Here is a 64,225-nt window from a genome sequence, read left to right as displayed (position 1 = left end):
AAAAAAAAAAAAAAAAAAAAAAAAAAGAAATAAAACAAACAGAAAGGATTATAAAGGAAAACAGATAAACCAACATTTTTACATTTTAAAAATTATATGCTGTATCAAATGGTACTAAATGTAGAATTTAATAATTAAATTCTACACCTGTAATCTAATGGAAGGCTTTAATAGGAAATATTTATTGTACTTATATTGGACAAAATAAAAACATTTAAAACATTTGACATTTACATAATATTCAATTTGCCTTAACCTAAGTACTATCATTAGTTATATCTATTTTAATTCTAAAACATCAAAATTTTAATCATAAATTTTCTCAGAGAATAAAAAGATTTACATAAGTTTTTGAATTAAAAACAATATAGTTAAGCAGTGTAAAAATTAGCTTTCCACACATAATTGAAAGATTCAATTTTTTTTTTTATTATCCCAGCAAACATTACACTAGAGAAAATGATTGGGAAAATACAAATAAGTTCATTAAAAACACAGGCTGATTATTCATATCTATTACATTCAGAATTATGCAAAACAATTAGTTATATTGCAAAGCTGTAATTCCTTTTCTAACAAAGCATGATTTTATAAAACTTTAGTGTTGCCACTGATTCAATTTTAATACAAAATATTTATATACACAATACAATATAAAAGTAAACTGTGTAGTGCCTTCCACAAAGGGATATATTAAGGCGCTTTACAAATATACCAATATTTTGACCCAAATTACTTTTTGCTTTAGATTAAAATGAACAGGCTAAATGTTCCAGTTTAAATACCAAAGGGATTTTTGTTTATTAAAAATTTTTTTATCTAAAATACCTTGGGTAACAGCAGCAGCAATGTCTAAAAATCCTCCCACTGTAATCTCTAATTTCTAACATATTAAGTAAAAATAAAACAATTCCACTCACAGTTTTGCACTTTGCAACAGCAGAAGATAGTAACTTTTTAAAAAAGTCAATCTCAAAGTGACTTTTTAGACATACATTCTATAGTTTCTATTACAAATAAGAAGGTAGAAAAGATACAGCAGTAGGGCCTGCCTTATGATGTCACTGGACAATACATAACAGTATCTACAATTACATAATTATAGAACACATCTTATAAATACTATTGATATGCATTAAAAGGGTAAGTAGAATAAAGACAGCAAGTAAATTATTTTAAAAAGAAAACAAATAGAACCAATGTTTTCACTCCATTTCAATGGAAAGCATCTATATTTTTAACATTGTTTTTCTCATCTTTTTGGTCAGGAAGCACCAGATTATATACTGAAAGAAGTAGGTGTAATTTTGGAATATGGTAGCTAATACATACATTCAAACTGTTAAAACTGCTGATACCAAAGGCATGTATACTGCTTGAGATAAATGCAAAAGGCTTGTTGTGTCAGCGAAAATTTTAAAAGAATACAAATTTCCGCCAGACGTGGTGGCTCACATCTGTAATCCCGGTATTTTGGGAGGCTGAGGTGGGCATATAACTGGAGCCCAGGAGTTCCAGACCAACCTGGGCAACATGGTGAAACCTCACCTCTACTAAAAATATAAAAATTAGCCGGGCTTGGTGGCGCATGCCCAGCTACTTAGGAGGCTGAGGCAAAAGGATCGCGTGTGCCCCGAGGTCGAGGATGCAGTGAGCTGTGAAGTGCCACTGCATTCCAGCCTGGGTGACAGAGTGAGACCCTGTCTCAAAAAAAAAAAACAAAAAACAAAACCAAAAAAAAGAATACAAAATTTGTAGTGTCTGTTACATTTCAGCAATAGGGGCAATACAGATTTTGTGGGAAGGGAAGGGGAGGAGACAGCACCTTAGTTTTCCTACAACATAAATGTAACAAGTTATTTTCTACTGTATTGCACCATAGTCCAGAAGTAAAACAACTAAATGAAAATTTAAATAAATCAGACTGAAAAAGCCCAAAGAGCAAGAGGAATACCTTATAAATGTGAGTACCCACCTAAAAATTCTTGAACTACTTTGTTTTGCACAGGATTTTATGGGACTAACCAAATGTTCCATGAACCATGAGGTGAAGACTGCCATTTCATGCTAGCGTTATTTTCTTACAATTCTCTGATTAGAAATCCTTCATAAATATTTCTGTATCAAGCCTGTAATGAGTCCAACATTTCAGTGACCTCCAAAGGGCATATTTAAAACAATTTAATGTACCAGCAAGAAGGCATTCATAAGTTCACCTTGTATCACATGCTACAGACCCTTTCCATCACAAATTATCAGTTTATATAAGACATGCCAAGTAGTGACTGGTAAGTTAAAAGCAAAGTTCCTAGTTTAACAGATTGATTTTCTTATGGGACAGAGGTCCATAACCTAGAGCCTGTGACTGTATGTCCAAAATCCCTTGAAACTGCATGTAACATTGTATGTGTATGTGTTGATAATGCTTTTTTTTTTCTAGGAAGAGTCCACAGCTTTCATCAGATTCTCACAAGAACCAGTAACCCCAAGACCCATGAGAACACAGCAGTAGTTTTTAAGCTGAGCTCTGAAAGGACCATCTGTAGAAAGGTGGCAAGTATGGGTTAATAAGTTTTCTTTGCCCTGACTCTCCAATTCAACTGTAACAGCTCTGCCTTTAATTTTACTACATATATGGTTTCAATTAGCTTTTACGTGAAGGAAGCAAAAAGTCTGAAAATCATTACAATTATGCCTCCAATCCACAAATAGTAACTTTTGATAAAAACAATCCCATATCAGTGGAGTTTAAGAACAGGAAATAAAATACAATACAAACTTTACTATGGTCAAAATAGAGCCTTTCCCCCCTTCCTAAAAGATAAGCTACATGTATTTTGGCATGAAACCTTAATCTTCCTTAGAACCTAAGCATTATACATGATAGGCATGTTCAAGAATAAATAAATTAGGAGGACTTGAATTTTCTACTAAGACCACTCTGTAAATTTTCCTAATTATTAATGGCCATCTCAAGAGTTAATTTTTTCACCAATTAATCTGCTGTTAGATAAAATATTGCCAGATAGTCAGATTTTCCTTTGCCAATAACAATCTGTGTATGCAGCACTGTTCTGAAAGAGTAAACAGGTAACATTGATGATATAATCAAAATAGTTACTGTAAAGGAAAAGTATATGAAAATGAAAATAATTCTCTGCTTAGGATGGTGGGAAATATTTTAGCTTTTAGTATTGACAAATTTGATTTATGGCAGCTTTGTTCCCTTTTAAAATTGGAAGCAGCATCAAAAATACCAATATGGGGCTGGGCGCAGCGGCTCACACCTGTAATCTCAGGACTCTGGAAGATTGAGGTGGGCGGATAATGAGGTCAGGAGATTGAGACCAGCCTGGCCAACATGGTGAAACCCCGTCTGTACTAAAAATACAAAAATTAGCTGGGCGTGGTGGTGCGCGCCTATAGTCGCAGCTACTCGGAAGGCTGAGGCAGAATTGCTTGAACCTGGAAGGTGAAGGCTGCAGTGAGCCAAGATCGCACCAGTGCACTCCAGCCTGGTGACAGAGCGAAATTCTGTCTCAAAAAAAAAAAAAAAAACCCACAAAAAAACAAAAAAAACGCAACATGGAAAGAAAGCTAAGTAGTGCTTTGGCTTCTTTTAGAGCCAGTAATTCTTGAGAAATAAATGCAAGAAGATTAAATATTCCACAGAAGGGGGAAAAAGATATCTGTGCTATTTTTCCTTCTGATGAACATATTAATATTTTTTCAACCTTGTATTCCTTACTTTCAGGATGTGAATTATACAGATTATCATTAGCCTAGGTTCACTCACCAACATGATGGCTTTATTTCTCTAGCTTATTTTATACCAAAAACAAGGTTATGAGGGGAAAAAGAGCTCTGTAAATACGTGGTATGTTTCATATTTGGTTAAAGCATGATAAAACTAAAACTTTCAAAAAAATTTCAAAAACTCTTGTCTTTTAAAATTATTTAGCATATATACAAATAGATACCAGGCTTCTCCTTTTAAACAAAGCACTACTTATTTTAAGTACTTTAAGTACCAAGAACTGACTATAATATTCAGTTCATAATTTACTTTCCTTATAACAATTTTTTTCTAAATACTGATTTAAAAGGCTGGAATAAATTAACATTTTTAAAGGATTTCCCATAATTTAGGAAAATAAAATATTGTACACAGAGCACACATATGTAGCTCTGTCATATTTGCATAATTTTATTCTCAGAACCTCAAAACACCTCACATTTCAGGCCCTTTTGCAAATCCTCATTAATTTATTTACTAGCATGTTAAACATACACTAGATCTCGATTTTTAATCTCTGAGCCTGTGTGTTGATCATCTTCATCCGACTGCTGCTCTGAGCCTTGTGAATTAATGTATTCATATTCAATAGGCTTCGGATAATTATAAGGGTAGCCATTGTCATCAAAAAATCTCCGGAAGGTAAATTCATAGAATGCATGTTCAGGATGCTTTCCATTTTTATACCATCCATTGAGAGTGTCATTTACATTTTCTTCCTCGTTATCATCACTCCATAACTTATCAGGATCAACAGGATCAAAATTTGATGTATCTGTTGGGTGTGTGATTTTAGGAATGTATGACGCAGACTGCTGTCTCAGGTCACTGGAGAAATCAATTGTTTTAAAAAATGGATGAGCTTTTATTTCATCAGCACCATTCTTGCCTAAGCGATCTTCGGGTCCTCGGCAAAGTTTAATAATAAGGTCAGAAGCTTCAGGACTGAGTTTAGCTTGTGGTGGAATGTGAAGAGATGTTTGCCAGTTGATAACCTTCAAAGATTTTTAAAAATTAGGGGGAAAGAGATAAATTAGAAAAATAAAAATTTCCTTCAAGTTTTATACCAAAAGTCTCATTGGGCTGTTTTTGTATTTTAAATAAATTGCATGATATTTTGCTGGAAAGTAATTTTTTTGCCTATCCTGTCCTCTCCAGGCAACTTCTACTCACATTATAAGACTCACTGTCAGTTTTAATCTCCTTTAGTAAACCTTTTTGCCTATGGTGGAAATGACTACTTCTACTCTGCCTCCCCTGTACCATGTATTTATTTCTATCATATTCTTTTTTTTCTTTCTTTTTTTTTTTTTTTTTTTTGTGGTGGAGTTTCGCTCTTGTTACCCAGGCTGGAGTGCAATGGTGCGATCTCGGCTCACCGCAACCTCCGCCTCCTGGGTTCAGGCAATTCTCCTGCCTCAGCCTCGTGAGTAGCTGGGATTACAGGCACACGCCACCATGCCCAGCTAATTTTTTGTATTTTTAGTAGAGACGGGGTTTCACCGTGTTGACCAGGATGGTCTCGATCTCTTGACCTCGTGATCCACCCGCCTTGGCCTCCCAAAGTGCTGGGATTACAGGCTTGAGCCACCGCGCCCGGCATAGTTCTATCATATTTTTAATATCATGTGGTACCTATTGATGTTTATGTCCTTCTACTGAAATGTAAAATTCCATTAAGGCTAGGGATCATGTTTTAGTGGTCTTTGTATCTCCTAGTGCTTGGTAAATTGCCTGGCACATACTTAATACATGTTTCATAAAACTTTTCTGAGGCTCAGCTTGGTGGCTTTTGCCTATAATTCCAGCACCTTGGGAGGCCAAAGTGGGAGGACTGCTTGAAGCCAGGAAGGTTCAAAACTAACCTGGGCAACAAAGCAAGACCCCCTCTCTATAAAAACCTTTAAAAATTAGCCAGGTATGGTGGCATGCACCTGTAGTCCTAGCTACTCAGTAGGTTGAAGACAGAGAATTCCGGAGCCTAGGAGTTTGAGGCTGCAGTGAGCCACGATTGCAGCAGTACACTCCAGCTTGTGTGACAGAGCGAGACACTGTCTCCAGAAAAAAAAAAAAAAAAAAAAAAAAAAAAAAAAAAAAAAAGAGCTCTGGTTATGAATAAAATGAAATGAGGAAGAAAGGAATGCCAAGTGAAGCCAGACTATGTAGTCTCTCCCACTGAACTCTTGGAGGCAGGGGAATTGGTATTTAACTCCAAGTACTATATTAAACGGATTTGGGGCAAACTCTATGAAGTGGTAGACTGCGCTGTCATTTAACCAAGTTAAGATACCTTCAACTTGGGCAGGCACTGTGGCTCACTGTTAACCAGCCTGGCTAACTCTTGTATTTTTTGTAGAGATAGGGTTTCGCCATGTTTCCCAGGTTGGTTTTGAACCTTGGCCTCCCAAAGTGTTAGGATTATAGGCCTGAGCCACCGCCCCTGGCCAAGTTTAATATTTTTTATTTTAAGGTATATTCAGGAATTTTTAGTTTAAGCCGAAAAAAAAAAAAAGACTAGGCACAGCAAAAGATTCAGATAATTCAAAGATGGAAGAATAAAATTATATAAACTGAAGCACAGAGAGAAAACATGTAGAATAAAAGAAAGAATAAAGCATAGAGAAATGGAGGACAATATCAAATGAATACCATATGTATAATCGTTAGAGTCCCAGAAGGCGAGAAGGAAACAAAATAAATTGTTGAAGAGATAATGACAGATTTTCCCAACACTGATGAGAGTCATTAATGTATAAGTCAAGAAACTGAGTGAATCTCAACCAAGAAAAATACAAGGAAACCACATATAGGCACACCATGGTCAAATTGCAGAAAACCAAAGTTAAAGAGAAAAAAATCCTAAAAGCAACCAGAGAGGTCCCAGGTTTGAGGAAGATGTACTATATATACTCTCCCCTATCTCTCTCCCTCAGAAGGCAGCTATAAAACCTGGTCAGGATGCATGAAGCAGCTACTTCAGGTCCCTGAAAAGTAAATAGTAACAGGTAGATTTGGGGAGAAGACGTAAATTTGAAGTACCACTAGACCCGGTGATAAGTTTACCATTTAAAAAAAATTAGTTTGTAAGAGACAGGATTTTCACTATGTTGTTCAGGCGAGTCTCCTTGCTTCAAGCAATCCTCCCGCCTCAGCCTCCCGAGTAACTGGGACTACAGGCTTGTGCCAGCATATCCAGCTCCATTTTTTTTCTCTCTAGGAGCCTGCAGGCTGGACTCGAGGTTGCCTAAAACTTGAAAGGAGCTGAGTGCAGACAGAGAGCTCTAGGAGAAGTCCTTCTAGTTCAGGCTCAGGGAGTAGAAAAGGAGTTTCCTGGTAGCAACGGAAGTGACTGTAAGAGCCAGTATGCACCTAAAATTCTTAGAGAAGAACCTTCCCTTCCAATTGGAAATAAAATAACAAAGCATGGGGCTGGGCCTGGTGGCTCACGCCTGTAATCCCAGCACTTTTGGAGGCGGAGGCCTGTGAATCACTTGAGGTCAGGAGTTTGAGAATAGCCTGGCCAATATGGTGAAGCCCCATCTCTACTAAAAATGCAAAAATTAGTGGGGCGTTGTAGCGCATACCTGTTATCCCCGCTACTCAGGAGGCTGACACGGGAGAATCACTTGAACGAAGGAGGCAGAGGTTGCAGTGAGCCAGGATCATGCCACTGCACTCCAGCCTGGGGACAGAGTGAGACTCCGTCTCATAAATAAATAAGTAAGATAATACAGCATGGGGTCCCAAGAAGATGGGTTGGACCTCTGTTGCTCGTTTTCTCTCTGTGTCCTTTTGCTATCTTGTCCTGGATGCAGGTGCAATCATGAGATATTGGCAGAGTTGGGTAAGTCAAGTCTCACTTTCTGGTCAGAGAACTAAAATGGGGAGCCCCGGGGATGGGAAAGTACTGGGGACATCACAGAGAGGGAGGAGATTGGGCAAGTGACCCCATTAAGTTGCTTATGAACTGCTGGGCTGCCCCTCCAAACTGTACCTATGTGGATCTAATCCTAAGGAGCATAACAAAGACTTTGAGAACTGAACTAAGGAAAAGACCATAGCCTATGGAGAAATGTGCCTAGAAAGGAAAAGGCTTTGAAACTGACATTGAAATAAAAAAAAAAAAAGCCAGGTTGGAACTTGTGGCCTGAACCCAACCAGTTTTAATGCCTGTCAAAACAACGTCAAAATTCTCCATAAGATCCAGAGTCTTGGCCAGGTGTGGTGGCTCACACCTGTAATCTCAGCACTTTAGGAGACTAAGGTAGGCGGATCACCCAAGGTCAGGAGTTTGAGACCAGCCTGGTCAATATAGTGAAACCCTATCTCTACTAAAAACACAAAAATTAGCTGGGCATGGTAGCACGTGCCTGTAGTCCCAGGTACTTCGGAGGCTGAGGCAGGACAATCGCTTGAACCTGGAAGGCAGAGGCTGTAGTGAGCTGAGATCGTGCCACTACATTCTAGCCTGGGCGACAGAGAGAGACTCTGTCTCAAAAAAAAAAAAAAAAAAAAAAAAAGAAGACTAGAGTCTTATAATATTTAGAATGTCCAGGATATAATCCAAAATTACTTGGTATATAAAAAAACCAGAAAATTTCAAGTAACATAGGAAAAGTCAGTCAGTATTGATATGACATAGATGCTAGAATTTTCTGACAAAAATTTGAAAGTAGCCATTATAAATATGCTTCAAATGAGGATGAACACTCATGAAATGAAAGCTAGGTCTCAGCAAAGAAACTCAAGGTATAAAGTATCAAAAAGAAATTTTATAATTGAAAAATAACCAAAATAAAAAAACTCAGTGGATAGGCTCAATAGCAGAGTGAAGATGTCAGAGGAAAAAAAAATCAGTGAACTTGAAGATAGGTTGCTACTGGCCAGGCATGGTGGCTCAATCCTGTAATCCCAGCACCTTGGGAGGCTTAGGCGGGTGGATCAATTGAGGCCAGGAGTTTGAGACCAGCCTGGCCAACATGTTGAGAACCCTGTCTCTACTAAAAATACAAAAAATTAGCTGAGTGTGGTGGCGAGCCTATAGTCCCAGTGACTCGACTCGGGAGGCTGAGGTGGAAGGATGACTTGAACCCAGAGCTGGAGATGGAGGTTGTGGTGAGCTGAGATCATGCCACAGCACTCCAACCTGGGCAACAGAACAAGACTCTAAAAAGTAGGTTGATACTAATTATACAATTCAATCAACTCTTCATTCTAAACAGCAGAAAAAAAAAAAAATTACAGAAATCTGTGGGACCACACCAAAAGGTCTAACATTCCTGTGATTAACATCACAAGAGAAGAAAATGTGTGGTACAGAAAAATACTTAAAGATATGATGGTTGAACACACCCCAAATCTGATCAAAGACATAAACCTACAGATTTAAGATGGTTGGTGAATACCAAACAGAATAAACCCTGAGAAATTCATGCCCAGACGTATCATAATTACAATACTGAAAAAAATAATTATTGAAAAAAGCTAGAGAAACATAATGCATTACTTGAGGGATCTGAGTAATTGCAGATGTCACATCAAGTTATGAATAATAGAAGGAAGTGGACATTTTAAAGTGCTGTAAGAACTAAAACCCAGAATTACGTATCAAGTGATAATACTATTTTTTTTTTTTTTTAATGGAGATGGAGTCTCACTCTGTCACCCACGCTGGACTTTAGTGGTGCAATCTTGCTCCCTGCAATCTCTGCCTCCCGGGTTCAAGCAATTCTGCCTCAGCCTCCCAAGTAGCTGAGATTACAGGCACATGCCACCAGCCCGGCTAATTTTTGTATTTTAGTAGAGACAAGGTTTCACCATGTTGGCCAGGCTGGTCTCAAATTCAGGTGATTCGCCCACCTTGGCCTCCCAAAGTGCTGGGATTACAGGAGCGGGCCACTGTACCTGCTCTTAAGTGATAATACTCTAAGACAGGCAAAATGTAGACATTCTCATATGAAGAGAAATTAAGACAATCTGTTGTCAACATACTTGCTTTAAAGTATTTGCTTAAGGAAGTTTTTCAGATGGAAGAGATATGATATAGAAGGAATCTTGAAACACCAGGATGCAGGAAGAGCAAGGAAAATGCTAAATATCCAGGTAAACATAACTGACTATTCTTCTCATCTTGATTTTTTTTTGTTTTTCCCAGACAGGTTCTCATTCTGTTGCTCAGGCTGCAGTGTAGTGGGGTGATTATAGCTCATTGCAGCCTGGAACTCCTGGGCTCAAGTGATCCTCCTATGTCTGGAGTAGCTGGGACCACAGGCATGTGCCACCATCCACCATGCCCGGCTATTTTTTTGTTTTTGGTAGAGACATGGTCTATGATTTGTTACTCATGCTGGTCTGAACTCCTAGCTTCAAGCAATCCACTTGCGTCGGCTTCCCAAAATGATGGGATTGCAGGCATGAGCCACAGCACCCAGCCTCTCACCTTGAGTTCTTTAAAAGAACTTGATGGTTGAAAGCAAAACTGTTACATTATTGGATGAGGTAGGTTTTGAGACATCCTCCTATCTAACTGGTCCCCCCGCCCCAAGTAGCTGGGACTGTAGGCATGTACAACCACACACCAGCATGCTAGGCTTATTAAAAAAATTTTTTTTGTAGAGACAGGATTTCACTATGTTGCCCAGGCTGATCTCAAACTCCTGGGTTCCAGTGATTCTCCTGCTGTGGCCTTCCAAAGTCCTGGGATTACAGGTGTAAGCCACTGCACCTGGCTAGATGAGGTTTTAAGCATATGTGAATGTAATGTATAAAATAACTACAAGCTGGGTGCAGACTCACGCTTGTAATCCCAACACTTTGGGAAGCCAAGGTGAGAAAACTACTTGAGCCCAGAAGTTCAAGACCAGCCTGGGCAACACAGTGACTAATATTGATTGAAAAATAAAAATAAGCTGGGTGCGGTGGCTCAAGCCTGTAATCCCAGCACTGTGGGAGGCCGAGGCGGGTGGATCACGAGGTCAAGAGATCAAGACTATCCTGGTCAACATGGTGAAACCCCGTCTCTACTAAAAATACAAAAAATTAGCTGGGCATGGTGGCGCGTGCCTGTAATCCCAGCTACTCAGGAGGTTGAGGCAGGAGAATTGCCTGAACCCAGGAGGCGGAGGTTGCGGTGAGCCAAGATCGCGCCATTGCACTCCACCCTGGGTAACAAGAGTGAAACTCCGTCTCAAAAATAAATAAATAAATAAATAAAAATAAAAATAAAATAAAATTAGTCAAGCGTGGTGGCATGCACCTGTAATTCCAGCTACTTAGTTGGATGACACAGGAGAATTTTGAACCTGGGAGGCAGAGGTTGCAGTGAGCTGAGATCACACCTCTGCACTTGCAGCAGAGCAAGACCTTGTCTCAAAAAAAAAAAAGAAGAAAAATAAAATAACTATAACATACATAAAGAGTAGAGAATAAAGGGACCTATATGGCAGTAAGGTTCTACATTGAACTTGAAGTCATAAAATATAAATTCTAGGTAGATAGTAAAAACTTATGCCAGGCACGGTGGCTCACGCCTGTAATCCCAGCACTTTGGGAGGCCAAAGCAGGTGGAGAGGTCAGGAGTTCAAGACCAGCCTGGTCAACATAGTGAAACCCTTCCTGTCTCTACTAAAAATACAAAAATTAGCCAGGTGTAGTAGAGGGTGCCTGTAATCCCAGCTACTTGGGAGGCTGAGACAAGAGAATCGCTTGAACCCGGGAGGTGGAGGTTGCAGTGACCCAGGTTGCACCACTACATTCTAGCCTGGGCAACAGAGTGAGACTCCATCTCAAAAAAAAAAACCTTGATATGTATTTTGTAGTCACTAAAGCAACTACAAACAAAACTAAACAAAGAGAAAATAGTAAAAACCACAGTAGAAAGAGACATCACAGAAAATAGAGTCGCAAGTATCAAGGATCTACTGTTCCTTAAAAACAATCATTAAACTGGAAAAAGACTATCAGAATAATTTATTTTAGAACTTTGAAACCTGATCAGATACTTATAGCAGCCAGGAGAGTGCCTCATGAAGGCAGAGGCTGCTAAAATTTGGTTCAGACAGCAGCGTGTGTGAGCCCACTACCATCTACCGCTCCTCAGTCCTGCGGCGGTCATGAAGACCACAGCTTGTCTTCCTGGAACAGCTGGTTAGTACCAAGGTGGGCAGTAAGAACTTTGCCCTCCAAAAATCTGAGGTTGTCCATTCTGGCTGGTGTTGGTGATTCCCTGAGGGACCAGCACAGATGCCTGCCTTTCTTTGACCTGCTCTGGCAGATTTAAAGAGACAGAGATCCATTTCTTTTTTTGACACAGACATATAAAGACATATGTCATGTCACTGGCTTGGGTTATTTGTTTCCTTATTGTTGAGTTTTGAGGGTTCTTCATATATTGTAGATAAAAAACCTTTCTTAGATATGTGATTTGTAAATATTTTCTCCCAGACCGTAGCTTGCTTTTCTCTTGACTGTATGTGTGGTAAAGTTCTTAGTGTTGATGAATTTTTTCTTTTACAGATCATGATTCTGGGGTCATTTCTAGGAACTCTTTACCTAACCCCAGCGCATGAAGATTTTCTCCTGTTTTCCTCTATAAGTACTATAGCTTTAAATTTTATCTATACATACGTGACTCAATTTAAGTTAATTTTTGTAAAGGTGTCAGGTCACTTGAGGTTCAGTTTTTGTTTTTGTTTTTGCGAGAGTCTTGCTCTGTGTTCCAGGCTGGAGTGCAGTGGTACGATCTCAGTTCATTGCAAGCTCTGTCTCCTGGGTTGAAGTGATTATCCTGCCTCGCCTCCTGAGTAGCTGGGATTACAGGCATGCACATCCACACTCGGCTAATTTTTCTATTTTTAGTAGAGATGGGGTTTCGCCATGTTGGCCAGGCCGTTCTTGAACTCCTGACCTCACCCACCTTGGTCTCCCAAAGTGCTAGGATTACAGGCATGGTCCATCTTACCTGGCCTGAGGTTCAGTTTTCTTGTATATGGCTGACCAGTTTTTTTCATTACCATTTGTTAGAAAACGATCCTTTTTCCATTTGCACCTTTGTCAAAGATCAAATGGCCATAGTAGTGTGGTCTTATGTCTGCATTCTATATTCCATTCCACTGATTTATGTGTGTACCTTTTTGTCACTCTCACACTGTCTACATTATTGAAACTTCACAGTACATTTAAAAATCAGATAGCTGAACACTCCAACTTTGTTCTTGTTAAAAAATTATTTTGCTATTCTTTCCTTTTTTTTTTTTTTTTTTTGAGACAAAGTCTCACCCTGTTGCCCAGGCTGGAGTGCAGTGGATTGATCTCGGCGCACTGCAACCTCTGTCTCCCGGGTTCAAGCAATTCTCCTGCCTCAGCTTCCCGAGTAGCTGGGACTACAGGCACGTGCCCCTGCACCTGGCTAAATTTTTGTATTTTAGTAGAGACTCCTGAGCCCAATGATCCACCCACCTCGGCTTCCCAAAGTGTCGGAATTACAGGCATAAGCCACCGAGCCTGGCATAGTCTACTTTTTGTCCATCCATCTAAATTTTAAAATTGATTCATCTATATCTACAAAAAATCCTGCTGAGATTTTGACTGGAGGTGAGTTAAACCTATAAATTAATTACAGGAAAAGTTATAGCTTTACTACATTAACTCTTCCAATCAATGAACATGGTATGTGTTACCACTTATTTAGATCTATGATTTCTCTTTTCGTTTCTTCTCTCTGTCTCCCCCCCTCCTCTCCCTCCCTCCTCTCTCTCTTCATCCCTTCCTCCCTCTCTCCCTCCCTCTCTCTCAATCTCTCTCTTTTTTTTTGAGACAGTCTCACTCTGTCACCCAGGCTGGAGTGCAATGGCACTATATGGGCTCACCGCAACCTCCTCCTCCCGGGTTCAAGCAATTTTCCTGTCTCAGTCTCCCGAGTAGCTGGATTACAAACTAATTTTTTTTGTATTTTTAGTAGAGATGGTGTTGCCATGCTGGCCAGGCTGGTCTCAAACTCCTGACCTCAAGTAATCTGCCCACCTGGCCTCCCAAAGTGCTGGTATTACAGGTGTGAGCCACTGTATCCGGCCAAGATCTACCATTTCTTTTTCTTTTTTTTTTTTTGAGATGGTGTCTCACTCTGTCACCCAGGCTGGAGTGCAGTGATGCAATCTTGGCTCACTGTAACCTTTACCTCCCAGGTTCAAGTATTATCCTCCCTCAGTCTCCTGAGTAGCTGGGGTTTATAAGTGCCCGCCACCATGCCTGGCTAATTTTTATATTTTTAGTAGAGACAGGGTTTCACCATGTTGGCCAGGCTGGTCTCAAACTCCTGACCTCAGGTGATCTGCCTGCCTTGGCTTCCCAAAGCGCTGGGATTATAGGCGTGAGCCATCGCACCCAGCCTATTTCTTTCAGTAGCAATTTGCATACAGATCTTGCTCATGTTGTCAGATTTACATCAAAGTTTTTTATTTCAGAGGAGCTACTGTGAATGGTAGTGTTTTTAAATTTTAGTTTCTGGTTTTCATTGCTTAAATAAAGAAACAGATGAATTTTGGCTGGGCACAGTGGCTCACACCTGCAACCAGCACTTTGGGAGACCAAAGCAGGTGGATCAGGAGGTCAGGAGCTAGAGACCACCCTGGCCAATGTGGTGAAATCCCATCTCTACTAAAGATAGAAAAATTAGCTAGGTGTGGTGGCATGTGACTGTAATCCCAGCTACTCTGGAGGCTGAGGCATGAGAATCGTTTGAACCCAGGAGTCAGAGGTTGCAGTGAGCCGAGATTATGCCACTACACTCCAGCCTGGGCAACAAAAATGAGGCTCCATCTCAAAAAAAAAAAACAGAATAATCAGGAGTTTTACTTCAGAAAGGAGGAAGGATTACAGAAGAGAGAAATGGAAGTAGGACATTGCAGACAGAGGGGATGGTATGAACAGAGGGCAAATTTGGACTTTAACCCATGGACAAAGGAATCACTAAAGGGTTTTAAATCAGACAGTGTATGAACAAAATTGTGAGTACATTCTCATTTAAGTGTGAGACATATTTTCTTTTTTTTTTTGAGACGGAGTTTCACTCGTGTTACCCAGGCTGGAGTGCAATGGCGCGATCTCGGCTCACCGTAACCTCCGCCTCCTGGGTTCAGGCAATTCTCCTGCCTCAGCCTCCTGAGTAGCTGGGATTACAGGCACACGCCACCATGCCCAGCTAATGTTTTGTATTTTTAGTAGAGACGGGGTTTCACCATGTTGACCAGGATGGTCTCGATCTCTTGACCTCGTGATCCACCCGCCTCGGCCTCCCAAAGTGCTGGGATTCAGGTTTGAGTCACCGCGCCCGGCCTGAGACGTATTTTCAAGTGTGGATATAAACATTTGTTTGTGGTTTGCACAGAAGGAGACAAAGCCAGAAGGCAGTGGGTGACGAAGAGTAACTGGAATGAATCTTCAAAATGGACCTTTTTGAGAATGAAATGAGTACGGTGTATGAGTGAGGGGGAGTACAAGATTATGGTGATATGGCATGATGGAGACAGGAGTTCACATGCAATTTTGGTGAGTTCGTATACTCTTACAAGTTCATTCTTCTTCTTTTTTTTTAATAAAAACTTTTTTTGGAGAGGTGGGGTCTCACATTGTTGCCCAGGCTGATCTTGAACTCCTGGGCTCAAGGAATCCTCCTGCCTCAGCCTCCCAAAGCACTGGCATTATAGGTGTGAGCCACTGCACCCAGCCCAAGTTCATTCTTTAACTCCAGATTGAAATACTGTAAGTACTAATAAATAAAGGTCAATGACATAGGAACTCTGTGACAATTATTTTGAAATAGATGCCATACCTTACCTTCATTTGTGTTTCTAATGGTGTTTGTGCCAAGAAAGGAGGTTGTCCCACCAGCATTTCAAAAAGAATAACACCAACACTCCACCAATCACATAACTGTGTGTATCCTAAAATAAGATATCAAAGTTAGTTATTTATAAGCACTTTATAAATGCTCAGAATACAATCAAAATTAACATTAAATCACCAATTTATACTGTAAAATTAATATTTTTATTATAAGCCTGAAAAATAAGGCATATTAGTGTTATGTCTTGGCTGGTCTAAAGACCTGCTGAGATTACATATGAAACCAAGTGCTTTACCTGTTCGTAGCAACACTTCAGGTGCAATATAATTGGGAGTCCCAACCAAAGAATGTGCTAGACATCGCTGGTGCTGGCGTGCAGCTCTCCGCTCTAATGGCTTCAGTCTGTCTCCACATCGACAGCTTGAGGGATCCCCCCACTCATTACTGAAATCCATGCTATCTTGCCTTGGATGGTCACCTGCACAATAAAAGAACAAATAAAGAAAAGCAACAAGGACAAGAGTCAACCTGAAGTCTGTTTAATCTTTTGACATAATGGTTTAGGGTTAACATTCTCCCTTGTGACAAACTAAGATACAACGTATGCCAAATCACTGAGATATCAGTAGGATGGGTTTTACACTGAAAAAAAAAAAAAGCCTAAGATTTAGTAATTTATTCAATGTTAAATGACAACAATATGAGTAATGGGGAGATTAAGGCCACTCCCTGTTACTACTCTGGACAAACTTTCAAAAAACTTAGATCAGTGTTTCATTCAATAAATGACAGTAGTAAGATAAAGGTCTTTTCTCAGGCAGGTTAATTCTAGTAGGAAAAGAAACAAAACAAACTACTACACACATAAGAAACAGTGACATACCCTACGCAGAGAATCAACACAGAGTGATGCGACAAATGTGACTGGATAGCTACATAAGACTGAATGGTTAGGGAAGACCAATTGAGAAGGTGGTATCTGCTAAGCCATAAAAAACAAGGACTCAACCATTTGAAAATCAGGACTAGGTATTCCACACAGAAATAACAGCAACAGAGAAAAGACCAGTGCAGCTGATAAAGGGGAGAACTATAGGAAATGGGCAAGAACCATAGAAAATGGGGCAAGAACAAATACATGAGCGTTTTGCAAGCAATAGAAATGGTCTGCCTTTTACTCCAAGTAAAGTAAAAAGATACTGGAGAGTTTGAAGCAAGAAGGTAACAAGATCTGATTTATACTTTAAAAAAAAGAGTTACTTATGGGCCATGTGAAGTTTGAAAGGCCTATCTGAAATCCATGTGAAGATAGCCAAGTAGTAGTTGGACAGTAATTATGAATTTCAGAGAAAGGCCATTTCTGGAGAGAGATTTGGAAGTCATTGACATATAGATGGCATGAAGTTACCTAGAGTTATGTATAAGAAATAAACCTAACTATAATTATTATCTGGGATGTTTGATTAAAATATGATTTCCATGCCCCAAAAATTTTTGATCGAAAGACAAGAATAGAGCCTAGGAATCATATTTTTAAGAAGCTTTCCAAGTAATAATTCAGTTGAATCTGAGGAGACACTAAATTCCATTATATTGAACATTAAGGTAGGTTCAATTGTTTCAGTTCTACTCATTTTAATGTCAATCGACTTGTGTTCACAGCAACACAGGAAGCTAATAATACTTACCTCAGAGGATTGTTGTGAGCATATTAGAATATACTGTAAAGCACCTAGTACATAGTATTTAACAAATGTTAGATTGACTTACACTTCCATTAGCGCTTGGAGGGATCTTGGTGAGGCAGTGTGGTGTAGTAGAAATAACATGGGCCCTGAAATCAGACAAACCTGGGTTCAAAGCCTAGCCCTTACACTTGATTTCTGTCTGACCTTGGGCAAGTTACTTCATCTAATTAGGGCTCAGTTTCTTCATCCTGCCTCACAGTGATACTGTGAGGATAAAGTAGGATCAAGGATCATAAAGTGTTTAGGGTTATATAAGTTGTGTAATAGTCACATAACGGAATCCTAAATAGCAGTTAAAATAAATGTTACATGAATAACATGGAGGAACCTCAAACAAGTCAACACAAAGAATATATATAGAATTATATTTAAATAAAGGTTAAAGAGTAGGCAAAATGAAATATTATTATTTAGGGATGTATACATTTGTGATAAAAGTTAAGACAAGAGTAGAGAGCTAATTACAAAGTTCTGAAACAACACTTATCTCTGTGGAGGAGAAAAGGGGAAGTGATTGTTTAGGAGCATCTCAAGTACTAATAATCCAGTTCTTTAACTGAATGGTAGATATGAGGATTCATTAAAAAATTATTAAAATGATATTTGGCCAGGTGTAGGGGCTCACACCTGTAATCTCAGCACTTTGGGAGGCTGGGGTGGGTGGATCACCTGAGATCAGGAGTTTGAGTTCAGCCTGGCCAACATGGCAAAACCCTGTCTCTACCAAAAATACAAAAATTAGCTGGGCATGGTGGCAGGTACATTTCTACTAAAAATACAAAAATTAGCTGTGCATGGTGGCAGGTGCCTATAATCCCAGCTACTCCTGAGGCAGGAGAATCGCTTGAATCCAGGAGGGGGAGGTTGCAGTGAGCTGAGATTGCACCATTATACTCCAGCCTGGGTGAAAGAGTGAGACTCCATCAAAAAAAATAAAAAGTTATTTGTCTGACATATTGACAAATAAAATGTAAAAGGAGTGACTCAAAAATGTTAATAATATTTAGTAATAATCAAATCGAGCACATTCTTTCATTTTATAAGTCTAAGCACCTAAAGGATTCACCCAAGTTTATCCAACAGAATCAAGACCTGACCCATGTCTTCTGGCTCTCATCCAGTGATATAATCATCCTATATTTTACTATATCAATAAATTACATTATTATGAACAAACTACATTTTGAGTTTACTTACCACTCTGATAGTACTTAGAATCGTGTGTCCATCTGAAGCCAGTGCAGAGGCCAAAGTCAGTCAATTTAATATGACCATCACGATCAATCAAAATATTATCAGGTTTAATATCTCTATGAATAAAACCCATTTTATGAACACTTTCAACTGCACAGGTAAGTTCTGCTATGTAGAATCGTGCCAGGTTTTCTGGAAAGATGCCCATTCTAATTAATAGGCTCATCATATCACCCCCAGGAATGTAGTCCATTACAAAGTATAAATTGTCCTTATCTTGGAATGAATAATATAGACGAACTACCCATTCATTGTCAGCTTCAGCCAGGATATCTCTCTCAGCTTTAACATGAGCAACTTGATTTCGAAGCAGAACATCTTTCTTTCGAAGAGTTTTTGTTGCATACAAAGCCTTAGTATCTACTTTTCTTGCTAGACAGACTTCACCAAATGCTCCTATTCCTAGTGTCTTTATCTTCACAAACATAGACTTGTCCATTTTAGCCCTTTTAAGACGAATGTAATTAGATTCTTTTTGGCAAAGCATCTTTCTCATTTGATCCTGGGCATCTTGAGATAATCCAACCTAGGCAAATAAACTAGATGTTAAATAAGAATTATCTTCTTCAATATTAAATATTAAGAAATAGCTTGGAAAAAATTCAGGCATATATTTAAAGGTTAAATGCATAATTTTTAATAAAGCATGTTAGAAATCTAGAAACCATTTCAAAGGAAATTAATGATCAAAAGTGCAGCTTAAGAGGCAGTTAAAAGGATATTCAAAGTGAGTACATATGCAAATTCAGCTGTGTAGTCCAAGAGGATCCCAGATGAGTCAGCTTTCTACTCTTCTCTAATGCACTCCGAAAAAAAAAAAAGGTTCTCAATGTGAAACAAATATCTGTTAACATGCATCTTCATTTATCTCTCTGTTATATACTTCTCTTAGTGTAATGCCTAGGCCTCAAATATCCTTCCTCCTATTTTATCTTTCATAAAAAAAAAAAATTCTTTTACTCCAGGCTCATTTATTCTAAAAAATTAATGTACGGAGAACAACAAAACAATGCCTTTTCTAAGCCACTAATCCTTTCCCCATTCTCAATAAATATATAATAGTCATGAATAATCTTTCCTTTTCTCATTTTCAGGGCATTAGAGTAAAGGTGTGACTCATGGCCCACCATTAACACAAATTGCAAAGGGTTTCTCCTACTTATTTGTTTACAAGATATCCTTTGGGTACTTAGGAATATTTCAAAGAATAGTCAGTGTGACTCATGAAGATATTAAAAAATAGATTAAAAACAAAAACTAACTTCTAAGTATTATAGATAAGGAATACCTGGATTTAGAAGGGAGAAATATTTTGGCTAATTAATAAAGAACTAATTAAAGGGTTTAAATAGAAAAGGAATTCAATTGGAAAAGTGGGGTCTAATTCTAGAAATGCAAGACTAAAATACAGCAACCACATGCTTCTGTTAGGATTCACATTTGCATGCAAAATCTTTTAAGAAGGGTGACATGCCAGACTTAGTTCAGAACTGTTTCTCTTAAAATCTTACTTGCCTACACAGTAATGGAGACTACAGAAGTCAGCAAAGCTTCCAACACCATAAAAGTTTAAATCAGCTATTAGTGAAAGTGAAGAGGAAAAAGGAAAAATAAACTAAGAAAATACATACAGACAGACTTTAGTAAGAAATCCTAAGTACTAAAATACAGATAAGTCATAGAGATTATTATGGCATTTCTCATTTAATAAAATGTAAAATGGAATAACAATATTGTAAATCAGATTTGGAAAAATCATTTTATTTTTTATTTTTAAATTCTTTTGAGATGGAGTTTCACTGTTGCTGCCCAGGCTGGAGTGCAATGGCGCAATCTTGGCTCACTGCAACCTCCACCCCTCCGGGTTAAAAGTAATTCTCCTGCCTCAGCCTCCCAAGTAGCTGTGATTACAGGCATGTGCCATCATGCCTGGCTAATTTTGTATTTTTAGTAGGGATGGGGGTTTCACTATTTTGGTCAGGCTGGTCTCGAACTCCCGACCTCAGATGACCCGCCTACCTCCGCCTCCCAAAGTGCTGGGATTACAGGCCTGAGCCACCTCGCCTGGTGGAAAAATCATTTTAAAAGAATGTTTCTCTCAAGTACATAAAGGCGTTTAATCACAAGATTAAGCCTCTTGAATTGTGAGTGACAGATGTAAGATTAGGAGTCAAATCTTTGAACTCTAAGCACATGATAAAAACAATAATGATGACAATACCATCTTAGTATCTAGTGAAGAGACCTATGTGTAATGACAACACAATTTAAATAGATTTACTCTGATCTCCTTTTACTATAGTTGGACTTATAATTTCAACACATTTTTCTCCAATATATTATAAAAGTGAAATTAGAAGGGAAAAATAACTGAAGGGAACTTCTTTGACACTTTCTAGTAAGATCTGTGTGATCAATAAACCTATAAACTTCAAATTTTCTACAAGTAAAAAGAAATGTTTCGTAAGTGTATCAGGAGATGAGACCCACATATTACTAGTTTATCTTTAAATGTTGTTAAGATAATGTATAAAACCTAGAAAACAACCCTTGCTCAAATTTCCATATAAAGTATTATGTACACCTAAACTGTATATCGCAAATTATATTTTTATTAATTTACACGAGATTTTATTTCAGGAAATTCTGAGTAAATCTTGAAATACTAAAATAAAATGGTTACAATAAAATGTACTTTAATATTTATTCACTTTTAAATTCTGTAACTGATAATATATTAAGCTATAAAAAGCATGAAAAATACTGGAGCACAATATTTTAAAATAAACACCAAGTAAACAGATGATTAAGTATAAAAATGGACATTTTAAAAGGTTTTACCCGCATCATTTCATTCTCTAATTGTTTTTTACGATGTAGACGCTGCTGATGAGATTTGAGTACATTTTCTACATGTTGCTCCATAAAGAATTTAAATGCTTGAGGAGAATAACTTTGAATACGAGATTCCCTTCGCTCTTCATCTTTCTTGTTTTTCCTAACGGTGATGGGGGAAGTTGTAATTTGTTTCTTTTCTTTATCTCCACTATCAACATTTTCATAACTCTTTTCACTCTCATCCTCCTTGGGCAAGCTTGGCTGATCCTCTTTGCTAGGCTTACTGATTGATTCATATGGAGGAACAGATGGGTTTTGGTGCAGCAGGTGTTTTGGGTAGGGTGGTGGTGGTCCTTGATAGTTTGGAGCTTCAGCAACAGGTGGCATCACAGTCACATTTGAAGTGGTTCCCTCAGAAAAAGGACTGGGTTGAACAGCTTGAATTGGCTGTGGTATCCAAGAAGGGTGTGTAGGTGCTAAAGCAGTCTGTAGCTCTGGTTTTAGTACACGCATGCTTTTCACAGGCTGTTGAATAGGAGCTGGTGTAATTGCAGTGACTGTTGTAGCAGAAGGCTGAGAATTAGCAGAGTGACTTGCTCTATTTCCTAACGGGTTATTAAAAGAATTTGACCTCACTGGTATGTTAGGTTGCCAGGTAGGGATTTCATGCCCACTGCTTGGGGATGACTGGGTTGGAGCAGAAGATGACTGAGGCCAATTTGTCTGCAGTCCAGGTACATTAATGTTATATAGTTCCATGTTATGACTGTTTCTGTTTGGCACCATCATAGACTGAGGAATATTTCCATTTGTATATGATGAAGGAGCAGCAGATCCCCCTGTTTGTAAAGCAGAAGGGCTTTGTCCATTAGCTGCGGTCAGAGGATATGGAGGTGGTGGCTGCCGATTCACAGTGCCAGCGGGGACAACATTTTGGTGTATCATGAAATCCGTCTGTCCAGTACCATTCTGCATTCCAGGTCTCCCTGATGGAAAGTTAAATTTGCTAGAACTCTGCATGATGATTGGTTGTCTGCCAACAGGAACAGAACTAATGCCTCTCTGTCCCTGATTAGGAGGATTCATGGGGGAAGTGTTGAGAGGTGGTGGTGGATAGCCCTCTTGCCATGTCCCAGGTGGGACAGGAGAGATTCGGGAGATTACGTATTCCATATTCCCAGAATAGCGCTTTGTTTGAGAGTTTGGTTCCCATGAAGGAGGAGGTGGAGTTGTACCTCTTGGAGGGGGAGTCTGGCCTCTCGGAGGTGGTGGAGGAGTGACACTCCTTACTTGAGGTGGTGGTAGGGGGTTCACTCTCTGTCCGTTGCTAGGGTGAGCTTGAGAAAATGCTGTTATACCAGATCCAGACAAAGGTCTTCCTACATCTGTCTGTGAGCTGGGACTCTCAGAATGATAGGCCACACTTTCTCCTAGTGGTGGACCATGTCTCTGAGGAACTAAGGACTCTTTAGAACCTTTCCAGCTCTGTTTGCGGTTAACTGATTGTTGCACATTCCCTGTGGTCATAAGAGAGGTAAAGAGAAAAAAGAATCATGTTTTTAACCTCTTACTGTTATTTAGCTCAATTTAGGAAAAAAATAGTTATAAAAATAAAATTTCAGTAAGTGTTTTCCTTTTACCTTTTAAAATTTTATTTATTTTTGACCGGGCATGGTATCTCACTCCTGGTTAAAATTTCACACTTTGGGAGGCTGAGGTGGGTGGATTGCTTGAGCCCATGAGTTTGAAACCAGCCTGGGCAACATTCTACTAAAAACACAAAAATGACCCAGATGTGCCTCTAGTCCCAGCTACTCGGGAAGCTGAGGCTGGAGGATCGCTTGAACCTGGGAGGCAGAGGTTGCAGTGAACCAAGATCATACCACTGCACTCAAGCCTGGGAGATAGAATGAGACCTGTCTCAAAAAAAAAAAAAAAAAAAAGTATTCTTGATTGATGGCTCAAAATTCACAAAGTATAATATCATAACCACTTCTGTCCTTTAGCTGACCAATGTTCTTTAATAAGGTACTTCAGGGATATACAGATACAAGTTAGTACTATACATCCTATATGTACTACTACAATGCCTAGCTTTTTCTTCTTTTTTTTTTTTTTCCTATTTACCACTATACTAACAAAGACTTTTCTTATTAAACAAAATGAAGATTCTGTATCAGCATATAAAGTTATTTCCTCACTTAAAAAAAATGTTACCATGGCTGGGTGCCCGGGAGGCCAAGGCAGTTGGATCACAAGGACAGGAGATCAAGACCATCCTGGCCAACATGGTAAAACCATCTCTACTAAAAATACAAAAATCAGCTGGGTGTGGTGGTGTGCGCCTGTAGTCCCAGCCACTTGGGAGGTTGACGCAGGAGAATCACTTGAACCCAGGAAGCCAAAGCTGCAGTGAGCTGAGATTGTGCCACTGCACTCCAGCCTGGTTGACAGAGCAAGATTCTGTCTCAAAAAAAAAAAAAAACAAAACTTTTTTTTGAACAGATATAGTTTCATATATATATGCATGTATATTTATAGATAAATTATTAGAAGTAGCATTATTAAGCCAAAGGGTATATCTATTTGTAATTTTCATAGCTACTACTGCTTTTAAATACATTTTAATATTTATATATTTTTAAATTGAGACAGTCTCACTCTGTCACCCAGGCCGGAGTGCAGTGGCACAGGCTCACCACAACCTCCGTCTCCCGGGTTCATGTGATTCTCCTGCCTCAGCCTCCTGAGTAGCTGGGATTACGGGTACCCACCACCAAATCCAGCTAATTTTTGTATTTTTAGTAGATGGGGTTTCACCATGTTGGCCAGGATGGTTTTTATCTTTTGACCTAGTGATCCGCCCGTCTTGGCCTCCCAAAGTGCTGGGATTATAGGCACTACTGCAAAAGTTTTTAGACTTTACTGAGTAGCAGCCCTTATCAAGATCTCCAAGTTGTTGCCTTTGTTCAAACAGAGTCTCACTCTGTCGCCCAGGCTGGAATGCAGTGGCGTGATCTGGGCTTACTGCAACCTCTGTCTCCTGGGTTTAAGCAATTCTCCTGCCTTAGCTACCGGTATAGCTTGGATTATAAGCGGGTACTACCCTGCCTGGCTAATTTTTGTATTTTTAGTAGAAATGGGGTTTCACTATGTTGGTAAGGCTGGTCTTAAACTCCTGACCTCAGGTCATCTGCCCACCTCAGCCTCCCAAAGCGCTGGGATTACAGGAATGAGCCACCGTGTCTGGCCAAGAGCTCCAAGATTAATCCCCTACTTTATCAGACCTCCTTTTTAATATTTTTATTCTCGTGAAACAGTCTTGCTGTCACCCAGGCTGGAGGGCAGTGGCATGATTATGAATCACTGCAGCCTTGAACCCCCTGGGCTCAAGCAATCCTCCCATCTCAGCCTTCCAAGTAGTTGGGACTACAGGCATGCATCACCATGCCCAGCTAATTATTTAATTAATTTATTTAATTTTTGTAGAGATAGTGTCTAAGTTGCCCAGGCTGGTCTCAAACTCCTGGGCTCAAGTGATCCTCCTGCCTCAGCCTCCCAAAAATGCTAGGATTATAGGCAGGAGACACTGAGCCCAGCCTATTTAAAAAATTTTTTTGTAGAGACAGGGTCTCCCTAAGATGCCCAGGCTGGTCTCAAACTCCTGGCTTCCAACAATCCTCCCACCTTGGCCTCCAAAGTGCTGGGATTACAGGCCTGAGCCACCACACCTGACCCTCCTCTTTCTTTATGACACATTTTATCCAACTTAAATCCATGGTCTACCACTTTGTTCTTCCCTCTCTATTCTTTTTCTCCAAGATCTCCTCCTTTTCATTCATTCATTAAATATTTATTGAGCATCAACTATATGCCAGGCAGTGCTCTAAGCAATCCGGTGACTTGCTAAGCAACAGAACATCCCTGGCCCAAGGAACCTACATTTTTGAAGGAGGAGCCAGACAAAAAACAAGTGAATAAATAAACAAAGTAACTTCAGGGTATGATAAATGCTCTGTGAATGAAACATAAATGGCATCAAATAATAGAGAGTAACAGGAGGATAGAAAGGGATAAGAATCAGTGGTCTAAAAAGGCTTCTCTAAGGCCGGGCACAGTGGCTCACACCTGTAATCCCAGCACTTTGGGAGGCCGAGCAGGGCAGATCATGAGGTCAGATCAAGACCATCCTGGCCAACACGGTGAAACCCCGTCTCTATTAAAAGTACAGAATATTAGCTGGCGTGCACCTGTAGTTCCATCTACTCGGAAAGCTGAGGCAGGAGAACTGCTTGAACCCAGGAGGTGGAGGTTGCAGTGAGCCGAGATGGTGCCACTACACTCCAGCCTGTCAACAGGGTGAGACTGTCTTAAGAAAAAAAAAAAAAAGACTCCTCTGAGGGATAATGTATGAGTGACAACTGCATAGGCCAGGCACAGTGGCTCACGCCTGTAATCCTAGCAACTTGGGAAGCTGAGGCGAGAGGATTGCCTGACGTCAGGAGTTCTTTGAGACAAACCTGGCCAACATGGTTAAACACGTTTCCACTAAAAATACAAAAATTAGTTGGTTGTGGTGGCACATGCCTGTAATCCCAGCAACCCGGGAGGCTGAGACAGGAGACCTGGGAGGCTGAGACAGGAGAATCGCTAGAAACCAGGAGGCAGAGGCTGTGGTGAGCCGAGACCACGCCACTGCACTCCAGCCTGGGTGACAGTGAGAAACTCTCAAAAAAAAGACTGCATAAAGGTCCTTGGGAGCTTGGTATTTTCCAAGAACAAAACAAACCCAGTATGGCTGCAGAACAGTAAATGAGGTGGGGAAAGTGATATTGGATGAGATCTAAAAGGCAGCCAGGCCACAGACAAGGACTTTGGAGAGAATAAGAAGCCAATAAAGACAAAGAAGTATGCTCAGATTAAGTCAGGCTGGGTACACTGGCTCATGCATGTGTCAAAAAAACAAAACAAAACCCTTTCAGCAATATTATCTATCTTATTTTGGACTTGTTTAGTGAAACTTCAGTCAGGGGTAATTCCAGCTATCTTTCTTTTTTTTTCCCACACTCACAAGAGTAAGTGATGCAATGGGCAGACTGATTCTACTATAATTGAGGATCAGCATCCCTCAACGGCCTCGGCACCACCAGGAAACTCTACTCTTTCTATAGTCTCCACTATTGCCAGTCCTCAGTCTCCTCAAACTGCCTGCCCCATCCATTACTCATCAGTCTTAGAAAATGACTTCCTTTTCTATTTCAGAGAAAACAGCAGGCATCAGAAAGTACTAACTTAGCTTCCCTACATAACCTAGGCCCGTTTGCTGCTGTTAGAGAAAAATGGCTGTACCTCTTTCTACCCAAGGCTAATATTCCCTCATGCTATGCTTTGGATCCTATTCCTCCTGGTTTCTCAAGAAGCTTACTTGATCCTCAAGGATCTCTTGAATATTTAATTTCATCCTCTTGACTAGAGTCTTTCAATTATTTTTTAAACATGTTTAAGTCTTTACTTAAAACAAAAACAAAAGAAGATTCTTCAGGCCGGGCGCGGTGGCTCAAGCCTGTAATCCCAGCACTGTGGGAGGCCGAGGCGGGTGGATCACGAGGTCAAGAGATCGAGACCATCCTGGTCAACATGGTGAAACCCCGTCTCTACTAAAAATACAAAAAATTAGCTGGGCATGGTGGTGCGTGCCTGTAATCCCAGCTACTCAGGAGGCTGAGGCAGGAGAATTGCCTGAACCCAGGAGGCGAGGTTGCGGTGAGCCGAGATCGCGCCATTGCACTTCAGCCTGGGTAACAAGAGCGAAACTCCGTCTCAAAAAAAAAAAAAAAAAAAAGAAGATTCTTCTTCCACTCCCATATATAGAGTTCTACCTCAAAGTGTTAGTTGGTGCTGGTCCCCAAACTGATATTGGTCATCCATGAGATAAGTATGGAAATTGAGAGTGAGGATTGAGAAACTTTAATAGGAATTTGACAGAATAAACTTATGTCTGTTAAATATAATAATAGAATATTTAAACTTATATTTTTATGTCATTTAAAATTTTAACCTTTTTTCTTTTGAGAAAGGGGCTCACTCTACTGCCCAGGCTGGAGTGCAGTGGTGCAATCACAGCTCACTGCAGCTTCAATCTTGCTGGCACAGGCAATCCTCCCACCTCAGCCTCCTGAATAGCTGGGAACAGGCACCCATCACCACACCTGGCTAATTTTTTGTAGAGCCGGCGTTTCACAATGATGCCCAGGCTAGTCTCAAACAACTGAGCTCAAGTGATCCTCCCGCCTCAGCCTCCCAAAGTGCTGGGATTACATGCGTGAGCTACCATGCCTAGCACTTAAATTTTCATTTTCTAATATTTTATTTTATTGTATTTTATTAAATTATGAATTGAATTCATGAATTGGAAATCTGAAAAATCAAAGGTCTTCACCATAGATGGTTTGAAAGCATTACTCTTGCTAATGTCCTCACTCTCCTCACAGAAAAACCTCTTAAAGGTATACCTTGTGTTCTTTGCTACTACATATCCTATTTAGTTCTCTACCCACTCCAGTCTGAATTATGCTCCCATGACACAAGTTACCTAATTTGTTCTGGGCTGAGTCCTCAATCTATATGCAGTACCACAAGATGTGACTGTATTTGGTAATTAAGATTAAATTAGGTCATTAGGGTGGGTCCTAATGCAATATGACCTGTATCCCTGTAGGAGAAAATTTGGACATAGAGACAGAGACCCCAGACACATGCACATGCAGAGGGACACACATATGAGGCCACAGCAAGGCAGTGGCCATCTGCAAGCCAAGGAGATCAGCCTCAGTAGAAACCAGACCTGCCAGTAACTTAAATCTTGGACTTCTAGTCTCCAGCACTGTAAGAAAATAAATCTCAATTGTTTAAGCCACCCAGTCTGTGTAATTTTGTTATGGCAGCCCTAGCAAACTAATATACCATGTCCTAAAGCCAACAAGATTATTTTTTAGTTCTCATCTTGGTCAATATCTCTTTCTTAGCAGTATTTGGCATTTTGACCATTCCCACCCTTTCTTGAAACATTCTCTTACTTTGGCTTCCAAAACACTGAAAACCTTATTGGTTTTCTTCCTTCCCTTTTAGCTCTTTCTTTCTTTTCTTTTTTTTTTTTTTTTCTTTTTGGAGACGGGGTCTTGCTCTGTCACTCAGGCTGGAGTGCAATGGTGAGGTCTCAGTTCACTGCAACTCCGCCTCCTGGGTTCAAGTGACTCTCCTGCCTCAGCCTCCCGAGTAACTGGGATTACAGGCATACGCCACCATGCCCAGCTAATTTTTGTAGAGATGGGGTTTCACCATGTTGGCTAGGCTGGTCTCGAACCCCTGACTTTGCGATCCTCCTGCCTAGACCTCCTGAAGAGCTGGGATTACAGGCATGAGCCACTGGCCTTAGCTATTTCTTCTCTGTCCCCTTTGCAGGTTTATCCCTTCCTACTAGCTATTGAATAGTAAGCTTGGTTGCAGGCCATCTTATTATTTTGATTTATGTAACATCCCTTAGGTGACCTATTTCATATCATGGCTGATACATACATATCCAGCTCCTTACTTGATGTCTCCACTTGGAAAACTAAAGCCAGATTTATGATCTTTCCCACCCAATTCTATTCTCTCTTAACATTTTCTTTCTTAATGTAGGGTATTATTATCCATCTATTTTTCTAAGCCAAAAACCTAAGAGTTATCCCCTTCTATCTCCTTCTATCATCATACCCTGCATGTAATCTATTACCAAGTCCTTGTCAATTTTAACCTTCCATTCCTCTTCATTCATTCATTTTCTTCACTGCTATTACCCAAGTCCAAATTACCCTCACAAACTACTATGTCTCCTATCACACACACCTGCCTTCTTATCTGTCCTTGCTCCTAATGCATTCTCATCCACTGCAGCCATCTTTCTGAAATACAAATCTAATCATGTTGTCACCCCGCTTAAAACACTTCTACTCCTTTCCGCTGCTCTTAGGATAAAATTAATAAACAGTTCTGCAGAGTCAGGCCCCTATGGACTTCTCCAGTCACATTTCACAATCCTGTTTTCAGTGCTCCAAGCATTTTCTTTTTTTTTTTTTTTTTGGTGTGGCATTAAAATCTGCCAAAGTAGCCAAGCACAAGGATACTCACTAAACCCATTCCCATTAACTCTGTACTTCTTCAGATATCAGCTTTATTATCAGTTTATGAAGCAGGATTTTTCTGATCTTCTTGATTAGGTAAAAAAAACAAAACAAAACAAAAAAACACCCACTATTATATGAGTCTACAGTACCACGGAACTTTCCTCTCTTCATTCACACCATATATAGCTGTAATTCTATACATATCTGTGTGATTATCTGATCTCCCTTAACAGAATGTAAGCTCCACAAAAGGGCAAGAACTTACCCAGTGCAGAGCAAAGAGCCTGAAACAGTGGTTGACCAATAAAAATCTGCTTAATAGGAAGAATGACTATAGCCCTCTTATAATTTTTTTTTTTTTTTTGAGACAGAGTCTTGCTCTGCCACCCAGATTGTAGTGCAGTGGCATGATCTGGGCTCACTGTAACCTCTGCCTCCCAGGTTCAAGTGATTCTCCCGTCTCAGCCTCCCGAGAAGCTGGGACTACAGGTGCATGGCACCATGCGTGGCTAATTTTTGTATTTTTAGTAGAGATGGGGTTTCACCATGTTGGTCAGGCTGGAATCGAAATTCTGACCCCGTGATCTGCCCACTTCAGCCTCCCAAAGTGCTGGAATTCATTACAGGCATGAGCCACTGTGCCCAGCCTGTCTTCGTCTTTTAAGAATTGATTTATGGCTGGGCGTGGTGGCTCACGCCTGTAATCCCAGCACTTTGGGAGGCTCAGGTGGTCAGATTACAAGGTCAGGAGATTAGACCATCCTGGCCAACATGGTGAAACCCCATCTCTACTAAAAATACAAAACATTAGCCGGGTGTGGTGGTGTATGCCTATAGTCCCAGCTACTGGGGAGACTGAGGCAAGAGAATCGCTTGAACCTGGGAGGCAGAGGTTGCAGTGAGTCGAGATCACGCCACTGCACTTCAGCATGGGTGACAGAGCGAGATTCTGTCTCAAGAAAAAAAAAGGCAAAGACAAAATTAAAATAAGTAAAGGAGCAATTCAAAGAAATGCAAATGTAAAATAAGACGGTGTTTCCATAACCATTAAACAGACAAAAATAATAATAACCAGGCTTTACAAACACAGACATTCTCACAGTAAACTGGTAGGGAGAATATAAATTGGTACTAGTGGCTGGGTGCGGTGGCTCACGCTTGTAATCCCAGCCCTCTGGGAGGCTGAGGTGGTCAGATCACTTGAGGTCAGGACTTCGAGACCAGCCTGGCCAACATGTGAAACCCTGTCTCTGCTAAAAATACAAAAATTAGCCAGGCCTGGTGGCTGATGCCTGTAATCCCAGCTACTTGGAAGGCTGAGGCAGGAGAACTGATTGAACCTGGGATGCGGAGGTTGCAGTGAGGTGAGATTGTGACACTGTACTCCAGCCTGAGCAACAGAGTGAAACTCCATTTCAAAAAAATAAAAAATAAAAAAATTATAAATTGGTACTACTTTTCTAAACAGCAATATCTATTAAAAGCCTTAACGTTTTTTAAGTTTTCTAAAACTTACTTTTAAGAAATCATTAGGTATGCACAAAGATTTAGCTATATGGATAATTACTACAGTGCTGTCTATAATGGCAAATAAAAAAGGAAACAAAGTAGATGTCCAAAAATGGGAGATTAAAGTATATGATACATCTTTTATTTTTTTTTCTGAGACAGGGTCTAGCTGTTGCCCAGGCTGGAGTATAGTGGCAGGATCACCTGGGCTCAAGCGATCCTCCTGCCTCAAGGTCTCCCACAGTATTGGGATTACAGGTATGAACCACTGTACTCAGCAAATAAGTCTATTTTAATGTGGCTATTAAAATTATTCTGTAGAAAATTTAATAACAAGTAAATTTATACATGGTATATTTAAGTGAAAAAAGTAGGTTTTAGTATGATCCCATTTTTTGCTTAAGCGGTAAGAATTAAAATACACACAGATAAACTCGTTCCAGTTTCCCACAGGAGAAAAGACTGGGAAACAAAATACACCAAAATATTGTTATTAACAGTGATGTTTTGTTTTCTAAATATTCTACGTTGATAATATTTTACTCTCATAATATGAAAAAAATGTATAAAAAGAAAAAAGAGTAGTCTGAATGATGGGATTTGGAGAGAAAACATGTATTTCAGTTGCAGTATTACCAATCAAATAAATCTCAATCAAGACTGCTGCTTATCTGAATTATCTATTAACTTTTAAACGTGAGGGCCCCAAATACTTAAATTCATTTTAGTGTAACATTATAATGTTATCTTAATTTGAGATTTTCATTTACTGGGATGCTTTTACAATTTATAAGAACAAAGAGTTGATAGACTTCAGTATTTTTAAACTATCCAGTATAAGAAGAGATGAGAAAATAAAATATTCGATTAATCACCTGGCTTCATGCTGGCATTAACAGGTCTGGCAGCTGCCGCAGCCATCTGCTCTCGTCGTGGATCTTGGTAACTCATTTTACTAATGAATTCAATTGCTGCTTCTATACTTCTGTTGTTTGTTTTCTGAAGAGCTTGTATAACCATATCCTGATATGAAGTTTAAAAAAAAGAAACAAAATTTAAATCTTATAAGTAACACAAGGGAAACAACACTATGAGTTCCACTAGAGAAATCCACAATTATGAAGAACAGGACCCCAAACCATAATATTAATGTTTTGTTTGTAGCTACTAAAAACCTCATACAAAATCTCAACTTAAACAGGCCGGGCGCAGTGGCTCAAGCACTGCGTAATCCCAGCACTCTGGGAGGCCGAGGTGGGCAGATCACTTAAGACCAGGAGTTTGAGACAAGCCTGGCCAACATGGTGAAACCCAATCTCTGCAAAAAAAATAAAAAATTAGCCAGGCGTGTGGGCACATGCTTGTAATTCCAGCTACTCAGTAGGTTAGACATGAGAATTGTTTGAATCCAGGAAGTGGCGGTTACAGTGAGCTAAGATGACCACTGCACTCCAGTCTGGGCAACAGAGCGAGATGCTGTCCTGAAAAAAAAAAAAAGAAAAGAAAAGAAAAGAAAAGAAAATCCTCAAATCTTCCAAATGTTTCTTTTTTTTTGTCTTCAAATGTTTCTTTAGCATTTTCACCTTTATGTAACATATTTCTATTTCCTCCTGGGATGAAAAAGTTTAAATTTTTTAAATTTTTATTTTTTTTCAACATACCATTGTTGGCTTGAATTAGGATTAACTCTTTTGGGTACAATCATAGCAACATGATTTTGATCATTTCTAATTCTTATATAACAATCACAAACAATCAGATTGTTAAAAAGGTAGCAATCAAAATATCAGAAACTACTTGTTTGGCCTGGGCGTTGTGGCTCACACCTGTAATCCCAGCACTTTGGGAGGCTGAGGCAGATGGATCACCTGAGGTCAGGAGTTCAAGACCAGCCTGATCAACATGGTGAAACCCTGGCTCTACTAAAAATACAAAATTAGCCGAGCATGGTGGTGCATGTCTATAATCCCAGCTATCTGGGAGGCTGAGGGAGGAGAACCCAGGAGGTGGAGGTTGCAGTGAGTCGAGATCATGTCATTGCATTTCAGCCTGACAAGAGTGAAACTCCATCTCAAAAAAAAAAAACCACAACTTTTTTTGTTATCATTGAAGTATTTTATTAAGCATATTGCCATTGTATATAGTAGTTCTGGTTCTTATCCTCTTGGAGATTACATTTTCAGAGAACTATATTACAGGGATGTAAACATAAGACAAAAGAAGATACTTAGACTGTATATGATTAGGTGATGAAGACTTTAGGACACTATATAGTATGATAAAAATAACAGAGGATTTGGAATCAGACAGATGTGGGTTTGAGTTCTAGCAGCTCTGTAAAGTAGCGTGACACTTGGCAAGTTATTTCACATTTCAGAGGCTCAGTTTCTTTGCCTGTAATAGGCTCGCAGAGTTGATGTAAGGATTAAGTAAGAAAACATGTAACGGCCGGGCGCGGTGGCTCAAGCCTGTAATCCCAGCACTTTGGGAGGCCGAGGCGGGTGGATCACGAGGTCAAGAGATCGAGACCATCCTGGTCAACATGGTGAAACCCCGTCTCTACTAAAACTATAAAAAATTAGCTGGGCATGGTGGCACGTGCCTGTAATCCCAGCTACTCAGGAGGCTGAGGCAGGAGAACTGCCTGAACCCAGGAGGCGGAGGTTGCGGTGAGCCGAGATCGCGCCATTGCACTCCAGCCTGGGTAACAAGAGCGAAACTCCGTCTCAAAAAAAAAAAAAAAAAAAAAAGAAAACATGTAAAGCACCAACCACAGTGCCTGGAGCTAAAATGCTGGCTACTCTCTTCCACTCCTTGAACTTTATGTTTTATGTAAACATAAATCATTCACTACCATGCAGAAAGTATGCTGACATGCATTTTTCAAGAGGGAGACAACTACTTACTTGTCCTAGAAGATTCAGTATTTCAAATGACATTTTTAAATGAGAAATGACTTAGTAAGACTGTTGGGTGAACAGGCTACTGACAGATGATCCTCCTATGTGAAATGATTAGAGAAGAATGTGAGACCAACCAAAGAAAGGATGAGGTAAGAACTTATTGCTTACCTAAGGTCCCTTCTCCCTTTCTTGGAAAAAGTTACTGATTTTGTTGGAAGAAGCAAGGGTTGCCATAAAACTTTTGCCATGCCTGCCTGATCCAGATACTGGTCCTTCCTAGATCCTGTTTCCTAGGCAACAGATATGGTACCTGTGCTACAGCATGTTGCCACCAAGAAGTAAAATTCAAAGGACTCATAAGAGTCCTAAGCTCTGAAATCTTTAAGACACTGACCTAATGTTTAATTATATAAACTGAATCACTATCTTGCTTAAAGCATTATTATTTGGATTTTTGTTAAAATCAAATATGTGCACATGTAAAATAATAAAAATCACCCAAGTTAAAATTCATCAATGAGTGTTTAATTTTAAAACTGGTTAAAGTCAAGTGAACTGTATATGTATTTACGCTATTATTACATAGCAGTAACACCTCAGTTGGTAAGAAAATTAGCATCCATTACCCTTTACCAATATTGTGGGAATCATTTTTCTTTTTTTCTTTTTGAGACAGAGCCTCGATGTCGCCCGGGCTGGGGTGCAGTGGCATGATCTCAGCTCACTGCAATCTCTGCCTCTTGGGTTCAAGTGGTTCTCTTACCTTAGCCTCCTGAGAAGCTGGAATTACAGGCACCCGTTACCATGCCTGGCTAATTTACATACTTTTTTATTAAATATATAAAAGGTTTTGTCATGTTGGCCAGGTTGGTCTCGAACTCCTGACCTCAAGTGATCCACCCAACTTGGCCTCCTGAAGAGCTGGGATTACAGGTGTGAGCCACTGCGCCTGGCCCATACTCTTGTTAAATGCACTGGAATTTCAGCCTTGTGATTTTGGTGATTACTATGCTAACATTTATGTTTGAATATTTACTGCTGTGTTTTAAACTATTTTTTACATCTGTAAAAACATCAATCAAGCTTTCATCAAGTTGAGGTGTTAGTGCCAGTGTGAAAAACGGCATGCTCAAATCACTAACTTTGGAATGGTAGTCTTTTTTTTTTTTTTTTCCCATTAGAGACAGGGTCTCACTCTGTTGCCCAGGCTGGAATGCAGTGGTACAACCATAACTCATTGCAGCCTTCATCTCCTGGGTTTGAGTGATCCACCCACCTCAGCCTCCTGAGTAGCTGGGTACTACCAACATATGCCACCACACCTGGCTAATTAAAAAATTTTTTTTGTAGGAACAGGGTCTCACTATGTTCCCCAGGCTGGACTTGAACTCCTGGGCTCAAGCAATCCTCCTGCCTTGGCATCCCAGAGCACTGGAATTACAAGTGTGTGAGCTACCACAACCCAGCTAGAAGTCTTTTTTGAGACAGAGTCTCGTTCTACTGCCCAGGCTAGAGTGCACTGGCGCGATCTCAGCTCATTGCAACCTCTGCCTCCCAGGTTCAAGCAATTATCCTACCTCAGCCACCCAAGTAGCTAGGACTACACACATGTGCCACCAGGCCTGGCTAATTTTTTTTTTTTTGTATTTTTTATACAAATATTTTTTGTACTTTTTTGTACAAATTTCACCATGTTGGTCAGGCTGGTCTCGAACACGGGGCCTCAAGTGATCCACCTGCCTTGAACTTCCAAAGTGCTGGGATACAGGCGTGAGCCATTGCGCCTGGCCAGAAGTCTTATGTGATAAGAAAATATGTCCACATAATTACGCTTTTGGTTTTCATGCTTATAAGCAAAAATATACCCCAGTGATTGTATTATGTGCTCCAAGAACGCATCAATCCTATTTAACATTTATTCCTATTAGAAAATTAATCTTGAAATATTTGAGCTTTTAATTTTACAGGGTCATCAGAAACATATTATCAAAAAAAATAAAGGCACTATCTTGAACTTGGCATAGCTAATAAAAGGAGTAGGTTAGGGTTTCTGAAATGATAAAAAAGAATGAAGTGAAAACTAGATAACAATTTTGAAATACCAAGTTAGGATCTTGAACCAGATAAACTCTACAATATCATGGGATGCTACCAGAATGAGTGATTCAAGGAAGTACAAGTAGACTGCCAGATTCTTTATATCACCATTGGTATAAATAACACCATACTTCATTATTTGGACAAATGAGGAATGGTAAATGTCTAAATACTTTCATAAAGCAATCTTGTGACAATTTGAAATGTGTAATTATAATAAAGCTAACATATTATTTGTGTAGTAGAACTTTAATGAAAAAAAAGCACAAGCATATCTTTGCAATACAAACCAATTATTGTTATCATTACCAATAAAGACTAGAGCATTGACCAATGCCTTAGAATTCTTAAAACTGTCTTTATTAGAAAGAACTTTTAGGCCAGGCGTGGTGTCTCACGCCTGTAATCCCAGCACTTTGGGAGGTCGAGGCAGGTGGATCACGAGGTCAAGAGATCGAGGCCATCCTGGCCAACATGGTGAAACCTCATCACTACTAAAAATACAAAAATTAGCTGGGCATGGTGGTGCACACCTGTAGTCCCAGCTACTCGTAAGGCTGAGGCAGGAGAATCGCTTGAAGCTGGGAGGTAGAGGTTACAGTAAGCCAAGATCATGCCACTGCACTCCAGCCTAGGCGACAGAGCAAGACTGTGTCTCAAAAAGAAAAAAAAAGAAAAGAAAACTTTTAATTACCTTAAAGGTATGGGCCACATCTGGTACAACTTGCTATACTGACTGTTGCGTGAGGTGCACACATAATAAGAGCTCCCTAAGTACATGTTACTGGGTGACTAAACTGACATAACATATGACCACTAGGGGCTTTTACAGCTATGTGATTTCATAACTTCTCTTTGCTCAGCAAATGTAAGGAAAAAATAAGATCGATAATTATTCTTTGCCTTTTGGCTAAGGGATTAGGAAGAAAGTGCTGGGACAATCTCCACTCAAGCCATTTCTTTAATCCTCTAAATACTAACCAGAAAAACATTATCCCATGTCTTTCCCTCCTCTTCCTCTCTCTATTTCCGGGTTTAAATTCAGTATTTTTAGAACACTTAAGTATAAAAATAATAGAAAATAATATTAATCAAATAGGTAAATAGAATGTGCCAGAAATAATTTTTCTTCCCTTATAGTTTAGTTGTAAATCTCCCTTTTTAAATCTTTTGCTATAATGCATACATAGGTTCTTACTTTTTTTCTTTTTTTTTTTTTAGACGGAGTCTTGCTCTGTTGCCAGGGTGAAGTACAGTGGCGCAATCTTGGCTCACTGCAACCTCCACCTCCTGGGTTCAAGTGATTCTTCCGCCTCAGCCTCCCAAGTAGTTGGGACCACAGGCACGTGCCACCACGCCCAGCTAATTTTTGTATTTTTAGTAGAGATGGGGTTTCACCATGTTGGCCAGGGTGGTCTCTATCTCTTGACCTCGTGATCCGCCCACCTTGGCCTCTCAAAGTGCTGGGATTACAGGCGTGAGCCACTGTGCCTGGTCAGGTTCTCACTTTTTAAATTAAATACAGAAATATATGGAAATTTGGTCACACACACACACACAAAAAAAAAACCCATATAAAAACAGTGAAGGAGTTTTAAGGGTAGTTATCTTTATATAGTGAAGCTAAATGTAATTTTCAGTTTCTTCTTTATACTTTTAAATTATTAAGAGAAAATAGGTAATATTTTTTACAATCAGGAAAACATGTTACTGTAATTGTGAAAAATGTAATTAACTATTTTTTTGAGATGGAGTGTCCCTCTTATCGCCCAGGCTGAAGTGCAATGGCGTGATTTCAGCTCACTGCAACCTCTGCCTCTTGGAGGCAGAGTCATTCTCCTGCCTCAGCCTCCCAAGTAGGTAGGATTACAGGCATGCACCACCATGCCCAGCAAATTTTGTATTTTTAGTAGAGATGGGGTTTCACCATGTTGATCAGAGTGATCTCAAACTTCTGACCTCAGGTGATCTGCTCTCCTCAGCCTCCCAGAGGGCTGGGATTATAGGTGTGAGCCACTGCGCCCGGCCTAACTTTTGATTATTCACATTTAATTACATTTTACATTGCCAATATTTATCTAAAATGGCTCCTGACATCTAAAATATTCATGCTCACAAGGTATGTTACCGTAAGAAACAACTTTCATTGATAATCTAAAATCATTAAATATATGGATAATGAAAAAATTTCAAAATGAATTCTGAAGATAAATATTAAAGACTTGGCATAGTTAGTCTGAAGTGAAATTTTGTTAGTTTTTGTAAATTTAAGATTTGGGCCTGAGAACACAACTGCTTACACAAACCCATAACCATAATTCTTTCTCCCTACTATGAAGTTAAATTTCATATTCTCGGAACTATCATTTCCCCAACAGACACTTAGTTCACCATTGTATTTCACACAAACAGATGTCTTTCCCCTACCCTCACCTGTGGCTTTCTTCAACTGCACTTCCATTCTGACTTCATGACCTGGCCTTTTAAATTCCAGAAACTCCAGAATTTAGTGATACATATCACAGAAGAAACTAAGGAAATAACAATTATTTTGTTATAATAATTAATGGAATTATAAACATAACATTCTTTCCTGATAGAATATGTAAATTTGTATACACGGTTAAATTCTCTTAAAGGAAACATTTTGGCATGTTTTCACCCCAAAAATGTTATGTAGCACAAGGTAAGAAGAATCCATTGTCTTTAAAAGTTCTTACCTCATCAAATCCAGCAGCTTGTAAGTCTTGAAGCATTTGTGGATTAACTTCTGAAGTACTACGAGAATTTGTTTCATTTGCAAATGGAAGCAGAGAATTTCGAATTTCCTGCAAGGCTTTATGATGTGTCCCAAATTTGGGTGGATTTCTGACTTGTCGAGGATCTTCAGTTGACATTTTACTCATGTTATGCTCAGCCTTAGCAGCATCTGATGGTTTAGATAAATTCCTAAGGGATTCCCGAATTTCTTGTAACATTTGCCGGCTACTGCCAGTATAGTTACTGGCAGGAAAGGTCTTAGGCCTCATTTGTCTATATCCTTCTGGCTTTTCACTCCTCTTCATGAAAACATCTATATGTGTAGCCCACACGAAAGACTTCTTTATTTGATAGATCCAGAGCTTTCTTCTGAGCAAAAGTGAAAATGATCCTTCAAGGAAGTCCCCAGGACTATTAAAATTCTTTACAATATAAATAATTAACTCTATAAAAGAAAGAAAGAAAGGAAAGCTATAAAGTGATTAATAAAGCGTATTAGAGGAAAAGTCCATTGACACAGGGGTTAAGAGATTCAGGTTATAGTTCTGACTCCATTAAGGATTATTCCGGGATCAGAACAAGTTACTTATCTCTCCATGCCTACTTCCTAGCCTATAACATAGATTTACTTAAGTAGTAGCTATGACAATTAAAAAAAAAAAAAAAGAGTTCTTTAGTAAACATATAACGCATATATACAAATGCAAGAGATATTAAGGGAACAATAAAATAGGTAACCTCTCATTACCAACTTCACCTAGTGGATCGAATTTTAAATTTTACAGATCAGACTTCAATATTTCTTTAGAAGGGTACTGTTGCTTTAATTTTTTTTTTTTGAGACAGAATCTTGTTCTGTCACCCAGGCTGGAGTGCAGGAGTGCAGAGGTGCGACCTTGGCTCACTGCAACCTCCGCCTTTCAGATTCAAGTGATTCTCATGCCTCAGCATCCCAAGTAGTTGTGATTACAGGCATGTGCCATCATATCGAGCTAATTTTTTTATTTTTTAGTAGAGATGGGGTTTTACTATGTTGGTGAGGCTGATCTCAAACTCCTGGCCTCAAGTGACCCACCTGCTTTAGCTTCCCAAAGTGCTGGGATTTCAGGCTTGAGCCACTGCTTTAAAAAGATTTTTAAACCACTATTCCAGAAGGCCCCTTTAGGCTTCAAAAACATGCCTGAGTGTATTTCCCAAGCTGTGAACTAGGACTCTGATATGGTTTGGATCTATGTCCCCACCAAATCTCATGTCCAACTGTAGTCTCCAATGTTGAAAGTGGGGCCTGGCGGGAGGTGGTTGGATCTTGCAGATCAATCTCTTGAATGGCTTAGCACCATCCCCTTGGTATTATCCTCACCACTGTGATTAAGTTCTCGTGAGATGTGGTTGTTTAAAAGTGTGCAGCACCTCCCTCCTCACTGTCTCTTGCTCCTGCTATGTAAAACCCCTTGCTCCCACTTTGTCTTCTGCAATAATTTGAAGTTTCTGGAGGCCTCCCCAGAAGCTGAGCAGATACGAGCATTATGCTTTCAGTATAGCCTGCAGAACCATGAGCCAATTAAATCTCTTTTCTTTATAAATTACCTATTCTAAAGTTATTTCTTATTTCTTTATAGCAGTGAGAAAATGAACTAAAATACGCTCTAAAGACAGAAAGCTTATCAGCAATGGGACAGGGAAAGGCTGTCAGGTCAACTTGTCTTATTCCTCAGTTAATGCATGAATGTCTTCTATTCAAGAACAGCCATCTTCTGGCTACGAAGCTGGGTACCAGTGGCTCCCGCCTGTACTCCCAATACTTTGGAGTCCAAGGGAAACATACGGCTTGAGCCCAGGAGTTTGAGACTAGTCTGTGCAACACAGTGAAACCTCATCTCTATGAAAAATTTAAAAATTAACCAACCATGGTGGTGTACACTTGCAGTTGCTACTTAAGAGGTTGAGGCAGGAGGATCACTTGATCCCACATCAAAGTTGTAGTGAGCCATGCCTGCGCCACTGTGCTCTAGCATGGGTAATAGAGACATACCCTGTCTCAAAAAAAAAAAAAAAAAAAAAAAAAGGCTGCTTAAATGTCCCCCACTGATAGGAAAATCACTAACACATGAAAGTCATTCAATTTGTGTTCTGCAATAATTGTTAGAAATGTTTTCTTTGTATGGAGCATTATGAAATCTCACTCAGTGCCTAATAAGAGCCTGTTATGGGCCAGTGCTCGATGCTTTTGCCTAACCCTTTTATGCAGCCTTCCAAAAAGTTCTGTGAGCTAGGTTTGTTATCTCTACTTTGTAGACATAAAAACTGAAGTTCAGAGAGTTTGGGTAAAATAGTGTGTAAGTAGTACTGCTGGTTTTTGAAACTATTATTATCATCTATAGGAAGTCTATTTCTAATCTAATTAAATGTAATTACCATTCATGTTACATAAAGATATCTATAGATAGACATATAAACATTGCCTTTCTGTCATTTAGGTATCAGCACTGTTACCTCCTAAATGAGTTTTCCTTGGTCACTTAATTATCCTGTTTTATTTTCTTGACAGTACTTGTCACTATCTAAAATGATCTTACCTGTTTACTTGTTAAAGTAAACAGGTAAGATCAAGAAACTTGTCCATTTCCCCTCACTGAAACAAAAGCATCATGAAAGAAGAGGGCCTTGTTTGTCTTGTAACTGCTGTCCATCCACCATCTATAACAGGATGTGACACATAGTGGGTGCTTAATAAATACACATTGAACAAATAAAATAAATATGTGTCTCCTAAACATCCCTAGTTCCTTTTACTGCTCCCTAATTCTAGTCATGGTCTTCTGGATACATTCTAATTTGTCAAAATCCTGTGAGTACTAGAAAACCACAGCACTTATAATGAAAAAACAACAAAAAATGAGATTGAAGTACTTGTTCAGGGGCTGGGGATGGTGGCTCAGGCCTATAAGCACAGCACTTTGCGAGGCCAAGGAGAGGACTGCTTGATCTCAGGAGTTTAAGACCATCCTGAGGAACATAGGGAGTCTACGTCTATATTAAAACAACAACAAAACAACAACAAAAAAGAACAACTTGTTCTGTTAAATTAGTAGCAATGTGGACTTTGCCATTTAATTCTCTGAAACTGACTCCTGAGACATAAAGCGGTTATCAACATCTACTTTATAAATTGAACTAGGATTAAGAGGAACAATGCAACACAAGTAAAGGAATATACATACACTCAAGTATGTGAAGATGTACGCTGCTCCTTACAACATCATTTATAACAGCAAAAGTTGAAACCAGTCTAGATGTTTAATCAGTGGAAGATTGTTCAAGTAATTCATAGTACATTTATATAATATACATCTAAGTCAAAAAGAATGATGTTCTATACAATGTACAGACATAAACAGATACCCAAGTGTATCCTAAGCAAAAAAAGCAAATTCACCATACAGTATATAAAACTAACTTATTTTCTGTTCTAAAATTAGATTATGATGACTTATTGCTCTGTAAATATGGTTAAAAAAACCACTTTAAATGGGTAAACTTAGGGATTTTGTTTTGTTTTGTTTTGTTTTGTTTTTTTAAGACAGGGTCTCATTCTGTTGCCCAGGCTGGAGTACAGTGGTGTGATCACAGCTCACTGCAGCCTCAACTTCCTGTGCTCATGTGACCCTCCTGTTTCAGCCTCCTGAGTAGCTGGGAATGCAGGCACATGCCACCCTGCCCAACTGATTTGTTAATTTTTTGTAAAACAGAGTCTCCCTATCTTGCCCAGGCTGGTCTTGAACTTCTGGGTTCAAGTGCTCAGGTAAGCCTCCTGCCTCAACCTCCCAAAGTGCTGGGATGATAGGCATGAGCCACCCCCACCTAGCCTGAGTAAATTTTATAGTATGCAAATTATATGTTAATAGAGCTGTTAAAAATATACTCACTTTAAATTCTTAAAAATTTATATTTATAGAAATTAATTATACACACACACATATATTTGCAGCAGGCCTGAGACAGGACAAAGCCCTGTAGCAACCACTAGAGGTAGTTTCCTGATGACTTCACCTCATAAATCAGTAATCTCATGGTACAATTGCTAAATTAGTTACAAATCAATCACAAGCAGCTCACGTTTCTCTACTTTAAAAAAAAATAAGCTTTTTCATTGTCTGAAAATTATACATATTCTGTCTATAACATAATAATACATGAGTAATTATTTCATAAATGAAATTAGGATGGACATACCTTGTGCTTTTATGAAGGAAGCTGGTCCCTAAAGCATTTTCTTTTCTAAGCTTTCCCAAAAATATTAACTTAACAGCTTACTAACACATTTTTCTAGGCTTAACATTTAGCTCACCAGTCTAACGTTTACAGAATTCACTTCTGGCCCTTTCTAAAAGTAAAGATTCTTTCTTTCTTTCTTTTTTTTTTTTTTTTAAAGATGGGGTTTCACCATGCAGGCTGGTCTTGAACTCTTGACCTCAGGTGATCCACCCACTTCAGCCTCCCAAAGTGCTAGGATTACAGGCATGAGCCACGGTGCCCGGCACATGAAGATACTCTCTATATCAGGTCTTCTTAAATCTACTATTTCCCCATGATCAAGGATTAACATTGTTGTGGAATCCTACATGTCAGTTCTCTAAGTATCTGGGTTGCGATTCATTTATAGGATCTAGGTATTCTTTTAATATTACTTATTTTGGGTTTAAACTGCAAGTTAATCATCCTTTTATTGTTATTGTTATTTTACCATTTCCAAGATCATTCTGAGAGAGAGAAAACAAAAAGAAACATAATTTTGCTTCTGTCAAAATATTTGCTTCCATTTCCCTATAATGGGACCTGGTCACCAGCAGGTAGTGCAAAAATATTTGAACTTAGATATGCAGGTAACTTGCCCCTTCTTTCTGCTGTTAAGAAAATATAGCATGAATCCTTATTGAAAAATTCAAGGATTTATATAAATATATACAGTAGAATAAAGTAGATGTCCCTCATAATTCACCTTCCTCATGAGTAAGAATCACTGTAGTGGGATGAATAACGGTCTCTTAAAAGATATTCCTTAGCCAGGCACAGTGGCTCATGCCTGTAATCCTAGCACTTTGGGAGGCCAAGGCGGGTGGATCACCTGAGGTCGGGAGTTCAAGGTCAGCCTGACCAATATGGAGAAACCCCATCTCTACTAAAAATACAAAATTAGCCAGGCATGGTGGCACATGCCTATAATCCCAGCTACTAGGGAGGCTGAGGCAGGAGAATCATTTGAACTGGGGAGGTGAAGGTTGTGGTGAGCCGAGATCGCGCCATTGCACTCCAGCCTGGGCAACCAGAGCAAAACTCCATCTAAATTATGTATATATATTCCTGTCTTGAACCTGTAATCCCATCACTTTGGGAGTCCAAAGTAGGAGGATCGATCAAGCTCAGAAGTTCGATATCAGCATGAGTGGGCAACATGGCAAAACCCCGTCTCTACAAATAACACAAAAAATGAGCCAAGTGTGGCAGTGTGAGTGCCTGTAGTCACAGCTGTTCTGGAGACTGAGGTGGGGGAATCGCTTGAGCCCAGGAGGTGGAGGCTACAGTGAGCCATGACTGTAGCACTGCACTCCAGCCTAGGACACAGAGATCCTGTCTCAAAAAAAAAATAAGATATTCCCCCTTCTAATCTTCTCTCGAACTTGGGATGTTGCAGATGTGATTAAGTCAATGATTTTGAGATTACAGGATTGTCATGGATTAATAGGGTAAGTCCCACATGCAATTACAAGTGTCCTTTTGAGAGACAGAAGGAGATTTGATTCACATAGAAAAAGGGAGGAGGCAATGTGATGATGAAGGCAGAGACTGAAGGGATGAGGCCAGAAGCCAAGGATGTCAGCAGCCAACAGAAGCTGGAAGTGGCAAGAGACAGCTTCTCTCCTAGAGCCTCTGGAAGGAAAGTGGCTTTGCTAATGCCTTGATTTTAGACTTCTGGCCTCCAGAACTATGAGAGGATAAATTTATGTTGTTTTAAGCCATCAGGTTTATAGTGATTTGTTACATAAGACACAGGAAACAGACACAACAATAATCACTATTAATACTGAATAATCTTTTTTTTTTTTTTTTTTTTTGAGACGGAGTTTCGCTCTCGTTACCCAGGCTAGAGTGCAATGGTGCGATCTCGGCTCACCGCAGCCTCCGCCTCCTGGGTTCAGGCAATTCTCCTGCCTCAGCCTCCTGAGTAGCTGGGATTACAGGCACGTGCCACCATGCCCAGCTGATTTTTTGTATTTTTAGTAGAGACGGGGTTTCACCAAGTTGACCAGGATGGTCTCGATCTCTTGACCTTGTGATCCACCCGCCTCGGCCTCCCAAAGTGCTGGGATTACAGGCGTGAGCCACCGCGCACGGCCCAATACTGAATATTAACATATACTACTATTAACCAAAATGGGATCATAATACACAAAATTGGACATCTCATTTTTTCACATAATCATGGGCAATTACAAGAAGACAATGGGGGTCTAGGGTTTATGCTTATAATCCCAATACTTTGGAAAGCCCAGGTGGGAGGTTCACTTGAGGCAAGGAGTTCAAGACAAGAAGAGAATGTATTGTTGCCCAAATTTACCTTACCTTACTTTTTCTCCCATAATACTTCATGAGATTCACATTCCAGCCAGTATATGTTAGGAAATGCTGGACCAGAGAGATTCATTCTAGTCCTCTATTCTATAACTGTACTCTGAAATAACTCCTAACACTGAGTGCACAAAGGTCAGAGAAAGGACTGAGTTCTGGTATATGTGTAAACAATGTGTTGTAGGTTTAAATAACTGAAAACTTACTTTAAGCATATCTCTATCATCTACCTGTTGAAAATACTTGTGGATAAAATAAATAATGTCTGGAATTTATTTCAAAATAATTTGGTTGTGTGCTGAAGGGGATGGGGATATAAATGAGACAAAAGTTGTCATTTGTTGAAGACTGTTGTAGCTGAGTAATGGGTATATGAGGGTTCACTGTACTAGTCTCTTTCTTCTTCTTCTTTGTTTTGGAGAGATAAGGTCTCACCATGTTGCACAGGCTGGTCTTGAACTCCCGGCATCAAGCAATCCTACTGCCTTGGCCTTTCTCTTTACTTTTGTGTACTCTTGAAGTTTTCCAAAATAGAGAGTTGAAAAAGAAAAAAAGGAAAGGAAACGACTGGATCCTAGAACGGTTCTGCTACAAATTCTTATTTAAATATACGCACTTAAAATACATGGGATTTATTTTAAAGAAACTATTGTTTCCATCAAATGATATCACTTCATTTATCAAGGGAAATAAGAGAAGAATTACATTTGAACATTCAATTTTAACTGTAAGATGATCTATATCTTCTGATGTCAAAAACACTGAAATGGAGGAATTATGTATATCTTTAGCCAATTGATTTTGGTAAATATATTATGGCAGAGACTATATTCACATGCCTCCATTTCCCAGATTAGCTCTGGTCAAAGCTGGGTGAGCAGATGTGCCATATCTCAATTCTGGACTGAGGCAGTTAGAATTCACTTTGCTTTGGTTTTCCTGCTTCAATGACAATGTAGGTTACATTTTGAGATGGTGGCTTCACAACATGGAAGGAAGATGGATCACTAAGCTACTGGATGGAGAGCCCCTACTGACTCCCACTGAACTGTGTGCAAGAGAAACATTTCTGTTGTGTTAAGCCATTGATATTTTGGGGTTTGTTACCACAAAACAGTCTAATAATATTGTGGAAATAGACAAAGACTGCCCAAATGGAAACAAGCAGAGGCTATGTAATCAGATCTGACTATATAAGTAGGGAATCAGCCACTATCAATTTGCACTTGGCAAAGATTCAAAGGCAAGCAGGGGAGTAGGAAATCTTTACACTAAAAAAAAGGGGAAGACTTCAGGTATGCTCTGATTGTAGGTTGCTGGCATGGGAAACTGAAGGTGGGCTAACTGGTACAAACCAAAAATAAAATGCTAAGTCAAGCCTCCTCTCAGCCAACAGCATTCGAAAATTAACCTGAAAATTAACCTGAAAAACTAGTTCCGGCCATGATGGGAAGAGGGGTTTGGCCATGCCCCATTATTCCCTCCTCCCTTTTGGAATTCTGGCACAGCTGACCAGCATTAACATTAAAACAAATCTTAAGACTGACAAAACACTCTTTGTAGCAATAGGATACCCAATTCCAGCCTGACTCTAGCATAGTATCACATGACAGGTGGCAGGCCCTTAAAGAAATCTAAGTATTTGACCCCAAATTATGTTTCTTTGCCATATCTTGAAACTGTCCTGCAAAACTGTCTCTTGTGGGGAAAATCTACATTCCGAAGACAATTCCCTTCCTTTCTCAGGCCTTTTGCCTGATTCAGGAGAGAATCAAACCTGATAAGAAACATTTATAGTGTATTATCTCTGAAGCCTGCTACCTAGAGACTTCCTTTACATAACGGGAACCTTGGTCTCCACAAGTCCGAACTCAGACATTCCCTCCTATTGATTCTGTCTGCATAATGGGAACCCTAGTCTCCATAATCCCTTATCTTTTTTTTTGAGAGTCTCGCTCTGTTGCCCAGGCTGCAGTGTAGTGGCATGATCTTGGCTCACCACAACCTCTGCCTCCCAGGTTCAGGTGAATTCTCCTGTTTCAGCCTCCTGAGTAGCTGGGACTATAGGCATGTGCCACCATGTCCAGTTAATTATTATATTTTTAGTAGAGACAGGGTTTCACTATGTTGGCCAGGCTGCTCTCAAACTACTGACCTCATAATCTGCCTGCCTCAGCCTCCCAAAGTGCTGGGATTTACAGGTGTGAGCCACTGTGACTAGCCAAAACCCCTTATCTTAACCTAGATCCTCCCTTCTATTGATTCTAGGTGTTTAGACAGTAACAACTCAACCAACTGACAATCAGAAAATCTTTAAATCTACCTATGATCCGGAAGCCATCCACTTCAAGTTGTCTTGCCAATCTTACATATACTGATTGATGTCTATGTCTCCCTAAAATGTATAAAACCAAGCTGTAGTCTGACCACCTTGGACACATGTTCTCAGGAGCTTCTGAGGACTGTGTCATGGGGCAATGGTCGCTCATATTTGGCTCAGAGTAGATCTCTTAAAATATTTTACAGAGTTTGAATCTTCATTGACACTGGAAGTGGGATAGCCTATGTGGCTGGTTGGGGAAGCATATTTAGCTCTCTCTGGGTCATCCCAAATTGGAATTAGGTACAAAGATTAAGGAAGCTGGTAGTTACTGACCAAGTTCTGACAGTTTGGGCCTATTGCTACAGAGGTCATGGGTCAGAGTTCTAGTTTCATATATGATCTGGCCATTGTCCATCTGTAGATTCAGTCTTTCATTATTCTAATACAGAAACTGGTACCTAGAAGTGAGGTGCTGCTGCAATAAAAACCTATGCAGCACTGCCTTAGTGATACTGCCTTAATGGTCAGGCTGAGGGCTGAGAGGAAACAGATACCAGAAGCTGGAAAGATGGAGGATCATGTTTTATAGAGGCAAAATATTTGGTAAGGCTGTTACCTATAATAACTTTTCATACAACTACAAGGTCAGTGAGCATACAAAGAGGCTACTGACCTTGCAATCTTATTAAAAAAAAAAAGTTTGGAAAAGAGGATTTTGGAAGCAAATATTGACTACTATTGTATATTTGGCAAAGTATTATAAGCAAATGATGAGCTCAAGAAAGAAGCAGCAGATTTCAAAGAAAAATAGAAGGGAATAGAAAATGTTCAGAAATTTAAACTCTCAAAGGATTGGAAAAGCAACTTGCACCTAGACCTGTAGAGGCAGGATTAAAAGACTGAGTACAGATACCCACTGAAAACTCTTAGCTAACTACTACTTCAGGGGTAAAGAACACCTTAAGGATGTAGCCTTCCCGTCTAACCTAATGAGTAAGACTAGCCTCAAATAACCAAATGAGTAATAATCCATCTCAAAAAAAAAAAAATTTTTTTTCTTAAATCATCTGAAGTTCAGACTAAAAAACTCTGTCTATTCAAAATTTAAAACCCTTTGGGCCGGGCGCGGTGGCTCAAGCCTGTAATCCCAGCACTTTGGGAGGCCGAGGCGGGTGGATCACGAGGTCAAGAGATCGAGACCATCCTGGTCAACATGGTGAAAACCCGTCTCTACTAAAAATACAAAAAATTAGCTGGGCATGGTGGCACGTGCCTGTAATCCCAGCTACTCAGGAGGCTGAGGCAGGAGAATTGCCTGAACCCAGGAGGCGGAGGCTGCGGTGAGCCGAGATCGCGCCATTGCACTCCAGCCTGGGTAACAAGAGCGAGACTCCGTCTCAAAAAAAAATAAAAAATAAAAAAAATAAAATAAAATAAAATAAAACCCTTTGACCCCCAACTTCTAAGAACAACAAGCTAGTTGAGAAAGATTTGTACTTTCCAAAGGGAGGATACTCATCCAACACACACTTCACAGGTCATGGAAAACAATGAGAGAGTTCCTTCCAAATAAATCAAGGTCCAATCTCCCCTACCTCCAGGACTGGTTGCTTACACAGAATCTGCTGCTTATCTCTCATTATTCTCCTTTTCTAGGAGTAGTGCTTACTGTGGCCTTCCTAGCAGTATTCTATTCTTGTGTACTGTGGTGAGTGAGGGGAAGAGAAAAGGAAGAAAGATAAGAGAGAAAGAGTCACAGTGAGAGAGAGACAGCAAGAGAGCATACAAGTGACACACAGGACACATTACTTCACAGGTCCCTGGAGCAAGAGGAACCATATCTGGACCTGATTACGAGATTTGGACATGGGGACCAAAGGACCTATGAATCTTGCCTCTATCACTGATTAGGGCCCTATTTGTTAGCAAAAGAATAACATAATACCAAGAACATCATTCCACGGTAATAGCTGTCATGTTTCTTTTTATTTTATTTTTAAATAGAAATGAGGGTCTCTCATCTACATTGACGAGGCTGGTCTCAAACTCCTGGCCTTAAGCGATCCTCCCACTTTGGCCTTCCAAAGTGTTGGGATTACAGGTATGAGCCACCATGCCTTGCCAATATCATGTTTGTTTGAGTCTAAGCATGCTGTTCTACATTTTAATATTTCTAAAATTTAGGGCCAGGTGCAGTAGCTCATGCCTGTAATCCCAAAACTTTTAAAGGTTGAAGTGAGTGGATCTCTTGATCCCAGGTGTTTGAGATTAGCCTGGGCAACAAAGTGAGACCCTTTCTCTACAAAAAATAGAAAAAAACAAATAAACAAAAAAACCAGCCAGCTATGTTGGTGTGCACCTGCAGTCCCAGCTACTGGGGAGGCTAAGGCTGCAGTGAGCCGTGACTGTGCTCCAGCCTAACCATCAGAGCAAGACTCTGTCCCACAAAAAATAAATAGAGTATATCTTGAGATCAACGTTAAAAGAAAATTTCCAGGTCCAAAGCAGAGAAGTTCTGGAGTAGCAGTCATTGCACATGCCTAGCTTAGCCATAAATAAAAGGCGAAATCTCCTTGTTACCTCAATTGTATTATTTTCTTTTTTTTTTTGAGACAGAATGTTGCTCTGTGGCCCAGGCTGGAGTGCAGTGGCATGATCTCTGCTCACTGCAACCTTCACCTCCTGGGTTCAAGCAATTCTCCTGCCTCAGCCTCCCAAGCGGCTGGGATTACAGGCACACGCCATTACACACAGCTATTTTTTTTGTATTTTTAGTAGAGATGTTTCACCATCTTTTTTTTTTTTTTCTTTTTTTTTAAAGACGGCGTTTCACTGTGTTGGCCAGGATGATCTCAGTCTTTCTGACCTTGTGATCTGCCCGCCTCAGCCTCCCAAAGTGCTGGGATTACAGGCGTGAGCCACCATGCCCAGCTACTCCATAACTTTCAATGATTTTTAACCTAATGGTTAAAAGTAAGAGCTCTGGAATCAAACTGCCTGGGTATGGCAAATCTCTTCTTTTTTTTTTTTTTTTTTTTTAAAGTTCAGACCCTCATCAAAAATACAAACAACAAACAAGTATCATTGATTAGTTTGTCCAACGTAGGAAAAAAACAGGTACCATCACATAAGATTGGGTTGAATTAAGTTTATCAGGAAGGTACCCTAGCTGGGTGCAGTAGTGCACCTACAGTCCCAGCTTCTTGAGAGGCTGTGGTGGGAGGACTGTTCAAGCCTAGGAGTTGGAACCCAGCACAGGCAACATAGCGAGTCCCCATCTTTTTTTTTAAAAAAAAAAAAAAAAAAAAAGTGACTATGTCATAGCTTTGACCAGATCAGTAATGAGGACAGCAACAATAATATGTGCTGTTTCTTTTTTTAGCAGCATAGTCTCATTTGTATAAACAGCAATATTCAGGAAACTGCATACTGACCTTTTCTTCTGTTCACTTTTATAATTGTGGGATCAAAAGTGAAAAATGCTGAAAAAAGACTGCTGCTTCTACTTGGCGAAAATGTTATTCAATAACTAAATAACTTTTGTGATGTATAACAATCTCCCACTAATACAAATAAAACATCTAAAATAACTAAATAACCCGAGTTAGAACCATTCCAAGACTTATGTATATAGAATAACAAGGACTACCAATAAAAACAAAATAAAAACGACCTACACAATGAAAGCCAGATATTATACATTTAAAATATAGCAAAAAAATTTTTTTACTTGTTTTTGGAGAGCAACAACAAGGCATATTCAGTCAATATTTAGGCATAGAATGTGCCGTTCCAGGAATGGACCATGATCTAGTTTCTTGCAGTAGCAGCCAATGGGACTAACACAATGCTATTTCTTTCACTGTTCAATCAAACTCCTCCACTGCCTTAGGGAATGAACTAACCCATTTTAACGTCAGAGATAAGCTTTGTTTTCGCAGCAGAGAACATGCATTCCAACTATAATGTCCTACCTTTTCTTCCTCATGGAGGAAAATTGATAAAAATCATAAGCTTCATGATCGCTAACATTCAAATCCATTTTCAAAACTGGAGTTATACAGTATTATTTCTGTGCATGAGACTATACTTATTGTTCACAAAATTTATGAATAACTTCTGGAGGATGATATATAAGTCGTATTAACATATGAGTTGACAAACATTAAATTTTGTTCCATTAGAAATTGACAGAGAAGTCAGAATGGGGATTAATTAAGTCATCTGGAAGTCATTCATTGAGCTACAAGCCATTTCAGGTTATAAAAAACGCTGTTCCCTTAATTGTCGTTCCTTCATTTTCTGTATTTATATACACACTCCTACTCCGTAAAGACCTCTCCATCTCTCCCACCACTTCCAACTATGAACAGTAACCTCAAATCACACGAAACTAGACATAAGAGACTCCCAGGATTTCTTCAAGATAAACCCAGGATCAGTGCCCTCTGGGATTCAAAGAACTGTAGCTCTTTCATTGCAATATTCCTTCAGAACCACCTTTCCCATTCCTTCCCTGTGGACACCGCCGACTCGCGTTTTGGGGGTGGGATGGGAGACAGTAGGCGCAAGGCCGCCAGCAAGATAGGCTCTTCCCAGCCAAACGTGCACGTCTCAGGCCGAAATGCCTGGGGCTCTTCCTGCAGCACCGGTGCGGCCAACCCTCGCTTCCCCAGGGCAGGGCTCAGCTCAGGTCAATGCAACCAGCCCAGTCAGGCCGGGAGCGGGCCGCCTCGGCCCGCCAGTCCACGGCAACCTCTGGACCCCCGCCAGCGGGGATGGGCGTGGGCCCCAGCGGCCACCGCCCCGCCAACTCGAGCTCAGGAGGAGAGAGTGAGCCCCACCCGCTACGCCAGCCCCGGACCTACCTGGAGGGGAAAGGAGAGCTCCTGGACAGCGGCCACCGGCCCGAGGGCGGGCGCCTAGGCGGCCGGAGCCCGTCCCAGCAACCCCAAGTATCCCTGGTGGGGCACAGCGGTAGAGACGCCAGAGGGCTGCCGCGGGCCAGTGTAGCCCGTCGCGGGGGTCGCGAGGACCTGACTCTCCCCTTAACACCAGGCCACCGCCGCCGCCGCCATTTTGCCTTCCACTCAATGTCGCCGCCGCCGCACTCCGTTGCAGGTTTCCCGGATGTGGGCATTTCCCGGCGTCGCTTGCGCGGAGGCCGAAGACTGGGGGCTTCTGCCCGCCCGGTAGCAGCTAGGGAGCGCGCTACCTGTGGCCCCTGGGCCTGGTTGCGTCGCCCGCCGCTCAGAGCCTTCGTGAGCGTCGCCCCACGTCGCTCCCGCCTGCCCCTGCCCAGAAGACTCGCCCGCGGCCATGGGTTAAGGCTCTCTCCTGCCCAGCTCACTCGGTTGATTCAATTCTTTTTCCCATTGATCTCTTTGGACCGAGCAGGGATGCGCATTTTACGGAGCTTCGTTCTCGGAAGGGAACAACTGTGAGTTGCTCTGGGAAACCTCGCTGTGGACCTCAAATTCGAGTTTTGGCGCTTTGAAATAAAATTTTCTTCTTGCTTAGCGTTCTTTCCCCGAACAAGTCCATGAGCTTCCAGCATCTGTATTTTCTGAATCAGCCAGATAAGAAGTTTTTGAGCCAGGACCGATTGATTAGCAGAGTTTAGAGATCTTACCTGTCAGCTGCATCCGTAGGAGGTCGTTATTGCCATAATTGGAATAACGGTGACGGTGTGACAAGAGGTTTTACTTCTTGTAAAGTTGAATGGAAAATCTGGGATGGGATCATTGGGTTTGATGTGTAAGGCACTGTCCACACTTTGTGAAGAATGCCTTTGCCAGTGTTTTCAAGTACCTTCTTTTGTAATTTTTCTACTATAGACTACAAAAAAATTAAAGACGTCTTTTTCTGATGTTAAAGTAATAACTGGCTGCTTACTGTATTCAGAAATCCAAACGTGAAAACCTGTTAAACGATTATGTTCTGCTGGCCATGATGGCTCACGCCTGTAATCCCAGCACTTTGGGAGGCCAGGCGGGCGGATCACAAAGTCAGGAGTTCAAGACCAGCCTGGCCAACACAGTGAAACCCCGTCTCTACTTAAAATACAAAAATTAGCTGGGCATGGTGGTGCTCACCTGTAGTCCCAGCTACTCAGGAGGCTGAGGCAGGAGAATCTCTTGAATCAGGGAGGCAGAGGTTGCAGTGAGCCGCACCACTGCACTCCAGCCTAGCACTTTGGGAGCCCAAGGCAAGTAGATTGCTTGAGTCCAGGAGTTCAAGACCAGCCTGGGCAATATAGTGAAACCCCATCTCAATAAAAATTGCAAACAATAATCAGGCTTGGTAGTACATGTCTGTAGTCCAGAAACTTGGGAGACCTAGATGGGAGAATCACTTGGGCCCAGGAGGTCAAGGCTGCAGTGAGCCAGGGATCACACTACTGCACTCCGGCCTAAGTGAGAGTTAAATCTTGTCTCAAACATCTTTCCCAATCAATGGGATTAAAATGGAGAGAGCATGCTGGGCTAATTATGTATAAAATAATTAGCTTCTACAAAAGATACAAAGAAAATTGTTAGTACTTTCCTATATTGAAATGAAATTTTTCTTAGAACAAGAAGGATAGGCCCATATTAAAGATTAAAAACCATCTGCATTAACTCCTGAATATAGTAAGTGTGGCTTAGGAGAATCACATGTGAACGCTTCAGAAAGCTGAGACAGCATTACAAAGGAAAATTATTCCTAGAAAAACGATGGCAAGGTTTCTGTCATAATCAGCAAGGTAGACAATGTATGAAAAAGTGTTTATCTTGGAAGTCACACTTAAGAGGGCCTCTGGCCGAGCATGGTAACTTATGCTTGTAATCCCAGCAGTTTGGGAGGCTGCGGCAGGTAGACCACGTGAGGTCAGGAGTTTGAGATCAGCCTGGCCTATGTGGTAAAACCCCATCTCTACTAAAAATACAAAAAAATTAGCCGGGTGTGGTGGCACACACCTGTAATCCCTGCTACTAGGGAGGCTGAGACAGGAGAATCGCTTGAACTGGGAGGTGGAGGTTCTAGTGAGCTGAGATCTTGCCATTGCACTCCAGCCTGGGTGAGGGACACTTAGACTCAAAAAAAGAAAAAAAAAAAGAGGACCTTTGACAATGAGGAATATTTTTTAAAGGGACAACAAGATTGTGAGTTTAGCTCAGGTCAATTAATAGTGATTCATTGCTTACTACGGTTCAGATACTGGTAAATAGTTAATACACTAAGACATGGGCCCTGTTCTTGATCTTGCAGCCCAGTAGGGGGAGACAGGCTCCTTAACACATTCCTTTGAGCACACTTTAAGTTCTGCACAATGGGCTTTTGAAGCAGAGTGCAACTTAGTCCAGATTGCTGGAGGCCAGTAAAAGCTGTCTGAAGAAAATGACACCTAGAAGGAGTCTTGAAGGATAAGAAGGATTTAGCCAAAAATGGCAAGAAACAGTGAGAAGGAAACCTTGACTGGAGAGGCTATAATAATCACTTTTGAATATTTGAATATGAGAGGAATTTTGTGTGGGTGGCTCCTAAGACAAATGAAAGCAAATTTCAGTTCAGTATATGAAAATTCATTTATTTAGTGAAACCCTATGGTAAAAGATCCCGACACAAAGCAGATTCAAATATAATTGGTGATTGGCTCAACTCATAGGCTCACATGATCAGTGCGTTAACATACACCAGGACTATACCTTTTTACAGGATTGCTTTGGGTCCCACTCTTACACTAAAATCCTGCCATAATGCTGTATCAAGTAGAGCTGTTCAAATGTGAAGCCGCATTGGAAAATGGGAATATTTATCACCATATATATATATATATATACACTTTTTTTTGAGATGCAGTTTCACTCTTTCACCTAGGCTGAAGTAAAGTGGTATGATCTCGGCTCACTGCAGGCTCTGCCCCTGGGTTCAAGCGATTCTCTTCCCTCAGCCTCCTGAGTAGATGGGATTATAGATGCCTCCCACCATGCCCGGCTACTTTTTTTTTGCATTTTTAGTAGCAACCAGGTTTTGGCATGTTGGCCAGGCTCATCTTGAACTCCTGACCTCAGGTGATCCGCCCACTTTGGCCTCCCAAAGTGCTAGGATTACAGGCGTGAGCCACCATATGTTTTTAAGAATAGGGTGGATGATAATTTGTTGGGAATACTGTAGAAGGGATCATGAATTTTAGGCTGGAGATGCTTGCCAAGGTACTTTCTACCTCTAAGAACCTGCAACCCTTGAAAGAAACTATAGTTTAATAAGGGCAGTGACAATGAACAGATTCATAAATTATGGTGTTATATTACATATAGCTTAGTTTCTTATTAAAATTGGTAGAACTTGTCAATTGGCATGAAACGTAACACTGTTAAAATGTATTCCTCTTATGGTTACAAATACCCTGAAAGCCTTAAAGCCTGTACCACTTACTCACTCACAATAATCAAGGGAAATTTTATATATGGCTGCTAGAAATTGAGAAGATGTTAGCAACATATATGAAAACTTCAGAGTTTTCGGCAGTGGTCATTACAGATAAAAACAGAAGAGGCCGGGCTTGATGATTCTCACCTGTAATCTCAGCATTTTGGGAAATCAAGGTGGGTGGATTACTTGAGGTCAGGGGTTCAAGACCAGCCTGACCTACATGGTGAAACCGTCTCTACTAAAATTACAAAAAAATTAGCCAGGTATGGTGGTGTGTGTCTGTAATTCTAGATACTTGGGAGGCTGAGGCAGGAGAATTGCTTGAACCTGGGAGGCGAAAGTTGCAGTGAGCTGAGATCAGGCCACTGCATTCCAGCCTGGGTGACAGAGCAAGACTGCGTTAAAAAAAAAGAGAGAAAAGAAAGTTGGGGTGAGGCAAAAAACAGGCTTACTATTCACTGTACATGGAAAATGTGCCACCTGAGAGCCAGGGTCTTTTCCACGAATGAGAATGAGTTCAAGGCCCACTCACAGCAAGATGTTAGCCTGCTGAGTAGGATCTGAGGGTGCCTGCACTGGGCAGAGAGGGCCACTGCCTCAGCAGGCTTTAGGCTATAGTAATAGACGTTTGTACAAAGGGAAATAGAAGGGCAAAGGAAAATCCATAGCTATGGTGTTTTTAAAAAATTATTTTTATTTATTTATTTTTGAGGCAGGGTGTCACTCTGCCACCCAGGCTGGAGTGCAGTGGTGCAACCATGGCTCACTGCAACCTTCATCTCCCAGGCTCAAGCAATCCTTCCAGTTCAGTCTCCTGAGTAGCTAGAACCACAGGCCCAAGTCACCATGCCTGGCTGTTTTTATTACTGAATCAGAAAGAGTGAAAATTGGTCCTGAAGCATTGTGAGCCACTGAGTTTTCATTTTTCCCATTTAGTATGAATGTATATATTTCTCTGCCAAAATACTGTGTTTAACACCTCCTCCAGGCCCAGAGCTATTACTTACTGCTAAAACAATGTTTTTATTAAGAAGCCACCTAGTCTTATAGAATTTCTCAACAGTTGCATCCCATGTTGTCATTTAACATGTTCTTTTGTTTCCTGTAGTGTCTGTAAACTGGCAGACAGGTAAATCAGGTTCAGTTTTGTTGCTAGGAATTGAGGAAGGACAGCTAGGCTGATAACAGTCCTTGAACTGATATTTAGGGTAATGGCAACTATCTGAATTATCTGGTTTACTTTTCAGTGCTAGGAAAAAACCTACCCTGAGCTGAACAAGTATGTGTTTTTACTTACTCCTGGAATGCTACAAAATGAAAGACAAGTAGTTCCTTCTGGGCAGGAAATTTCATATGTGGTATTAGTTACTCCTTTTGTATGGCATCAGGAAGCACATAATATCTACTTGTGTAAAAAGAAGAAAACTTCAGATGCATTAAATAATTAAATTCCAAATGCAATCATTACATGCAAAATATAAAAACCACAAAATAAAATGAATTACAGGTTAACATTTACATAACTCTAGGACAGGATAACATGATGCCAGGGGACAAAAAGTATTAAGAAAGAAATCAAATGATTTGGCCAGGTGTGGTGGCTCACCCCTGGAATCCTAGCACTTTGGGAGGCCAAGGTGGGTGGATCACCTAAGGTCAGGAGTTTGAGACCAGACTAGCCAACATAGTGAAACCCCATCTCTATAAAAATATAAAAAATTAGTCGGGCGTGGTGGCACATGCCTGTAATCCCAGCTAGTCGGGAGGCTGAGGCAGGAGAATTGCTTGAACTGGGGAGGTGGAGGTTGCAGTGAGCTGAGATCATGCCATTGCACTCCAGCCTGGGTGACAGAGCAAAACTCCGTCTCAAAAAACAAAAACAAAAACAAAAAAAACCAAGAAACTAACTGATTTGAGCACACACAAAATGCAAATTCTATGAAAAGCACCATATTTAGCCTGGGCAACTGTGAAACCCCATCTCTACTAAAAGTACAAAAATTAGGCATGGTGGTACACACCTCTAGTCCCAGCTATTCAGGATGCTAAGATGGGAGGATCATCTGAGCCCAGGAGGTCAAGGCCACAGTGAACCATGATCATGCCACGGCACTCCAGCCTGGGCGACGGGAGTGAGACTATCTCAGGAGGAAAAAAAAAAAAAAATCAACAGAATACAGATTTAAAAAAAAAGCCCCATAAGTAAAGCTAAAAACTAAATTTAAAATACCTGTATCATACGACCAAAGGCAAAAAAACAAACAAAAACCATATATAAAAAGATGTTACAAATAAGAAAATGCCAAACTACCTCAAAAAATGAAAAGGTTATAAGCTAAGAATAAAAGCAAGTTTTAAAAGAAATGCAAATTAAACCAAACAGGTATTATAGCAGTAATCATAATGGTGAGAGGCTGGAAATATGAAATAATCAATAATAGGCAACCAATTGAAATAAATTATGGTACACGCACCTACAGCTTAGAATATTAAGTAGCAGTTCAAAATGATAATAGAAAAAATGTGTTTACTGCTAGGGAACGTGCATCCACAAAGATAATATATATATGTATATTTCATTTTATTAAGAAATTATATACATTGATGGATAGAAATGGATATGAAAAGAGTATTGTCTATTTGAAATTCTAAGTACTTAAAATTTTCTTTTGACTTTGCTTTTTCTGTAATTTATTTAGTAACAAAAAGTCTTTAAAAAATCAGTCCCAGCAATAATACTATAGACAGATCAAAAACCCAAAAACCCCTGAGGTAAAGTGGCATTAAAAAAATTGAAAATAGGCAGGGTGCAATGGCTCACACCTGTAATCCCAGCACTTTCGGAGGCCGAGGTGGGCTGATGACTTGTGGTCAGGAGTTCCAGATCAGCCCTGGCCAACATGGTGAAACCCTCTCTCTACTACTAATTAAAAATTAGCCAGGTCTGGTGGTGCACACCTGTAATCCCAGCTACTGGAGAGGCTGAGGCGGGAGAATTGTTTGAACTTGGGAGACAGAGGTTGCAGTGAGCTGAGATCATCACTCCAGCAATAAGAGCGAAACTGTCTCAAAATAAAACAATTCACCAGCCAAAAAAGGAAATATTTATTAGGACAGAAAAGCAAAGCCTTATCATAATTCCATAATTATGATTATTGGAATTATAAAGTAAATGAACACTTCAATTGTCTAATAGCAATGATTTATCATTAAGGTCTCAGGTCAATAACACATTTAAAATCTAACAAATTTTGGAAAGACAATATCATTAAATTATCTTAAAACACTACATTAGGTCATTATTATCCCTGCAGACAAGAATAAAGATGGCTGATAAGACTATAGGTGGCTAAAACAAAAGGATTAAAATGGCAAAATTCTGGTGGGGGGTGGGGACAAAGGTAAAAAAAAAAAACAAGAAAAAAAATGGCACAATTCTTCACTCTGATTATATCATCATTTGATTAATCACACGTGTTAACCATTGAATTTTAGTTTGGAAGTCAATTTGCTTATCAGTATCAAATTCTACTTTATCACACAACGTCCAGTTTGGCAATTTTCAACTATGCTGTGAAGCTAAACAAAAGCTAAATTCCTTAGGAAAAATGTTGTGTTTGTTCCCTTTTCAACAGAAATAAAGTTGGGTCTAAGGAGTTGAAAGAGTTCTGCTCAAAAGCCTATTCTGAAAAAGGAATTTGTCAAAACATTTTCATCTTTAAAAAATTTCGGGCCAGGCACAGTGGCTCACACCTGTAATCCTAGCACTTTGGGAGGCTGAGGCAAGCAGATCATGAGGTCGAGACATCGAGACCATCCTGGCCGACATGGTGAAACCCCATGTCTACTAAGAAACACAAAAATTAGCTAGGTGTGGTGGCGCACCCCTGTAGTTCCAGCTACTCAGCAGGCTGAGGCAGGAGAATCGCTTGAACTCAGGAGGTGGAGGCTGCAGTGAGCCAAGATTGCACCACTGCACTCCAGCCAGGCAACAGAGCAAGACTCTGTCTCAAAAAAAAAAATCTGTCTCAAAAAAAAATTCAAACATGGCTATACATCTTTGTTATTTTTACTCTACTCAATTCTTTCTGAAAACATTTACTATAATTATTAAGGAAATAAAGTGTGGAAGGATCATAGGGAAATACCTGCAATAAAATAAATAGTCGTTAGCATTGGCAACTGCCACTAGGAAGGCGTATACTCCACATACTACTGATAAAAATTGTAGGAACCCATTGGTGGTTCCCATAACCACCACTGATGTTGTGTTAATTCCCACATCAAAAACAAAGAACTAGTTCCATGAGCTGTCAATAATACTCTGAAGGCAACCTATTCATCAGCACCAGAATCCCACTGATTTTCTTCCACATGTTCACAATCTTTTGCCCTCAGTCATCCATCGTATTATACAACTGTTGTGGGAGTGTCAGGCTAACAAAAACCAAAACTGGGCATTGACATTAATGGTAGTTTATTGATGTTTCCCCTGCAAATCTCATATTTTCTGATAATAAAACTTTGCACAGATGTTGGATTTCAAAAGGCTAATTGTATGTTCTCTATCTGAAATCTTAAAATTACAGTACTTCTACGAAAAAAGATGTCTAGTAACATAAATTGCTTCTGCATCGGTTCCACAAACAAGACAAGGACCTAAAACATCCAAACTGTTCACAGACAGAGTCCTACTGGGAAGTAAGCTTGTGATTTCAATTCGGTCTTTTGCAGGATCAGTGCTGAGCCAGGAACTAATGACAGACTGGTGAACATTAGCTTGGTTACTAATGCTATGAGACAAAAACGCGCTGGTTCTTCCTCCTGGAAGAAAACAAGAAAAGAAAAAAATTTTAAGATGATTTTTATATTAGTAAACATGCAAACTTCTACTGATATTTAGACAGGTGATGATTTCAATGTGTTTAATTCTCAGAATAACAGGTTAATAATTCCATTATTATACAAAACCGTTTTTGACCAAAGGCTTATTCAGTGATATTAAATATTCAAATTTCCATGGGATAATATGGATACCAAACTTGAAGTCTTCAGGCAAAGCAGATGATTTCAACTGACTCTTTCTGTTAATCTTTTATTGGAAAGTCTCAGAAAGGTAGCAAAATGGCCAGCAGACAAGTTGAATAAAGAAAGAAAAAAAAAAGAAACCAAAAATGTAGGTAATATATGGAAATATAAACTCTTAGGTAATAAATGATCATGAAAAAGAATTTCTAGACACATATCTAGTTGAATATTTCTAGATTTATATTTCTAGGCCAGGCGTGGTGACTCACGCCTGTAATCCCAGCACTTTGGGAGGCCAAGGCGGGTGGATTGCCTGAGGTCAGGAGTTCGAGACCAGCCTGACCAACATGGATAAACACCGTCTCAAAAAAAAATATATATATATATTTCTAAATATATATTTGTTACTATATTTCTAAAAATATAATCGCCTTACTTCGGATCTTTTTTATGCTTTTTAGATAAATGTTCTTAAAAGTAAATAAGAACACTACTAGATTACAAGCTTTATCTCTAACAGAGCACTGCACTTAATATAGTGTAAAGTGAGGCAGGCAGAAGCAGTATATTTCCATTTTAGGCATTATTTACAACTTTCCTTTCAACTTGCTGTCTGTCATACCAAATAAGTACAAATTTAATTCACTCAGCAAATGACTGAGTACCTACTATGTGCCAGGCTCTGTGCTAAGTGCTCTGTGCAAAGTCCCCATGTCTTGAAGCTTAAAGATTAGTACATTTAAAATCTTGCTAATCCTTTAAAATGTGGCTCAACTTCCTTCTCTAAGAAAACTTTGAAGACAACCTCTAGTTCATGTTTTTCTTTTCTTTCCTTGAACCCTCAGCACTACTTTGTAACAATTCTTATAACCTAATTGAACTTTCCATGCCTCCATCCATGACTATGTCTTAAGAGCAGGTGGCATATTTCCTATTTGTTTTACTTTTTCACAGTGTCTAATATACTGTGCCTTGCAATAGTAGACACAGGATAAAGTTTTATTTCCAGTCTAACCAAGGTTCCTTAAAAGTAAACTTGCAAGTTCAAGACTGTGTGGTTAGCGGAGGAAGGAAATAAAAACCAAGTATATACTTAGTTAATCCTTAGATGAAGCTGTTCATTTCTCTGTAGATGAAGTTAGCATAGACATGCATGCATGTTCCACACATGCTCTCCACTCCAGAATTTTACTAGAGAAGTTTAAAAATTTTTCCCCTTAATTTTTCTATCTTTTACTATTCTTATATTTTACATTGCTCTTGGACACTGTAAAGATTAACATATTATTCAAGCCACTGTGATAAGACTCCTTTCCTCATCTATCTGCTTCCACTCTTCTCCTCCCCCATCCCACAGTCTAATGTCCTTATCATGGGCTACAAAGTCTCATGACTCCTCAGCCACCATCCCTTATCTCCCACCACTCTACCCTGCTGGCTGAGCTGCAACCATGGTGTCCTTGCTGTTCTCTGCCTGTCTCAGGCCCTCAGCATTTGCTGTTTCCTCTGCCTGGAATGCTTTCATGTCACTTACACCTTCACTTCTCCTAAGACTCTGCTCAAATGTTCCTTCTCTCAAATGGCCTCTCCTTGGACTCTCACTAGAGTAGTTCCCCTCACCTCTGTCTCTATTCTTTATCCTCCTACTCTGCTGTACTCTTCATGGTAATTAGCGGTGTATTTGGCCACGTTATTTTCCTTTTTCTTAATTTATTTTTTTGAGATGGAGTCTCGCTTTGTTGCCCAGGCTGGAGTGCAGTGGCACAATCTTGGCTCACTGTAACTGCTGCCTCCCAGGTTCAAGTGATTCTCCTGCCTCAGCCTCCCCAGTAGCTGAGATTACAGGCGCCCACCACCACGCCTGGCTAATTACTGTATTTTTAGTAGAGACAAGGTTTCACCGTGTTGGATGAGGATGGTCTTGAACTCCTGGCCTCAGGTGATCCACCCGCCTCGGCCTCCCAAAGTGCTGGGATTACAGGCGTGAGCCACCATGCCTGGCCTCCTTTTTCTTTTCAGTTTTCTTTCCCACTTTTCTGTGCTCCGCTATATACTGCAGGGGATAGAAGTCGGCAAACTCCACTTTCCAGGCTGCTTTACCATCTGCCATCAGTGGGCCTGCCAACGGGAGGTATTAATGGTGGGTGACTGGAAGGCAGAGGGAAGAAGCAGCTCCTTCCTGCTCCAGGTTTCTGGCAATAACATTGGTGGTAGTTCCAGTCTGGTTGAGGTAGTGCCTTTTCTGCTGATTCAGAACCAACTTTTTTTCGGAGACAAAGTCTCACTCTGTCACCAGGCTGGAGTGCAGTGGCGGGCTCAGCTCACTACAACCTCTGCCTCCCGGGTTCAAGCAATTCTCCTGCCTCAGCTTCCCGAGTAGCTGGGACTACAGGAGCCCACCACCATGCCCAGCTAATTTTTGTATTTTTAGTAGAGATGGGGTTTCATCATGTTGGCCAGGATGGTCTCAATCTCGACTTCGAGATTTGCCCACCTCAGCCTCCCAAAGTGCTAGGATTACAGGCGTGAGTCACTGTGCCCGATCCAGAACATTTACAGCATTTCCAACAGTGCAGCAGCAGGGGTACTAACAATTATTATTTCTGGGTGCTCTCTTTTCTTCCTATTTTTTCTCCCGGCACCCCTCCTATTCCCTTTTATTTTCCTAGCCCTTCTAACACATGTGAGACCACTTCCTTCTACCTCTAAGGTAGTTTCTGATACTCTGATTGGACTCTAATTATCTATTTTTTAACTGTCTGCTAGAATATTTGCTTTATGCGTTGACATTTTGTTCTGCTTACTGTTGTACACCCTAACACCTAGAAGAATGCCTACCACATGATAGGCATTCAGTAAATATTTCTGAATGAATAAGCAAACGAACTTTGGAACCATAGACAAACTCTCAGAAACAGGA

General features: G+C 40.1%; 2 protein-coding genes and 1 pseudogene across 6 annotated transcripts in view; 1 reads left to right on the top strand and 2 right to left on the bottom strand.

The window, feature by feature from the left end:
• Positions 1 to 4,251: 4,251 nt before the first annotated feature.
• Positions 4,252 to 53,129, bottom strand: LATS1 (large tumor suppressor kinase 1). Of its 4 annotated transcripts, XM_032274488.1 has the most exons (9): positions 52,731 to 52,867; positions 38,873 to 39,357; positions 34,059 to 34,153; positions 32,028 to 32,175; positions 21,482 to 22,995; positions 18,584 to 19,166; positions 15,934 to 16,116; positions 15,629 to 15,735; positions 4,252 to 4,791 (listed from the first exon to the last, which is right to left on the bottom strand). In XM_032274488.1, the coding sequence occupies exons 3-9, from the start codon at positions 34,089 to 34,091 to the stop codon at positions 4,282 to 4,284; spliced, it is 3,078 nt and encodes a 1,025-aa protein (XP_032130379.1). In that variant the 5' UTR covers positions 34,092 to 34,153; positions 38,873 to 39,357; positions 52,731 to 52,867; the 3' UTR covers positions 4,252 to 4,281. The 4 variants fall into 4 exon arrangements, with proteins under 4 accessions (XP_032130379.1, XP_032130378.1, XP_032130380.1 ...); XM_032274487.1 differs by lacking the exon at positions 34,059 to 34,153 and having other exon boundaries at positions 52,731 to 53,129; XM_032274489.1 differs by lacking the exons at positions 38,873 to 39,357; positions 52,731 to 52,867 and adding an exon at positions 38,586 to 38,652.
• Positions 52,369 to 53,738, top strand: LOC116549142 (annotated as a pseudogene). Its single transcript, XR_004267718.1, has one exon. The product of XR_004267718.1 is annotated as an uncharacterized LOC116549142 (transcript).
• A 6,999-nt stretch (positions 53,739 to 60,737) lies between these two features.
• NUP43 (nucleoporin 43) overlaps positions 60,738 to 64,225 on the bottom strand; it is a 21,033-nt gene continuing 17,545 nt past the window's right edge. The window contains exon 8 of the mRNA XM_032274486.1: positions 60,738 to 61,101. Within this exon, the coding sequence (XP_032130377.1) occupies positions 60,872 to 61,101 (230 nt within the window). The 3' untranslated portion in view covers positions 60,738 to 60,871. The remainder of the gene's footprint in view (positions 61,102 to 64,225) is intronic.

The sequence above is a fragment of the Sapajus apella genome, unplaced genomic scaffold (genome assembly GCF_009761245.1).
Source record: "Sapajus apella isolate SASKATOON/1434 unplaced genomic scaffold, GSC_monkey_1.0 scaffold6, whole genome shotgun sequence".
NCBI classification, from domain to species: domain Eukaryota; kingdom Metazoa; phylum Chordata; class Mammalia; order Primates; family Cebidae; genus Sapajus; species Sapajus apella.
This window is presented reverse-complemented; position numbering and strand designations above follow the sequence as displayed.

What these genes read in the sequence shown, in the direction of transcription:
- LATS1 (XM_032274487.1), bottom strand. Translation starts at nt 39,217, where the DNA reads ATGAAGAGGAGTGAAAAGCCAGAAGGATATAGACAAATGAGGCCTAAG. An exon ending in TTCTAAGTACTATCAGAGTG is followed by an intron (nt 16,117 to 18,583) that starts GTAAGTAAACTC and finishes TTTATTGTGCAG; the next exon opens with GTGACCATCCAAGGCAAGAT. An exon ending in TGAAGTGTTGCTACGAACAG is followed by an intron (nt 15,736 to 15,933) that starts GTAAAGCACTTG and finishes ATCTTATTTTAG; the next exon opens with GATACACACAGTTATGTGAT.